Source organism: Vigna radiata, chromosome 5, assembly GCF_000741045.1.
Source record: "Vigna radiata var. radiata cultivar VC1973A chromosome 5, Vradiata_ver6, whole genome shotgun sequence".
Taxonomy (NCBI): Eukaryota; Viridiplantae; Streptophyta; class Magnoliopsida; order Fabales; family Fabaceae; genus Vigna; species Vigna radiata.
This window is the reverse complement of record NC_028355.1, coordinates 6,742,816-6,799,811: the sequence shown is the minus strand read 5'-3', so window position 1 is coordinate 6,799,811 and position 56,996 is coordinate 6,742,816. Positions and strand designations below refer to the sequence as shown.

The following is a 56,996-nucleotide window of genomic DNA, read 5'->3' as shown; positions in this document are numbered from 1 at the left end:
ATTTTCATTCTCAAAACTAAAAAAAAGAAACCCCCAAACTCTTACTCACCTCTCTCATTCCTCTCAATCCTTTCTCTTTCATCTCTCACAGTCCAACCTTTTCTCTATCATCTTATGATAGATCTAACTGGAAAAAAAAAATACAAATATTCATCGTTAAACAATTGACCTTTGTAAAGAGTTGAGTCATTGGCATATTCGCCTTCAGGCAAAGGTTTATCTCTTCAATTTCATCATCTTCACTAACCTCTCAAATTTCATCATCTACAGATATTGAATCGTCATCTCTTAAAGAACCTTCAAGACAATTACCAATTCCTTCTGATGTCATTATGCTTGTGAAAATTAGATAAAATTAGATAAGACAAAAATTATAAAATGAAAACTCCTTATAAAATCATTTTTTTGTAAGAAATTGTTTAATAGCGAGTGTTTCTATTTTTTTCCAGGCGAATTACCAATTCCTTCATATGTCATTATGCTTGTGAAAATTAGATAAAATTAGATAAGACAAAAATTATAAAATGAAAACTCATTATAAAATCATTTTTTTGTAAGAAATTGCTTAACAGCCAGTGTTTCTGATATTTTTTTTAATTGGGGCAATGACAGAGAAAAAGTTAGAATGAGAGAGATGAAAGAGAAAATATTGAGAGGAATGAGAGAGGTGAGTAAGGGTTTGGGGGTTTCTTTTTTTAGTTTTGAGAATGAAAATTATTTAAATATCCTTGACTTTAAAACTTAGAATCCATAATATATGAGGGTATTTTTGTCTACTATAATCCGGTATACATTGTTAAAATACACCAACTGAAAAACAGGCATACGCGCGTTAACAAACCCATATATATATATATATATATATATATATATATATATATATATATATATATATATATATATTTTTCAAGTCCATGAAAAAAATCATCTTAATTAATAGTAGTAATATTTTTTAGTATTATTATTAATAGTAATAATTTTATGAGTAAAAACTATGATTATGGCAAGTAAAACAAAAATTTATAATGGTTTAAATCCTTTTTTGGTCCCTAAGTTATAAGCTGGTGTTCAGTTTAGTTCCCACTTTTAAAAATGTCAACCTTTGATCCCTAAGTTATAAAAAACGTATCAAATCAGTCTCAGCCATTAACGAAATCAATGAAATATGTACCAATTTGCCATCGGGATATGGAGATTTTGCAACCTTCAAAGAGTCCACAAGTATGATATAGATGAGACTAATTTGATACATATTTCATTGATTTCGTTAACTGCTGGGACTGATTTGATACATTTTTTATAACTTAGGGACCAAAGGTTGACATTTTTAAAAGCGGGGACTAAACTGAACACCAACTTATAACTTAGGGACAAAAAAAGATTTAAACCATTTATAATAGATAATTATAGTAATTTCATAATAGGATCAAATTCTTAAGAACATATTTCTACACATTTTTTTAAGGTTTTATAAATAATAATCATAAATAACAGTAATAATAATTTTAAAAATACAAATGGACAAACAACTTTCTATGCTATCATTTAGAAAGAAGCCACCAAAACAATTTTCAGTGATGGTGGATTAAAATATTATTTTTAATAGAAATAAAAAAATTAAATATTGTAAAAATTTGGCCTATAAATAGTTAGAGGGGAAGAGAAATTTTGCACCAGTACTTAGAATAAATTCAAGAGAAAGAAAGAATTTTAGTATAAGAAGAGTAGAGATTCTGGAAGGTTTTTGGGAACAATCTTTTATCAATAAATAATTTTAGAAAAGAGATAAGGGAAGTTAACCTTTCTAGGTTTTTACATTAATGTTTTAATGTTGTTGTATAATTACCCATACCCTCAAATTCTTGTGTGAATATTGTTAATGAAAAATCTATGTGATCTTGTATTGAATCTATGAGTAAGAAATTCGTGAAAATTAGTTGAGGAACATTTTGGCTAAGGAAATAATTAGTACTTAAGTTGTCCATTGAAACACACATCTCTTTTCTAGGAGTCTACTCAATGAGTTTTCATCTTATTTCTTATTAAAAATGAGCTACCATGCAACAAACTATTAAAAATGGGGCATAATGCTACTATTACACATAACTCTTTGATAATAAAATTCATGTAAGATACAAATGATTGTACTAGACTCTATTATTCGGATAGAACGTTGATGAAAGTCTTGGGTGGTCGTACACTTGTGATGGCATCAACTCCTCATACAACAAAATTATAGCCAAATACAATACACCATGTCATCCACAAGGTTAGCCTCTCAACACCTATGACCAAAACTAGACATAGACTAGGACTTCTTGTCATTCTCACCATATAACACATCCTTCTTTACTTGAGACTATTAGAGTATTACGATGACCACCAACAACAGTAACCTCAACATCAATGTGTATACTAATACAATGTCACTACAAAATCTCTCCACGAGACCCTTGGTCAATCTCATGTCATGATCATATTCATCAACGCATTCATCATGTTATACATATTTGATTCCAATTCATACTTGTAACTCAACATAGAATAATTTTCAAGTCTATAATAAAATCATACAATCAATAATACCATTACTCCAAATTTCACTCAATAGGATCACAAATTATTATGTCATGTTCAGATTCATCTATTCTTATCCTACATAATAAAATAAATTCATCACTTCATACAAATTTAGTATATTGCATAATAATTTAACAATATATATAATCTGTTTAATAAAAAATAAGATGAAAACTCATCGAGTAACTTCTAGAAAAGAGAGGTATGTCTCAATGAAATTTTTAATTATTTTTTTAAAATATAAACTCAGATCAAAAGTTAATTTTTGAATAAAGTTTAAATCAAATTATTCCATAAAATAAATTTAATTGTTTAAAAATCAAATTTAAATAAATTGTGTTAAAATATAAATTTTAAAAAATATTTTTTTACAAAATAATTTCAATTTCATAAATGTAAAAAAAATGTTAATATATAAAATCAAATTTTAAACCATTTTTTCATCTTTAATATTTCTTCTCACTAATAAAGAAATTTTAAAATAATTATTAATGGATAGTAAATATTCAAAAATTAGATATAATGACACTTATACTCGTCCTATTAATAAATAAAGAATTAAATATTTACATTTATTATTCATATATTGATTAAAAATAATTATTTAGTATTTATCATTTTTTTTTCATCTAATTAGTAATTTGTTTTAGAAAAACATCATTTAAGAAAAAAAAAATAAAAAAACATGCTTTAAATTGAATTGGTAAGAGTTGTAATATATTGGGAGTAACTTAACTGTACTGACTTGTGGAAGAAAAAAGTAAAAGATAAAAAGTAAATTATTTTTTTAAGAAATTAAAATTAATTATATAAATTAAAAAACATTGATGGGAATGGGCACTGCAGGCATTGGTGTCTCTGTTAAAGTGGTGGCTTAACATTGTTTTTCTCAGAAATGGCCCAAACATATTCTTCTACATTTAATGCAACATTGATGCCTCCTATTCAATGAGTCATCAACCCTAACAAAATCTGAAAAGTCACACACAAAACGCGTTTTCTACTCTCCACCACACTTCTCTACAAATTCTAAATATGAAATAAAAAAACAATAAATAAATATATAGATTCCAACCAGTTCTTCTTAATCATATCTTGTTCTTCTTTCCTTTTTGTTGTTCTCTTTTGTATTTATGAAAGAAGAATTTCAACAAGCATCTATTAATAATAGTTGTAGTGAAAATCTAACAACCTGTATTACTTTTTAAGAACTTAATACAATAATTATCATTCCTGGAGCAAATATAACTTCATTATTCTTAGTGCTAACAATAAAATTGAATATGGAATCATTGGAATGCTTGTATTCTGCTTGGTGTATATGCAAGATGGTATCATAGATTTTTCACTCCGTTTCAGCACCAATTCAACAAAGTTTATCGTGGATGAATAGAAATAAAGACATTTGAAATAATTCAAAGTCTTAGTATTTGATAGTAAATTTCTTTTGAAATTTAAGTCTAGTTCAACCTTATAAAATTGACTTGTAAAATAAGGTTTACGTTTTTTTTTTATATATTTTAAATTGGTTTATTTCTAATTGATGTGAGACTTCAAATACGAGTGCGAGATTAGATATTAATGGATAATTTGATAGCCACGTGATAGCGAGTGAAACAATAAACCCAACAAACAACAAATTTCACTAGAATAGACTCTAACTTATGAGAAAAAAGTGGATTTTAAACCTAATTCAACTTCATAAAACCAGTTTATACAGTGAGACTTACATTTATTTATTAGTTTAAATCAATTTTGCTTACAGTCGATGTGAGACTTTCAACACTTCTACATGTAAGAGTTATAGATGAATGTTCAAGCTCTCAATGAAGGACATCTTTCTATTACTAAACTTTTAATAAACTTATAATTAAGTAGGATGAACCAAATAATTTTAGGTCTGACCTATTTTATGTTTTCTCCATAAATTGCTCACATGGTGTTCTTTTTATTATAACTAAAAGAAAACAGAAGGATTAAACTATGCAATTCTTGAGTGGTCTTAATGAACCCTTTGACTTTTTATTATTTCTAAGAGACCCCCACCCTTACCTATATAAGGAACGTTTCAAGACTCTTGAAATGGTTGAATATTTTGAAGTTATATACTTATATTTGATCACCTTTGTGAGAGGCTCTTCTTAGGAGTATCTTTTTCCTCAAGTCTTATTTTGAGAATAGCTCTCAAGTGGTGGAATTAATCTTAAGTTGGTGAGCTTTGATACCTTCATAAGTGGCATGCCTTCATCAAGAGCTCTTGCTTCCCTCTCTTATCTTCCATCTGTTTTCATCTTTTTTCTCTTTCGTCACTTTAATATCCATTATATACACATACTATGTCTCCATTTGTGTTCTTGTTTTAGCTTCCATTAATTGAACTTCTCTTTGAGTCTTGTTGTGAACATTCACATCTAAATAACTTTGGTTATCATAATGTGCAATGGAGAACTTCTTATGCTTGCTTAATCACCATCACATCTTATATTGCTAAATCTAAAATGGGTCTTTATCAAGTCTACTATAAGAAATATAGGTTTCCACCAAGACACAAGTTCTATAATAGGAGAAATAATGTTGTAAATAGTGTGGAAGGAACTCGTGACAATAACTTCTGCAACACAAACAAAGTGAAAACTGACATTTCATATTGTCTCAACAATTATATCAAACTCTCATGTCCTTGATATAACACAAACCAATTAAGTAGGATCAATTGCTTCATGCCTTGGACCAAGTCTAACAATTAACTAGTATTCTATTGTTAATCTTGCTTAATTTAAGAACAAAAATTATTAGATAATTGATTATAGGGCAATTGATAACTTATCATATTCTTTGACAATTTTTGTTCCTATAAATTAATTACTCCTATTATTGTTAAATTGTCTAAGGTTTAATCATTCTCAAAATCCTTGGTCCTTTTCTTTTTTCGCGTCTCAATTGGGTCCTTATTTTGTGAAAATTACACCTCTGCCATTTTATTTAATAGAATGGTAACCCGATCTTCTTCTTTTATACGAGTAAACAACTTCTACTCTAACTCCTTGAAGAAAAAGTCTTGCATCTCGCCCAACTCCTACAAAGCCCACCCCCGAAGGAGAAAAGGAAGTTATCAGCACCGATGTTACTAACCTTATGCTTCGCCAATCTTGATATGCCACGGGGAATCGATCGGTTGAATCCGTTGCAAGCCTATCTTCCGAACCCCGCATCAAAGTCTTGTCACTGTGCCCGCTTGGGGCTGTCTGAGTAAAGAAAGAGACCAAACAACATTATAATTAGGTTAACATGGCATGATCATCTTTGTTTTTATGTGGATTTTAGTTTTGGATTAAATATAAAAGTTAGGAAAAAGTTTGGAAAACTTCTATTTTTATAAATCCCTAATTGCTTCAATTCCTAATAAAAGAGGAAAACTTCGTTATGCCTTTTCTTCTTCGAATGTGTTCGTTGTTCTAGGAGTAAGAGAGGTTTGAAGATGGTTCATGTTCGTCTTGCTCATGTATTGGGAATTGTATTTGTTCATCTTGCGCGATTTGGTTGGCGTTGCAGCTGAGAATGGAGGACGAAAGGGTTTCTCGTGGTGGCTCTTGTAGCGTGATCTCAATGCTGCAAACAAATTACAATTTTAGGGTTTAATTGAGTTTCTGAAAATTTGGGGCTACGATGCAAAAATGTTTGCGATCTAGGTTCTCTAGGTGTCGCGGTTAGGGCTCGCGAATGTTGTTGGCTTGATTTTCCTACAGGTTGACATGGAGATGAACGAGAAGGAACGAACCTGGTTCTAGATTAGGGTTCCATGGTGGACTCGTGACTGTGGTTGATGCTCGCACAATTGTTACGACTTGGACAAATTGGGTTTCAATTGTATTTGTTTCTGGGTTTTCTTCTTTCTTTCCTCTGTAGGTTGATGAAGATAGAAAAGAGACCTATTAAATATGAACGTGAGTTGGTGGTTGACGATCCTTGCTCACTACCTTTTTTCCAATCCCTAATTCAAACAAATTCAATATCTAATTTGAATAAATTCAATTCCCAATTTCTAAAATTCACTTTCAATATTTAATTTATTTTTGTCAATTTCGTATTTTAAATAAAATAAAATAAATATGTCAAAATCACATACACCAAATAATAAAATCTATAGTCATTTAAAAGATTATTATACCACATGTTAGTGCTATTCATGTCGAAATTGTCAAACTTAATAACAACTTAATATTGACGGTTGTTTTTATAGCCAAATTTATTTTTTCTAACAATCTTGAACTTGTTTTCTCTACAAAATCTTGTATAATCTTAAATTTAAATAGCAGAGAAAAGATTAATTTATTTGAGGTTAAAAATGATTTATATACTCTTCGCTTATAAAAAGTTTAAATCCTTTAATCGTCTCTATTTTTAGGGTGTTTTCCCAATTTCGTCCCCTTCTTATTAAAACTTCCAATTGAGTCCTCATAAAAACTAATTTCAATCAATTTAACCCTTTCCGTTAAATTTAGTTAACGATGTTAAATTTTTGCTGAATCAGAACGATGATGTGTAATTTTTTTAAAACGTGGCATCAAAAAATTGAATACATGGAATGGTCTCTCAACCATGTGTGAGCTCCCTCTTCTTTCCCTTTCCTTTGAACTTCCAGATTAAAATCATGCCCATTTCCAACTCGAATCCAAAGGCAGATAGGACCTTAAATTTTAACACCCAGAATTCGAATACAACTGCAAACCCTCAGCTTCAGAATCTCTCCGAGGTTCGTAACTTACTCCCAACGTTCCACCGCCGTCGTCACATCCGAAGTCGGAACCCTCCGCCACCGATAAACACACGCAACTCCTCGATTCCAAACTCGAACCTCCCGAGGAAGGTGACGAAAAATCGTGGAGCTCGACGCCGTGGAACTCCTTGCCGAGCACATCCACTTCTGCGAGATCTGCGGGAAAGGATTCTGGCGTGACACTAGCGCACGGAGACCAGTTCAAGACCAGTTCAGATCTCCCTTTTTTAGTTCACTTTCTCCGATCATCCTCAGGCCCAATTCACGCAAGTCATCTCACGAACCTCTAATGATTGTTCCAGAACCTCAGACCCCAACCCTCCCCCACCCTTAATTTTCCCTCGCTCCGTCTCGCCCTACGTCTCTCGCCACAAGTTCGACTACGCCGCCGCATGGCAGGGTTACGACGACCGCTGCGAGCGTCTCTTCTACAGCACTCCGCAGCCCGATCCCACCTTCTGCGGCGGTGATTCCTCCTACCACGACGACTCCGCAGCTCGATCTCTTCTACACCAATGTTCTTCAGTTGAAAATGGTAAAACCCCACCTCCAAATTCGTCCAAAAGTTCCAGTTTTAAGGGTTACTGTGAAAATGGTAAAGTTGTAGGATTACTGTGAAAACGATGCTTGTTCTTATCTTGTTTAAGAGAATGGCTAAGTAAAGATCTGAGAGCCAAGATAGCAAATTTTGCACAAGCTGAAGAATCAGAAAGGAAAATAACTTTCGGTTGTGCCTTATCAGATATGGAGAGGGGTTATATTGCTCCAGAGTATCGTGAGGCAGGGATAGTGACCACCAACCCATCTTCAATCTACTTCCAGATTGTCCAAAATTTCATTTAACCCTACATCAGATATCAAAATAACATTATTTTAAATTATTAAATTTTAAATAATGCCACCTTTCATCACTAAAAAAAGCCACTTTTACACATATGAACACGTCATCCTCCCTGCTGCACAAAAATTTAACACTGTTAACTAAATTTAACAGAAAGGGTTAAATTGATTGAAATTAGCTTTTATGAGGACTCAATTGAGAATTTTAATAAGAAAGGGATGAAATTGAGAAAACGTCCCGAAAATAGAGACGATTAAAGGGTTTAAACCCTTATAAAATGACCAATCTCACTGTTTAATATACACTTCGTCTATAAAGGCATGACATAATGAAACATTTTTTTTATATATATAATACAACCATTTTTTTCTATTTTTAGGCTTTTCTATTGCTTTAATAGAAATTTAGTATAATAAATTCTTAAGATTTCTAATAAATTGTAGCTTTGTTTCAAATTCAGCGTGTCCTTCCTAGTTATATATTTTAACATACATAATTTTTTCCGTTTGGTGGAAAATTTTTCACCTCGTATAAAAAATCTTCTTATTTTCTCAGTTTTAAATTATGTATTTTGAAAATAAAAAATAACTTGGATGATGTAATGTAAAAGTTAAAAATAATTTTTAAATTATATAATTTATAAACTAAAGGTAATTTTGAGAAATAGAAAAGTATTAACAAAAAAATATTTTTTAAATTACACAAATTTGAAAATTATTTTTTAAAATAATTTTTAAAACATATAATCTAACAATTTAAAATTTGAAATTTATTTTTTTAAAGTAATTTGCAAATCATATAATCTAAAATTCATTTTCGTTTTATAATTTCTTTTATATGAGAATGTACTAAAAAATTTATGTAGATACAGAAAAAAAGATATTTCTTCTTTCACTCTCAATTTTTCTTCATGTACTCCCATAAAATATAATATTCCCATTTTATCCTAAATAAAATATATTAAAAATTCTAAATGTACTTTTGATTGACACTTTCCTCCTCCTACAGAAGCGGCGCTGCACCTTCTCTTAACATTTCGTTGGCCATTTCCAGTTGCACGTTGAGAGTGTTCGTTTGCTTCGTGAAGGTTTTGGCTTTGGACCAATTGAAGCAGCGGTGGTTGTAGGGGTGGCCATGGCGTCGGAGGGTCGCCGGAAACCGAAGCTTGATGAGAAGAGAAAGGGGATTGGTGTGGGTCTGTGTTGGTCGATGAGGGAGAATAAATTTTTTAGGGATAAAGTGGGGATATTGAAAATTATGGGGGTACAGAAGAAAAAAATGGGGATGCAGCAAGAAATGGACAGATAGAAACGTATTCATAGAAGAGGGTTACTTTCTACACCACTCTAAATTGCTTCCCATATTATCACATACCAAAAATAATGTTCTAAAAAGTTGTCTGGACAAAAAAGTTTGTCGTGTTTGTTAGATGAGAATACATCATTGTTTGGCAATGAAAAATAATGTGAATGTGAAAATAAAACGTTTTAATCTTTAAAGGTAGAAATGAAATTGTATGGTGATAATCAGTTTCAAAATGGCATGATTAACAAATATTAGATAGAAAAATTAAAGAATGATAAGATATATATTTTATAAATTGTGTCAGAAAGCTTACATTTTTTTTTTAAATTAGATGTTTTAGTTTAGAATGAAAATTTGGCAATAACAATATATGAGAATTCTCTCTCATTAATTTCATCAATATATGGGCTTTACAATTTTTTAAAGTTCTTTAAAAAAATCCTTCTACTAGAAAATAAGGCAAATTAAGCATGCATTGCATATTTTTCTTTTATGCATTATAAAAAAAAAATATATTTAACTATTTATTAATGGTGTATCTTATTAACTTTATGAGAAAAAAAGGCTTTTGAATCTGCATAAGACAAAGAAATTTAATTTTTGTGTAAATGCATTTTAAGTTTTAAATTTTTACTTGAAATTAGAATTTGTTTTTTTCCAAACTTTATTATAGTTTTTTCACAAAATTTAAAAATGAATAAATATAATTTTTCTAACTCAATTACATTAACTTTTTTTACATATCAAATAATATTTCAAATTAATGATTGAGTTGTTTATACGTTTAATACGTTTTAGTTCAAATGTCTATTTGCAATACTATTTAACATGTAAAAAAAGAAAAATTTAACGTCATTAGATTAAGAAAAATATATTAATTCATTTTTAAAATTTGAAATCAAAATATATTAAAATTTGACACGGAACAAATTTCAATTTTGTGTTTAACAATAGAAACTACAAACATGTCTTAACACTTTTTTTTAAGTATTTCATATAAAGTGAAAGTCATAATTCATTTAGTTGTGATTAAAAAGAAATGGTTTAATGAAGTTTTGAGTTGGATATAAATTTAGGTGTTTTTAAGTGGAACAAGTTAAATATTTTAGTTCATCAATTCACTTAGGTTAGTTTTGCATAATCTATCACTTGTATTTAGGTAATGACGAGATGAAATGAGTTCATCCACTATTTTAATTTCAAATCAGATAACTCTCTTGTATTTTATTTTGTTATTCCTTCACTCCATGCTTAAATCCTTCTACTAGTTCTCTTCACTAAATTTAAAATCGATTAATTACTATAATTTTTTCAGTAGTTTAAACGATAATTTATTATTATATTTTTTTGTTTATGAAAGGTATAACTTTGACCTATTTATTTATTTAATTAATGCGAATCTTAATTTTATGTTTACTTAGTTTAAGTCAATTTTATTCTCAATTATAAACTCATAAGATGCAAAACATTATAAAAAGTTTTTTTTTTTACTTATAAAAAATTTTAAGATTTTGTTTATACAAGTTGACCTACAATGTAATGACTAGGTAGGATTGATGAGTGTTTTACTTTGCACTTCCAAGCATTTCATCCTGCATCTCTAAATTATAATAAAATTTCAACTTTAACCTTAATTAAAAAGTGTTTTAATTTTTAAAAAGTGTTTATCTTTTTTAAATGTGGTCAAAGATGTCGAGGAATGAGATTCAATGTCATAGACTTGGTTTTATGTGCATTTATGCATCAATTTTTACCTCACTTTCATTTCTCACATCACCATTACCCTTCTCTCCTTTCTCACCTTTGCCTTACTCTCCTTTCTTACATAGCACAACACAGTCACTGAGCACACAATAAAATCTTTCTGTTTCACACCACAGCAACCACCACGATCGCCACAAGCTTCTTTTTTTTTTTTGGCAACCGAGGTACAAAAATACTAGACTCTTCTTGTCGGATTTGATTTTTCCTTTCTTTGTTGTCTTGCATGCACACTAATTCAGGATCTCATTTTAGCATTTTAGTTTCTCCTTCTCATTGCTGTGTTTCCCAGTCGTTTAGAGGCATTCGTCTTCTTCTTCCTCGAATTTTCGTCCATCTTTCGCTGTTCAAACGTTGTCAGAGGTTGGTTCAGGGTTTTGAATATTTTTTTGTTGCTTTTGCATGTTTGTAGCATGTTTATAGATTGAATATATAGATTGGATGATTATAAATTATTTAAATTTATCTGATTTAGTTGATCTATCCATGATTTTGTGATCAGAAACACGATGAGCATGTACTGAATATGGGTAATCGATCATATCCGATACATGTCTAACGTGTTTTTTTTTTTTGTTTTACGGTTTTATTGTATGCTTTTTTTAGTTTTATAGTTTGTTCTTTTTATTTGAAATGAATTGTTTTATTTAAAATATTTTTATTATTTAATAGTTTTTTAAATAGTTTATTATTTAATTGTTTTATTTTAAATAGTTTATTATTTAATTGTTTTATTTTAAATAGTTTATTATGCATATTAATATTTGAATTAATTATTTTCTGTTATAATTATTTTATATCTTGTGTTTTAATTATTTTAAATTTTCTGTTATAATTATTTTAAATATTATGTTATAATAATTTTAAATTTTTTGTTTTAATTTATTTAAATGTTCTGTTTTAATTATTTTAAATTTTCTTTTTAATTTTTTAATAGATGACGTTATTTGATTTTTATTTAAATAAAAATGTTATAATTGAATTAATTATTTATTTATATAAACATTTGAATTAATTTTATTTATTTTGAATGAAATTATTTTAATTATTTTAAAATTTATGTTTTAATTATTTTAAATTTTTTGGTTTAATTATTTAAAATATTCTGATATAATTATTTTAAATATTATGTTAATAAAAAAAATTAGAATAGACATGGTTCGTACTCGAGGAGGTTCATCTTCACATCGCGAGAGAGTTCCTCATAGGGTGAGAGGTTGAGACCTACTGCTTCTACTCGAGAAGACGTGGAGCAGTTGAGTCTGATGTTCATGTTAAGGATGCAGTTGAGGATCATGCATTTGTGGAGCATGATATTGAGAAGGAGGAGGATCATGAGGATGTTGCTGAAGGTGGATTTCTTGGAGGTCCATTAGACACTTTAGTATAGACACATTACTTTCACCATGTTGCTTATGCGATATGGTAGGGTTGGGTAAGTGCAAAACTTTAATTTCAATGACTATTGTTTAGTTGAAATAATTTGATATTAAATATTATTGTTTAGGAACGGGAGGAGATCAAGTTGATTTCCTATGAAAAGAAGTTAAACAGATTAGGGTCCTGCCACGAGGGCATTCGAGACATCGTTAATGGTTCTAGTCTGATGTCTCTAGTGGGCATCTCCTATGACTATGTCGATAGGGGTCTACTGTTGGCATTTGTAGAGAGATTTCATTTCGAGACCAGCATTTTCCATCTCCCCGTGGGTGAGATGACTGTGACTGCAGATGATGTGTCATCGTTGTTGCACCTCCCAATGTTAGGCCATTTATGTCATCTGTAGGATGTAGACTTTGAAGAAAGTAAACGTGCGATTGTGGAGCTTTTAGGCGTGGATGGCGGGAGAGCTGGTGCTGAGTTACATGCAGCTCATGGTGCAAAAGTTAGATTGAGTTGGCTTTGAGACATTTACGCTGAGCACTGTGAGCAACAACGGTGGGAGTATGCTGTCGAGGCATACTTGTTGCATCTAGTTAGATGCAATATATTTGTTGATAAGACTGGCACATCCATTCGTGTGTCTTATCTTTTGCTCTTTAGAGATGTACGTGCATGTGGCCTATATGCCTAGGGCATTGCTAGACTAGCATATATGTATGAGCAGGTAGGAGATGCCAGCTTGGCTTCAACCAGACATATAACAAGTTATTTGACTCTATTACAGGTACAAATTTAGTTTACAATTTGATTTGGTTGAATATTTTTGCTATGGATTATGAAATAATTTATAATTTTCTATTTTGTAGAGTTGGATATATGAGCACTTTCCTACGTTAAGAAGAAGGCGTCTAGTGTCTTCGTACATGGAAGACAGACCGCGTGCTACAAAGTGAGAGTCACCAAGACAGGGTTTCACCCTCTTAGAGGTCAGGGTACACTTGGATGCGCTAACATATGAGCGTATCACATCTATCATAGGCAAAGGACAACCATCTTGTAGTTCAACCTGTGTATAATCCTTGTTAGTAAAAAATCTTATTTTGAAATTAAACATAATAATAATAACATTACCTGTACAAAATGATTGTCGTTAACATGTCCTATACATACTAAGTGATGTTGTCTTACATTAGAAGGCGGTTTGGTACGTAGTGGGAATATCGTATAGTTCTGACTATGTGAAAGACAGACTAGAATGACGTTATAGCGATTAGCAATTGCATACCCAATGTCTGGTATAGTCATCCGCTTGGTTGCATTAGCCTATAACAAATAAAATAAATTGTTATGATAAAATTAATAAAACAAATAATAAATACGTAGTCAAGTATAGGAACGCGTACCACTGATTGTGGGTCCACCAGCAAAGACCTCTTTAGCTCTTCTAGTCGATCATAGCCTCCCACTAGTATCGCATATTCATCACGCCACTCACTCAATTCATTATAAAGATCATTTCGTATAATGGGCCAAGAATCTTCGTCGAGCCCCAATGATGCAACAATGTATCTATAGCCTCAGTGACCATCAGCAACGACATCAACAACATTGAGAATATATGGTTGAAAAATAGGATGAAACTGGTTTATCATAGGTACTCTCATTCGTTGCATAGGTTTATCCTTAAGTTGCAATTTCTTTTTTGTAGACGAAGATTCAATTGTTGAGTGAAATGTGTCTACATGCTCAAAATATGAGGGATCACGCTTTGTATACCTCTTTGTTCTCTGAAGTTTTTTCTTTTGTGCACCCTTCGTCTTAACTTTATGCAATGGAGGTATCATATATGTCATTTCAGGACAAACAATGTCAAGTAACTTTTCTTTAATCATCACTTTACCTCCAATCTCAACCTCCTTAAATATTTCTCCAATCATAGCAAGCTCACGTTGTATGGATAACTCTGGCTGCGATTCATTTGATACAAAATTTGAAATAGACAATCTTGTCCACATCACATGAAATTCACCAAAAGGAATGACACCAGGGGCATAACGTGCTAATTCACAAGCACAAGGGACACTGTAAGTCTGTCTAAGTATGCATCCACATCTTGCCCTATTGAGTCCTATAACATTTACTCATTCTAATTCTTCAACTATTAGTCCTAATGCATATCTGGATAATCGTCCAACAAGTCTTTTGTATCTTATGCCTTTATAAGCTTCACTCATAAGATTGAGACTGTTTTCGAACGACGCTTTGATCTTATTATGTTGCAACATAATGACATTATGAATGGCATCCCAGCAAGAACAAAGATCTCCCATACTGTTTCCCAATACTTTCTTTAAGTTCCAATGAGCTGACTTAACCCTGACAAAAATCAATCACCAATATTATCAAATATTCAAATACAAAATAAACTAATATAACATTAAAACATACTTTTTCGTTGTTGTATTTCCTAAATGCATAACGTTGTTTGTCCATGCCTTTACAAAGTAAGTATTGTATGGAATAATCCAAGTATTATTCACATATTCGAAGAATAAAGGCCATGAACGACGGATGTATTCAAGGCGATTCACACAGTCACCAAACATAGATTCATCTTCACAATCCATGACGTTCTCCCATGCTTTCATTACAACATCCCATGCTTCCACACAATCAAACTAACATTTTACACTTCTCTTTGACATATTTTATAATATGGAACTAACATAACACTTGATATGATTAAGGAAATACATTGTCGATGGAATTTATCAAAGACAAGTCTCTATTGCTGATAATGACTTGTGGATAGGCCTCAGATGTCAAAAATAAGTTTCTAAACTTTTTAAGAGCTCAAGTGAAATTATTTTGTCGCTCACTTGATAAGAATGCAAAAACGACTTAGTAGGTCAACCCGGTATATGTCATACCAACAATCTCTAACAACGATACTCGATATTTATTTGTTTTATAAGTTGAATTCATTAACAAAACAACATTAAATGCATTCAATAACTTGACTGCATCAGGATGTGTCCAAAAGAGGTCACTAACAACCTCATAATCCTCCGCACATCTACTCTAATGTATGTACTTGTCACGATCTAACATCATCATCAACTGTTGCAGCTCAGTTCTCGACCCTCTCAATGAGCATTTGTATGTATACCTTGCTGTGTAAACTTGTTTTATTGTAGTTACATTATGAATATTATTTTGTTTCAGAGTCAACAAAATATTTGGCGGTGTTACTTGTGTTTTAGTATATCAACAAGTACTGCTTGTTTAGTAAAATTTAACCTACCAGCATAAGGATGTCCCATTAAAGTTTTTGCTAAATCGTGGTTGTGGTTTCCACATATCACTTGCAATACCCATCCATTGCCATTACCAGATGGCTTACCCCTTAACTGGAAAGGACACTCACATTTTCGGATCCCATATGTACTAGGTTGGACATCGAGTTTGTATTTTCTATATTTTTCGCCTCTTTCACATCCTAGCAACACAGACGTCTTTCTCCCAGGTTGACCGGTAGCTTTATCGGATAGATTATATGCAATCCCTCTTGCCCATTCAATTAAGTTTTCACGAGAGGAAAAAATTTCATTTGTTGTGAAATGATTCGTTAGGTCTCCCTTAACACCCTCATTTATTTCAGAATCTATCCCATAATAATATTCGTCCATTTAGACTATAATCACCTATAATAAAATAAAAAATAATACAAAAAATTTAAAATGTATAATTATATTATAAAATGATAAACTAATACAATACATTATACAATTATAAATTTATTAACAATGTAATCAACTTAAAAAAAACACCAAATTAAATAAACTTAAAACTATATAACAAATTATTAAAAATTTTCATAAACATAAAAAATCACGTATAAATTATATCTAAAAGATTATAAAAATTAAATATTTAAAATGCATTTTTTATATTAACAAAAATTAATAATTATAAAAATGAAGTTAACTAGCTTTTTTAAAATTTTGTATAAAACAAACCTACTTAAATAATATTAATAAAACAACATGCCTGATGCATCTATTGTTGCATTTTCAAGAAACAAATGTTAATATTTAGTGATGCTTCTAATAGCACAAGTAATCTAATATTGATATCTGTAATTTTCACCGTCGAATCTCCTCATCCGATTCGTATTAAATATTTTTTTTAAAAATCAGTTTTATTAATTTTAATAAATCGTAAAAACTAATTTATATTAATTTTAAATTATATAATTATATTATAAATTGATACAAAATCATATATACTTTTAAATTTAATTAAAAACTAATAACATAATTAAATAAAAATATTATTAAACTTTTATATAAATTAATAAATATTTTTCGAATTTTTACACCTGAATAGATGAGTATCGAAAATCCACATCCGATACTTTCATTTTAAGTTTTTTTATTCAAAATTAGTTTTATTCATTTTAATATATTCATAAAATTATTTTTTATTAATTACAAACTATAAAATATATTACAAACTAATACATAAAATTAAAAAAAAATTAAACTAATATAAGAAGTATTAAAAAAAATTAAACTAATATATAAAGTATCTAATGTAAGCATGCAGAATAAATATAATAAAATCGTATATCAGATATCCACATCTGAAGGTTGGTAAATCAGATATTGTAACACCGTAATTCTTTTAGAATGTCATGGTGCAATTTTTTTCATCTGCTCTCGTACAAGTACGATTATCGTAGGTGGAAACCACAACCACAACTTTCAGGTGACCAACCAGAATTATCTTATCATACAACATACAATTATATTAACCACAATAATAACCAAATCATAAACATATATTATCAAAACATTACCATCACAACATTACATCACAAAAACATCAACACTCAATGATCTATTTCCTCTACACTACCACACAACCTAACCACCATAACCAATTCATTATGAGTCACACAACATCCTCTTCCCGTATCACACATCCAAATAAAATCTATTTCTCGCGTCACCTGAACGAAGATTCACCACTATTAGACCGTCCTCTTCCTGCATCACACTGCCGAAGAGAATTTCTTTCCCGCATCACACGGTCGCAAGAGTTATCATTACCAAATCAACATCGTCCACACTCCTATCCTCACTCTCATGTAACGTCATATTAAATCCATGGTTCCTCCACAAGTCATTCCTCTCTTCTTTCCTTTCCACTAACCATACTTTCACGTCACCCATCATCATCATCACTCCAAATTTACCATGCACCCCAACAACCATATAGATTGTAACATATAATAAAAAATATCATACAATGGCAAACCATACACACAAGGTAATTCTAGTCACTCCCCTTACCTAGGCTCGTACGATTTTTGATTCCAAGATCATCAAGAAAGTTTCACAACGCCACTAATGGTCCTCCCATTTTTGATGCCCTGTTCTCAGCTCTATTTTCTCCTAGAAAACGTCTTTTCTCTTCCTTATCTTTCTAATTTTCATTTTTTCCTCTTAGGGTAGCAAAATGACAACCCTTTTTACTCTTCTCCTTTTTTATCTCCTTCTATTTTATCTCTATCCTTTTAGTTTTGATAAAATCTCTCAGTTTATATCTAAAACCATTAAGATTTCCTCTCTTATTCTCTCTTAAATATTTTTTTAAAATAACAACAACTAAATCTTTTAAAAGATTTACTTAATATTATTTTATTTAATATCTAGTTTAATTAATTTGCATACTTTTCCTTTCTACATCCTCTCTTAATTAATTTCTACACCAATTAAATAAAGGTAAAAGACCATTTTGCCCCTAAGCAAAAATATAAAAATAAAGAAATAACCTAACAATTATGTTCTAACAAAAGTATAATTCAAGAACATTAATCTCCAAAGAAAAACCTAAAGTCTCAAAACAACTTTATTTTTAAAACTCCTATTTTCCCAGATCTTACATATATCCACATCCGAAGGATTGTAAATCGGATATCCACATCCAAAGGTTTGTAAATCAGATATCCACATCCGATCCGCACATCGACTCTCCCAGTTTTAGTTTTTCATTTCATTTCATGCAAACATATTAACGAATCCAACCAAGAAGATGCAAATAGATTTAAAAAGAAAATACTAACAATCCATTAATATCAATGCAACCAACAAGATGCAAACAAATTTAAAAACAAATACTAACCTCCTTCTTCAACAAGAAGACAGACAAAAATGAACTAATACGGAGCACCCCAAAACACCACCACAAAGCAAGTCAAACACTCCAACTTACACTCAACAATCTTTTTCAAATATATATAAACAATACTTACTCACAAATATGAGCTGCAAAGTACAAAACTTCAAGAAGAAAAATATTATCAAAGAGTTGTATTTAAAAGGTGCAGAGGTATAGGATTTCTTTATAAAGATGAAACGGGGTGCATAAATGAAAGGTGCAAGAATGAAGGGTGCAAGGTCAAGGAATGTAGAGGTCAACAATGTGTGTTTAGTGATCGGAAAAGAATGTAAGTGAAGTCAGACATAGAAATTCTCAATAATCAAAATATTAAACTTTTAAATCATTTATTAATCAGAAATATTTTAGGAAATTAGAAATATACCGTAAATGAAATACGGAGGTGCATGGTGAAACACGCGAGAGCAAACTCACAATTCTTATGCAAGATAAGCGAACCAACTTTCTATTACTTGGTATTTCCAATTTATCGTTAATTAACTTTTTCTTAGTGTATTGAGTATTCAAAATTATTATATTTTTTTAATTGAATATTAAAACATGTCAGATAACGTTGTATTTTCTATTGAGTTCTACGTATTTCTACAATGATGCCTTTGTCGTTATCATTTATAAGACTATTATTATTATATAATATATGAAATAAATGAAGTGATTATGTGACAAACCTGGTATATTACATTTTTAAATTGTGTTAAAATCAATTTAACACAAAAATTCATATTAAGTTTTTCTTTTCAAAAATTAAGATTAATTTTGAGTCATTTCCAAAACAATTAATAAAATCATGATTACAAAATGAAAGAGTGAAACTTAATTTAACTTCAAAAAAGAAAAAATATTCCAACCAGATAATATTTTTTCTTAAATTCTGCCATTTAGAAGACTTTAAGCAAAAGCACAATAACCTCTAATTTTTTTTTCTTAAAAACTAAAATTTAATTATAATTATTTAAAAAATAATTTTTAAAAAATGTATTGCCATTATTTGTTTGCATTTCTTGTATAAAAGTAAAACAAAACAAAAACTGAAGAATTAGGGGAAGAAGAGATAGGGGTGGTGGCACTGTGTAACAGATATCATATCATATCATATATTCTTCCTGTTTTGCACTTTCATTTTTGGATTAGGGTTCTACGCTTGCAATTTCCTTCACCCACACTCTTCTACAATTTCAATTCATTTCCCCGACGAAACTGCATCATCGTTCTTCGACACGGTACTGTTTTTCTTATCGCGTTTCTCCAAATTTCGTTTTATCCACAACCTTCTCTCAAAATCTGTGCTGTAAAGTTAGTTTACATTAATTTCTCAAATTTTAAATGTCAACTATTATACTTTTGTGCAATTTGGCTTCTATTTATTGGTTTAATGTTTTTCTTATATATATATATATATCTTTAACTCCATTGTTAAATAGGTCCTGTTTGTTAAGTGGATTGGATAACAATAAAAGTGTAGAATGGCCTTCGTAGCACATCAGTCTCAGGTATTTGGATTATGAGTTTATATATTTCCTCACAAGGTTTAATACTGTATTTTGTTTTGCAATTTATTTTCAGTTTTATTTTCCTTTTTACTATCTAGTTTTATGTTTGTTGTCAGTGAAGTTAGTGGATATGTTATGAAAAAATGTCGAACGATGTGATTTATTATCGTCGATGCTTTGTGTCCATGAGATATATTTACTTTCTAGCTTTTCACGGCAGAAAGACGCTCTAAAATATTAGTTTTGAAGGATGCATTTTCTGGTGGTAAGGATACAACTTTTGTATCAAATTAAAAAAGTTTAGAAAGTCTTGTTATTGGGTGGTGTCAGCAAATTTTCGTTTTCGCATTTCAAATGGTTGGGTATGGATTATGAACTTTATTGGTGATCTGGTTTCTTTTCTGCAGGGTTTGTTCGTGACATCTTCCTCGAGGCATTTGCCATGGAGCAAAAGGCTGAAGTTGAAGGAGTGTTTAACAAAGCATTACATGAATGGACGAACTGACTGGCATTGCTCAGTAAAGCGAAATATTTGTCTAAGGTAGAAATTAAATAGGGTTTTTGTTATCTGGGTCACTTTAAGAAGTTTAGAACTAGTCTGTGTAAGAGGTGACTGTTTCATATTAGCATAATCAAACGTCCATTTCACTCTGAGGGGACTTCCTTGAAATAAGATTAAAAAAAATTACAAGTCTTGTCTACCAATTATATTTACATTACACTAGGGTAAATTTTTCCATCTTTAACAATTTTCTTCTGCTAGTAGAATCAGGGCAAAGAAAATGGTTTCCGGAGCGAGAAAAACCAATCTGTACTTTTAAACATTACTTGTACAATTTGTTTGATGCATTTATTATGCTATTCTCTATGTTTTTAGTACCAATATTAAAAGTCGTACATATTGATTTGTATATGTATTCATATATATTGATTTCAGTATTTCAATTAATATTTTAATTTGCATACCCTTGTTCCACACTCAAAGATGTCCTGGAACTGAATGTGCATGACCTTGTAGTACTGCTTCTCATGAAAGGGTTTATTGTTTCCAGTGTAGGACCTCCTTGCTTTTGTTTAAGTAAGCTCAAACCTTTGAAGATTTCAGCCTTTAGAGGCAGCACCCGAAATGATGATTCTGGAACCAGGGCTAGTAGATTGAAGGCACCCAAGACATCTGTTAGACTAGGAGAGAGTGAGGAAGCTCACAATGTTCCACTATCTTATGCATCTGAAACAAATGATAGCCTTCCAACGTCATCCTCTATTCATAAGCTTTTAAATAAATGGCTGACAATGTTGCGCACACAGCCGTCAAGTCAAGAAGTGGAGAAGATTTTTGAAGAACCCACATCAGCTGGGGATTTACCAAAAACTCTTCAAGGGACTCAAACTAAGGAAAGAGGTGAGGTTTTGAAGGTAGCATGGTCCCATTTTCTAGCCCTGGATGCGACAATAAAGGTTCCTTTGTTGATATTGTAAGTACGATGGTCTTTTCCTCTCTAAAAGTTATGCAGTCTTTGTGAAAGGAGGACATGTTTGGCTTTTTTGTTGTATCATATGCAAGTTTTGTTCTGTCATCTTCAAGTTAATTTTCAGTTTGTCACATTTAGTTCAACGTTATTGCTTTGTCAATATACTATTAGGTTCTGCATCATTCTTCGACTTTCTTCCCTTCTAGACAATGTTCACACCATTTGATGGCACAACAATGCTTCTGTCTTCTAACCTTATCTTTTATCTGCAGTGTTCCTCTCTACCTGGCTGTTAATGTAAAATATGGTGCTGAAGTTTCCAAGGAGTTAACTCCTTTATGGATTTTGGGGCCACTAATTGTGGCTATGCAAGTCATGATAATACGTTGGCTTTGTGCACTCTACGCCTTCAGCTTCAAACAGACTGTGAAATTATTCAAGAATTCTCCCTCTTACTGCATTTCTGCCTATAGCTACATTTTTCGCGGCAAGCTCAAAGAGGATATCTCAACTAATGTTTTGCAGCCTATATTGAGCGCAAAAAATAGAGACTACAGACAACTAACAAGAAAAAAGTTGAAAGAATTGCAGGATTGGGTACTGGAGAGGTATCTTGATTATGTGGAATCAATATGGCCCTATTATTGTCGAACAATCAGATTTCTGAAGAGGGCTAATCTTATTTAGGTTTGAATTTGAACATTGAAAATATTCTTAGGGGTAGTCTCCTGGAATGGCTAAAAGAGTGGTGAAGGAGAATACTCCGTAGCGTTGAATTTTTTTGAATGAGATTGGCCAATCCCGTTTTCTGTTGGGGTTTTGGTATTTTGAGCCTATGGTCTTGAGGAAGTGAAGTTCCTAATTCATGTTATATTGAAAACGTTACATTATTGTTAGATTAGGTTGTAATTGCTTATTTTTGTTGAATCACTTCTCGTGTTTCGAGGTTCTAAGCGATATTAATTCTATTCTGCAACTGGTCATTTGGTAGTTTACCAAAAACTGGTGTTTTCCTGTTGTATCATTGACCGCATTGTTGAACACAGGAAACTAGTATTAACCTTGTCCTGGGTGAATTGGTGATTGTTTAGGCTTCTTTGCCCCACTGGTTGTAACATTTGTCAGCCAGGATCTGGGAATACGTCGGTTGTAGAATGACCCCGCATGATGAAAGCAGAGGTGAAGTTTCTGTCAGAAGATCATTTGTTAGTCTGTTCAGAAATTTGTTACGTATTAGTCTATTAATAAACTCATTAAATAGGACTTTTGTTATGTTTAATCAGTATGATATCACCTGATATATTTTTTTCCTATTTGGTTCCTTAACTCATTATAATGCCAACAATATTCTTGTTGTGCTTAATCTGGTGTATCTACCATGGTTCTTGTGTGGACTAGTTTGCAGATTTTGCAAACCTGCCACAGCAGTTTGTGTTAGTATTCGTGGAACTATGATTTTGTACACCATCTCCACCACAAAGGTTTCTTATTTTATTAAAATTATTTTCCTCAGTTTCTACACGTTAAATTTTGATAGAAGCAACTTTTTCACAAACAAAATGAGACTTGTAACCATTTTTTTCATTAATGCAAACTGATGCTAAGATGCATTGAAATAAATAAAAAAATAGAGCAAAGTACCAGTTATATTATTATATTATGGACTTTTAATGTACGAGGCTACGAACTAGTTTAGGGAAACTAGAAAATGCTCATGAAATGGAGAAGTAAATGGTGACAAGTATTCACTTAGCGGTAGGTACGCTGAAACATCATAGAAATGATGACCCCATAACACATCATGATCGAAAAATCTGTCAGGCAAGGAAATTGATGATTGAGGGCATGAACATATTTTCAGCCATAAGTTCCTCAATTCCTGCTAGTAAAAATGCATTGAATTGCATTAAGATTTCTATGATGAGATGCATTGATGTTTCTCAAGGCATATTAATTCAGGTCTTCTTCACCACATGCTTCCCATTGGGGATGCTAGCTTGGGAATCTGCTGGTGGTGTTGATCCATTGCTGGATTGATCTTCAAAACCTACTACAGGATCTGCATATGACCTGTAACAAGTCAAGCTAGACAAAAATGAACGAGCAGGAATTAGTAACGGGAATATTAAAAGTCTATTATGCTCTACTTCTATACGGGGCTGAGCCAATTTTTCTTGCATTGAACTTTATTTTTCTGTACAAAGAGGCCAACAATATTGAAAGAGGAATTCTATTCTAGTATTCTTCTCTTTATTCCTTTCTAACATGGAACGCGCATAAGACATGCTTACCCGCTTGACTTTATGATTTCATCATTTACTCTTAGTTGCACATCAAATACGTTTCCTGCAAAAAAATATATTTACTATCAACTGACACTAGATTGTTAAAACTTATTTTTCAACGTATAAAATAAATATCAAACTCATAATACAACGTTCACAAGAACCTAAGGAATGAAGTCCTCAAATTTACTTCTAACCTGCTTTCAGATGCAAATGATCATGAAGTTATGGTAAACACTGCCAGACACAGTAATCTGGAACCCACAATAAAAGCGAGTCTGGTCCATGTTGGGCACCGGTTAGAGACACCCAACCAACCTCTGGTCCCATGTTTCAGTAGGTAAAAAAATATAAATTTGCTAATAGTTGGGTGTATTTGGAGATAATAACTAAGTATTTGAAAAGCCTTTAGAAGGCCCTTGGGTGAAGTTGGCAGGGAGTCACATTCATGACCGTTAGCATTGTACATTCAAAGGGAGATAAAGGAAATGGGACATTGAGTTCCTTCAAGAAGAACTCATATACGAAGATAAAGTCTTCACTATTCGGCGATGGCTTCACTAAACTCAGATAGGTATCAAAAAATACAGAAAAGTAATGAAAGGAAATCCCTGGTATTATTTCTTCAACCAGAAAAACAAAGTAACAAAGACAACGTTGGTCCTATTGCCAAATCCCAACCCAAAATCCATTTTCTCCTCACCCAAAACCAGCCTCCTTAAAAGATCATGTAATACTACCCTTATACTCCCTATTCTCTCCCAAAATGTAAAAGACTCCCTACATTCCCTCCCCTGCCAGACAATTCTATTATCAGGAAAATCATTGTGTGTTATGCCTGTGGTCTCCATCAAATGGGATTCCACTTCCTCCTCTCAAACATTTTGAATCTTCCTAATACGCCCTTCCAATTCTTTGTTCGTATCAATGCCTTCCTTTAAAATTCACCTTGTCCTCAAGGTGAAGTTCAGAAAATGCTTCCATCATGTTACCCAATGATTCCCATGAATTCTCAGAATTTGACATGTTCTTCCACTTCACTGTCACTTCATTTCTGTCTTGTATCATCACAGCTACTTTGTTCATAGGAGTTGTTGAAACATCTCTAATCACAGGAGGAAGATATCTTCCATACAATGCCTTGAGAGGTGTCGTCTTAGTGGCCTCATGATAGTTGGTATTATACCAATATTCAGCCCAACAAAGCCACTTAAGCCAATGTATGGGTTTAGTGTCTGTCATGCATCACAAATAAGTCTCAAAGCATCAGTTCACCACTTTAGTTTGCTCATTTTGTCTAAGAATTGTTAAGAACTGGACTTTTAAGGTAAACTCAACTCCACAAAAGCTGCTTATAACATGAGGTTTGCACTTACATATATATTCTAAATTAGCCTTATGTCTAGTCGATATATGACTTCCAACATACCCCCGTCACACCATAGTATATTTATCTCGTGTATGGAATTAGACATTAATGGGTGGTCCGACAGCGGGTAGAATGATATGTCCAACAAACACAAAACTCACTAGGATAAGCTTTAACCCATAACTTTGATATCATGTTAAGAAATAAACTTTAAGTCTAACTCAACTCCACAAAATTGACTTGTAAGGTGAAATTTGAACACACATATATACTCTAAAATAACCTTATCTCTAGTCTATCTGAGATTTTCAATGATAGCAAAAACTAAACTTCAACTTAGTCTCAGCCAACTTAAAACAATGGATTCTAGAAATCTATGAAGTTTTACCACTTCCTTCAAAAATTAATCAGCAACATCTTTGGCATTATAAGGATGTGCTAAAGCAATAAAGTGAGCATATTTTGTGAGTCTATCAACCATAACTAATATTGTATCCTTTCCTCCCACCTTTGGTAGACTCCCAATGAAATCCATAGAAATGTCAGTCTAAATTTGTTTGGGAATAGGTAAGGGTTGCAACAGTCATCACGTACTCTTGAATGTTCTTCCTCATTCCTTCCCAAAAGAACAAACTAGCAATCCTTTTGTAAGTTCGAAAGTATCCCAAGTGCTCTCCCACCGCAATATTATGAAATTCCTTCAAAATTAAGTTGATATTTTAGGAGTCTTTAGGAATAACCAACTTGTCCTGATAGTATGATCATATTTTCTTTAGGAATAACCAAATGTCACTTTCAACGAGTCAATAAATATATGATCATATAGAATATCGAGAAAGGGTCAGTGAAAGAGTCAGGGGATGACCGAGGAAGAGGCAAACTCAAAATGTACGAAAAAAGACACACATAAGACAATTTCAAAGGAGAAGTTACATGATGATTGAAGGAGACGCTGGGTAAAAGTAATTGCTTCAATGATGGGCTTACCAGGCATAATTGATGCAATGTTAGTCGTTTTAGACCATTAATCTGATTATTATGTAATTTTCTTTTTGTTTTTATTTTGGTTTAACTGTCAAAAAGGATAGGAAAATATAAATAGGTTATTTGTGTTTAAAATGGTGTGACAAATTGTATTTACAACACATACACTTTGATAATGTCAACTCTAGTGATGATGATCGTAGCAATTTGGATTACCGCTTTAGTAGATTTCTTTTAACAATTCTTGTTTAATCCTTGGTAATTTATTTTCTTGCATTTTATGTTTCTAGAATTTACTTTTCTAGTTCGTTTATTTCGTCTTCAATTTATGTTTGTAGTTTTTTCAAGCACATACTGCTTTAATTTTCCTTCATCTTCAACATTTTCATTTATGTTATTGAAAGCAAGTTCAGAAGAAGCTATAGATGAATAAGAGAGAGACACTCTAAAAATCCAAGGTTATCTAATCAAGACAGCAAGGTCATATCCAGAGAGAAGAGGTTGTGACGAGTCCAATGATGGTGATCAGAGTCAGAGAAGACAACGCACGCGCCACCACGTGCAACGGGAAAAGACAGTGTTTGTGAACTTCGATGACATCTGCAAAATTCGTTTGATAGCATATAACTATGGTTATAGGAGTCTTATCTTATGCAAAAACCACACTATTTTTTCGAAGGTTGTGTTACTGAAATTGTGTAGTAAATACACAAAATCAACCACTCTTTTTGACTGAGGTTATTTTGTTATTAATTGTATCTTTGCATGTTTATATATCTTTTATATTTAAGTATATGCTACATTTTTTAATGTTTATGAATCTTATGGTTATCAGTACAAAACGATTCACGATTTAAAATATAAGTTCTTTGATACATAATTTGTATCTCAATTCAACTACCATGCTAATAATATTCTCTCTAGCACAACCCAATTGTTTGGTTAGAAGTTATAGAAAGGTAAAGAATAAGAAGACTACTTAAATAAGGGGTTACGATAAAAAATTGTGGTATTACATATATTTTAACTAATACTTTTAGTAGAGTGTGTTGTGAGAACTCTGAAACTAAAATATTAACTTTTGAATTTTATTTTATTTCAAAATATTATTATTAGCTAAAATTAGATCATAGAATAAAATGGAATGTTCATATGATTTTCTTATATAAATCTCTCTTTAATAAGTGCAACTTATTTCATTTAGTCATACATATTCTTTCTTCATTAAGCCACTATTATCCTTCAGAGTTTTTTATACATATCTTTGCTTGATGATAGCTTCAAAATGTTGATTGATCTCTTTCCATTGACAATAAACACACCCTCTTCCGAATGAACTTGACCTGAAGCTCACGTACAGTTTTTTTGATGATATTCATTTGTCCATTTAAAATTGATATCTCTATTGTTGAGTACATCTTATAAATTTACAAATACAAAAGTGATGTTTTTTGCAAAGAAAAAGCAATCAAATGGGCTCTTGTAAGTAAACAAATTCAAGGTAATAAATTAAAGCAATACACACAAACATCGGCAAAAATGTTCGAAAAGGTACGTAGCATGGGCTCTTGACACATAAATCAAAGGAAAACGTAATAATAGTAGTGGGGAAAGCAAACATGTTATAATGCATAGTGAGTTATCTGCATATTCCTTCATAAACAGCTAATGTTTTGCATACCTCCATAAAGGTTTTTGTTAGAGAAATATTTTGCCAACAATCGATGAGCGTAATCATTGTCATATTTTCTGAATCTCTCAATGCATTGTGGACTGTCCAAGTGACTGTAAATTGAAGAATATGATAAATTATTTCAGTCTGGACAAATAATTTGCAGCTAGTAACACTTTTCAATCCAACGATTTTGAATTCATGTCCTTTAGAATATAAGACAAACTTTACAGCACTCTAAACTGGATTTTCTTGTCAAAGATAGAATGAAATAAAGGGGAAGAAGAATTAAATCTGATAATAACAGAGGTGTGTCAGGGAAATATCACTCACTTGGAATGTGGACGTGATGTGCATATTGGAGGAAACTAATGACTATGTAAGAGGAAAACTGATGACTGTGTAACTGACGATGAAATTATGACTAAAGAGACCAGATGTGCAGATTAATTTATTTACAAACATCCATGAAAATTTTTAGTCAGCACCATGAGATACTGATATGGCTTTGATCTTCCTAAACCGCTATGGTGAGAAGGAATTTAGATGGACAATATACAGAAAATAAGAAGATATTAAAAGAGAAGTAAACTCTTAAACCTTTCCTAGTTTCCCAAAAAAGATGTCACTAAATTATGACCACAAACATAGAGATTTATGCTTTCAACTAAAATTGCATATTGCTATGACAAAAGTAATGGGTTCAAAGAAGATTCTCATTCAGAGAAAAATATATTAAATATACAGAAGACTCTGCTTTAAAATGCAGATAACAATGTAATTTCAACACAAAAAACAACATTGCAGTCCTTCATCAGTATCTCAAAAATGGCTTGAAATAGTTCTACTATTGATCACATATATTTCCAAATGCGCGATAAATTCAAACATCTTGCTGCCACTTAAGCTTGAAACTTGGCACTTTGTCTATTTGACATGGTCGACAAACGATGTTTTATCTGAGCAACCTTTACTCACATTCTAGGTGTTTTAGTCTAGCAGGAAGCACCTATGGTCACAGCCATTCCATTGAAAATTTAAGTGGGTTAGACTCACATCTAAAGGGTGTGGAAACACCTCATGGGAGAAGAAAAAGGCCCAGATACAGAAGGTGAGCAAATCAAGGCCGCTAAACTACTTGACCAACAAGAAATTCTATCTTAACAAGAAAAAAAATCCTAGATACGGAAGGTATACAATATTGTCCAAAATTCCTGTTAAAATTTTCTGTGACCATTTCATCTGCATGATTTCAATCTCCATCCCTTGTTTTTATCTTTTTTTCCTCATCCATCTCTCCTTATCTTTCCTATAATCATTAACTTTAAGTTCAAAAACAGAACACGAATCACTAGACCTAAAGATACAGACCCATCCACAAAAAAACATTGACTGTGATCGGAGCCCGCTCATAATCATCAATGACATTGCCATGGCAAAAAAATAAAAGCAACTATAGCGGCATGAAATATACAACAACGTTAAACTAGCAAATCATTAACTTCAAGATCTCAAGAAATTCCAAAACAAAACCAAAGAAAAAAAGTCTCTAGACGCAGAACATTAGCACCAACAGTGAATAACGAGCAAAACAGAAAAAGAAAAAGAAAACTGGGGGGAACTTACTCAAGCCCATCGGTGAAGTTAGGTTTCTTATCGTCGACGTGACAATTCCCGTTGTTCGTAGCAGCTTCCACCTTAGAAGAGAAAAGCGTGGGAATAATCAGCATAGAGGCGTGTATGCATGCGTGAAGTTGAGGAGCGTGAAATGACTCACCTTGCCTGTGGGAGAGGTGTTGCCGGAATCGGAGGTGGAGCGCGGAGGAGGAGAGGGTGGAGGCACCGTCGCCATTTTACTTTTCTCTTCTTCGGAACTCAGTTTTTTTGCATTTGTAAATTGGGTTGATTGAGCTTCTGTGTCACTCTGAATCATAAAACGGTACTTTTGACTCTATCTCTAACAAAGTTTTTATCACAAATTTCAATTATAAATGAAAATTACACTCTTTTTATTTTCAATAAATATTTTTTTATATTTTTAACAAAATAAAGTTCATAATGTTGTAGTTTTTTTATTAAAAAAAACTAGGTATAAATCTTTATTATATTTTTAATAAATGATGATTATATCTAATACTCACTTATTTTATTATCTTTTACTATAAAAAAAATCTTTAATTTGTATTTTGAAATGTGACTTTTACTTAGTTTTAGTTATTATAAAAATTTTAAATAAAATAAATAAGTAGTTGATTTTTTTATCAATAAATAAATAATGTGTATATTTAATTCAATATATTAGCGACAGTTAAAAAAAAGTGCATTTCATACCTAGTTTAAAGTTATAATGTGTTCACATTCTTATTCTTATTCTTTCAATTATGTACATATTGCACTCCTAGTAAAATTTATTGATAAATGTTTAAAAAATATGTACTCAAAATGTCTTCTTTTATATATATATATATATATATATATATATATGGGTTTGCAAATTTACGTAAGAGAGTTTTTTACTTGGTACATTTTAGCAAAGTTTATCAAGTTTTAGGTTACAAAAATGTTCCTGTTAAAAAAGAAAACCAACTTTAAATCTAAGGATATTTTAATAATTTTAAAATTTTAAAAAAAAAATAAAAGATGGTTATTAAAATTCTGAATTGTCCACGTGTACAAGAAAAATTATTAGCTTTTATTTTATTTTTAATTTTAAAAAACAACTACCTTTTTTTTTATTTTAAAAAACAACTACATTTCAAAAAATATAATGGTTTAGGGGTTAGGGTTTATAAAACCCTTTTGGGTTTATAGAACCCGTCTGAGTTTATAAAACCCATCTAGGTTAAAAAAACAACTACCTAGGGTTTAAGGCTTAGGGTTTATAGAACCCGTCTAGGTTTATAGAACCCGTCTGGGTTTATAAAACCCGTCTAGGTTAAAAAAACAACTACCTTTTATTTTATTTTTTATTTTAAAAAACAACTACCTTTTAAAAAATATATAATAAAAACTAATAACTTACCAGGATTTTTAATAACTACCTTTTATTTTTTTATTTTAAATTAAATTTTAAAATTAGGGTTAAATATGGTTTTAGTCTCCCAACTATGAAGCCATTTTGTTTTTTGTCCCTCTTCCAAACTTTGATACTCTTTCGTCCCTCACCTTAAAGAAACTATAAGTTTTAGTCCCCCAAACCAAACGGCGTTAAAAATCTGGTGAGTTGGCTAACGGCTAGCCACGTATCCTTTTTATTCTTTGTCACGTGTTTTTAAATTTTAATTTATGTGTATTGATGAAATCAGATGATGCAGAGGGTTTATACTTAGTAAGTATTGGGGATTTTTTTAAGCAAATCAATTAGAAGGTAAAATTGTGTTTTATCTTGAAAACGCGATTAGGGTTCGTGTTCGTGTTCCATCAAAGAAAAGCTTATGCATTGTGTGTGAAAGAGAGAAAGACTACTCAAAATTTTGTTGGTTTCGTTTTGGGTTAGTGTGGCTCCATTGCTTTCTGCCCATTGTGTGTGAAAGAAAGGCGTTTCGAAGAAGGTAAGTTTGTTCCTTTCGTTTTGTTTTAGTGTGGCTCCATTGCTTTTTGTGCATTGTGTGTGTAAAATTTTCATTTTACAATGTAGGGTTAGCAATGGCTTTTGACATTTCTCTGCATCACATGAGGAAGTTCATGAATAATAAGGGAGTAGAATATGTGGGAGGAGAAATACATGTTATAAAAGGGATTGATCCGGACAGGTGGTCTTACTTTGAAGCAGTGGGAATTGTTCGAGAGTTCAAGTATGATGGAGAGTTTAAGCTGTGGTGGAAGGGGTCAAAACAAAAGGCGATGAACAACCTGAGAATGCTCGGTGATGATAGGGAAGCAATGTTCTTGAGTAACTATGCAGAGGAAAATAATGATGAGGTTGAAATCTATGTCCAACATTTGCAACCTAGTCAGCCAGAAGAAATTGCCTTTCTTACTTTTGGTGAAGAGGCAGTACACGTAGAGGAGATGGAGGAAGAGGTAAATATGGAGGAAGAGTTGAGTATTGGTGACGAAGAGGAGGTTATTGTGGATGAACAACATGCGTATGTTGTTGAAGAAAATTTTATTGTGGATAAAGAAGTTGGTTATGTTGGTGTGGTGGAAGGGAATGTGGAAGTAAAAGATGTCGAAATGGATTACCAAAAGGAAGATGGGAATGTTGGGGGCGAATATGTAGAGATGGGGGAGGATGAGGCTTATGTTGAAGAGGAAGAGGAAGAGGAAGAGGGCAATGATGTTGACGGTGAAGTGGTGGAAAATGTGGATGATAGTGAAGAGGAAAGAATGGCGAATGACGATGATGGGTTTAGGATGGAGGATGAGAGAGTGGAGGTACAAAGAAGAAACATTAATCCTGTTTTGGAAAGGTGGAGTACATTGAAAAAGAGGAAGAAAAGTTTGAGGAAAACTGTCAAGAGAAGAAAGAGTGGTGGTGAGGGGCCATTTATGATTAATGAAGATGTTGGAGATCATGAGCATGAGATAATTGAAGATTACAATACAGATGAGTTGTCTTCAAATGATGATAGTGATGAGGATGTGTGTGAGGATAGGAGGAAGTTTCCAAAGTATAGAGCAAAAGATATGACAAAGACCTTTAAATTTAAATTAGGAATGGAGTTTAAGTCATTGAAAGATTTTAAAAGTGCACTACAGGAGCATAGTGTTTTAAATGGCAAAGAAGTGAAGTTTGTTAAGAATGATTTGAAGAGGGTGAGGGCAGTTTGCAAAAAGGGATGTGGATTTGTAATTATGGCTAGCAAGGTAGGAGGAAGGCAAACTTTTAGAGTGAAAACTCTTGTTGGACGTCACAAGTGTGGAAGAGTTTTTGGTAACAAAAGTGCAAGTGTAGAATGGATTGCACAAGTTTTGGTAGATAGATTTGTTAATGTGGGAGGCATGACAGTGAACCAAATCATAGATGAAATGAAGAAGTCATTTAGTGTTGGAATAAGTCCCTGGAAAGCTGGAAGAGCAAAGGAAATTGCAATGGACTCTTTAGTGAGTGATGGAGAACGACAATATGGTCGTCTTTATGATTATGTGGCCGAGTTGTTAAGAGTCAAGGTGAATCGACCCCAACCCACTTTGCCTCCAAGGTTTGGGTCATTCTACATGTGTTTAGAGGGTTGTAAACAAGGGTTCTTGGGTAGTTGCAGGCCATTCATTGGGGTTGATGGCTGTCATTTGAAGACAAGTTATGGAGGTCAGTTGTTAGTGGCAGTGGCAAGAGACCCTAATGACCAATATTTCCCACTAGTTTTTGCTGTGGTTGAAAGTGAATGCAAGGAGACATGGAGGTGGTTTTTTTCCCTGTTGCTAGATGATATTGGGGGCATAGATTGTCAATGCTGGATCTTTATTTCAGATTAACAAAAGGTAACTTCAAATTCAACTTAATTTTGTATTTTCGTCATATTATGCACTAAAGGTTGTTGTGTTTTGTTTGCAGGGATTAATGGTAGTATTTGATGAGATTTTGAATGGGGTGGAGCATAGGCTGTGTTTAAGGCATTTGTACAACAACTATAAGAAGAAATTTGGTGGAGGTTTGCTCATTAGAGACCTTATGATGGCAGCGGCAAAGGCGACATACTTGCAGGAATGGGAAAAAAAATGGGTGAGTAGAAGACTATCAATTCTGATGCTTATAATTGGTTAATGGCAATTCCAACTAAATCTTGGTGCAAACATGCATTTAGTGCTTATCCTAGATGTGATGTATTCATCAATAATTTATCTGAATCATTTAATATTACAATTTTGTTGGCAAGAGACAAACCTATAATTACTATGATGGAATGGATTAGGTCATATATTATGAGTAGGTTTGCAACTCTAAAAGAAAAATCAAACACATATCATGGTGATGTTATGCCTAAGCCAAGAAAAAGACTGGATAGGGAAGTTGAGAAGAGTGGGAATTGGCTACCAATTTGGGCAGAGGGTTCAAAATTTGAAGTCACTCATGGCTTTACTATGGACAAGTTTGTTGTTGATGTAAGTAATCATAGTTGTAGTTGCTACTTTTGGGATTTAGTTGGAATACCTTGTAGACATGTCGTTGCTGCCATACATTATAAAGTAGAGAACCCAAAAGATTATGTTCATCCATATTACAAGAAACAAGCATATCAAACTTGTTATGCACCTGAAATAATTCCAATCAATGGCCAACAACTTTGGCCTAGATCTGAGACTGAACCACTACTACCACCCATTTATAAAACACCTCCTGGGAGGCCAAAGAAGTTAAGAAGAAGAGAAGTTGATGAATATGTCAGCCATTCAAAGTTGTCCAAGAAAAATATTGGTATGAAGTGTAGCAGTTGTCAAGCATATGGACACAATGTAAGAAGTTGTAAAAAGGGGCAGTCAAGCAAGGTAATTCTTCCTGGTCATGTTAATTACAAGGTAGTTTTTTTACAAGTATGTATTATCTAACTACCTTTCTCATATAACAGGACACAGGGGTTGCAAGAGGTTCTGCATCAGCTGGGAGAGGGGCATCTGCATCAACTGGGAGAGGGGCATCTACATCAGCTGGGAGGCTTGGATCTGCAAGCACTTCACGAATGGGAGCACGCAGAGATGCAAGGGCTGGATGACTGTCTGGACAAATTGTCGGATCTCAAGCAAGTTGCAATTGATTTGGTAGTGGAATATGACTTTTTGTAATGAATGTGACCCACTTAGGGAGACCAGTACTAGTGGGCACAATATGTTTTGGACAACTTGTTTGGCATGTAGTGTAGCACATTAAATTAAAGTAGTCAGGGACCACTTGCTTTTGTAAACTGAATTGTTATGTTATTTGCAGTGATGTTGGACCACTTGGTATTGTTAACTGAATTCAATGTTAATTAAAGTGGTCACGGACCACTTATTCATCACTGTCCACTTTAGGAATTGTGCTTTAAATTACTGTTACTGGTATTGTGCTTTAAAGTTGTTCATTGATTTGTGTATTAGGTGCTGCTTTACTTGGTAGTAATAATCAAACCGCTTTTTCTGGTTTTTGTGTATAGGTACTGTTACTAGTATTGTGCCTTATTTCATTCTCATGGTAGTAATAATCACACAACTTTTTCTTAAAAAAAGGTTATTTTATTGTTCGACACTTTTTATGAAGTGTGTTGGTAATTGACAGAAGCTTGGAACTGCTGTTATTTGAAACAATATGTAAGCTAATTTAGTTTATCACAGCCTGGAACTGCTGTTATTTGAAACAATATGTAAGCTTGGAATTGCTGTTATTTGAAGCTTGGTAATTGACAGAAGCTTGTATTGAATAAGCAGAGTACACTTATTATTGCAATCACATAACAAAAGTTACACAAAGTGGATTGAAAAGAACTTGTACAGATTGGTGGCACTCCCGTTGCTCCTTAACAAATGATTTTAACAAAAGGTAAAATAATGCCTGCATCACATTTAAGAACAATATAACAACATCCAACTTATAGAATTACAAACACTTAATCTTGAATGTTATTCAATTTTTTTTTCCTTATAACCAAATACGCATAGGTAATTTATCTTCAATGTCTGGTGTATCAAAATATCAGTCATCAACAAGGTCTTGAGGAGTTTCATCAGGTTTGCGTTTCATAGTAATCACAGGGCATTCACCATGCTTCCAACAAAATTCACTCACAGTGCCAACAAAAACCCTGCAGATGCTTAACTTTTCAAACAATAATCTAAACAATGAAGGAAGATTGCGGACAGTGCTTGATGTTGGCTGCGGTGTTGCAAGTTTTGGAGGCTATCTTCTATCATCTGATATCATTGCAATGTCCTTGGCACCAAATGATGTGCATCAGAACAGTCACAACACAAACATTATATTCAACTTAAAACTGAGGGCAGAATTAAACTGGGCAGAATAAAACTTAACTTCCACATTATATTGAACTTAAAACTTCAAAGTACATTCACAAGACAACATCAACCTATCTAATTACAATTTATCTTCAACACAAATAAAATACAAAACATCATTATTAATGCCCATGACAATACAAAAAAAACCAATAGCATTTTGAAATTTTTTCTCTCTTGCTCTAATTTCTTCTTCAATTTCTCCTTCTTCTTCCTTAGATTCAACACAAAATTTTCAATACACACTTCAACTTCTCCACTCTTCCTTTGTAAGCTTCATTCAATTTCAAAATCTCCTTCATCAACCCATTCAAAGAAGTTACAGCTTGAATTACTCTGCAAAAAAAAATTACAAATCACGAATACAAACTTCATCACAATAAATAAAGTATTTATTCTCACTTACTGCCCAATTTCTACATCTATAAAATAGTCTCCCTTTGTTCTTTACTGTTGTTGCATTCAACAACAACAATCTTTCCCCATAACCACAGTTTTTTGAAGCTAAATGAGAGGACGATCCACATGTTTGGGACATTCCAGAACCTATGCTCCTCCGTGTGCAACCATTTTCTCCTCGATCAACTTTCATTTCCCTTCAACAGTGATTTCGAAAGCAAATCAAGTTCGAGTAGTCCCAACAAAACCCTAAATCCCAAATCCATCAATCTATTCACACGAAAACAAAGAGGAAAATGAACTTACGTGATTCACTTTCAAGATGATATCCAAGCTTCTGCGATTCACTTTCAACCTTCTTCCGAGCTCGATGATCTTAAGTAGTGTAGTATATTTTTAGGCGATCAAACCGAATAATAAATAATGAATATCGTATATTTTTGTAAAGAGTAAGACAATCTGACCTATTAATACATGTTAATTATCCATAAATGATAATTAATTCCTATCGGTATAGTACAATTTTAATTAAATTTAACCTTGTAAAATATAAACTAATGTTATTTTTAATTAAATTTAACTTAATAAAATAAAAATTAAATTTTTATTTTTATTTTTTGCGGGTAACGGATATCTGCGGGTACGGATAGTATAATACCCGCACCCGACCCGTTTATATGCGGATATTAAAATACCCGCTATCCGTAGGTTTCGGGTAGTATATATCTGCGGGTATCAACTATCCGTCGCGGATTTTATCTGCGAATATCCGCGAGCACGAATTTTTTTGTCATCCCTACATAAAACTCAAGTAGAAGTATTTTCAATCTTTTATTCTATATTATCTTTTAAAATTTTGGTATTTATAAGGTTCAAAGTTTTTTCCCTACACTTGATCAATTTGACTAATTGTTGTGTCTTGGGATTTGTTTTTCTTATGCAATAGAGACATTTTCCTTCTAAGGACAACACCCTACTAGCCTCTACCTAAACTCTTATCCTTTCCTTTATTTAAAATTTTATCCTATATTGTTATTATTTGTTATAAGAATTTTTTCTTTTATCCATATCTTTGTCTTATTATTATTATTATTTATTTAAGATACGATTCTTTCTCATATTATTCATCTAAATTATAAAAACCACCATCAATTCTTACCACCTAACTATGTTCCTCTACGTGAGTCTAATACTAATAAAGTTAGGATAATCTCCTACATAAAATCATTGTTTAATACACAACATGTAACATCTCAATGTAGGATTTTCTCCTTGGAAAGAACTACATCCATATCAATCAAACATATAAAAGAAACATATCATAGTATATTATGACTCATGCATTGACTCTACTTAGCCACACACCCACACAAAAATAGATTTTGACTTTCACACTAGCTCTACTTAGTCATACACTCACCCATTTATTTCAAAATCTTAAAACATTTAGTTTCATATTTAAAAGCTTATTTCACTCAATGATAATCATCTCTCTCTCAATGAGTCACCCTTGGAGGTGTGCTCACCTAACAGATCAATGACTCACTCAGCGATCATCCCTTTTTTGAGTCCTTTAAATTCTAATAAATAATTTTCACTCAGTGAAGAGAATAGCTCGCCTAATGAGTGAGTACTTGAAACAAAACAACTAAAATTCTTCCAACAAGAGCAAAGCTTTCCCAACGACCCGAGCACCCAAGCTCTCTAGAAATAAACAATATATTTTTATCTAGTGAGTGATTTACTAGCCTAACGAGTAAGATCCATGAGAGTTTTTCTCAAAAACTAGCATAACGAGTCCTAGCTTGCCCAACAAATTCTTACCTGCCTAACAAGTGTTAGCTTGCCTAACGAGTAAAACGACTTAAGCTCTCTAGATTTTTAACTTTAACTCTCACCTAGCCGTTGAGTGGCTCATCCGGCGAGTCTACATAATCTACATAATCTCATAAACACTATAGATATATCAATTCATCATTTTGACCTATGTAGGATATTCTACTCCAATTTTAATTAAAAATATAACTATTTAGTTCAAGAATTATTGAGTAGATCATAAATTCACAAAATCATCAAAGATTTCAGTTCAACTTCAATACACAAAATTTAACAATTCAATTATACTAATCTATTAATCATAACTACATTACTCGTAACATAATATTGATCATATTCGAACTATTATGAGATCATTAAATTAGAGTAATGTAATAAATTATCTAGTTTTTCTTACCTAGATTGAACGTAACTCAACTTTGTTCCATAGGCTTTAACTCTTACAAGATGCTCTATCTACGCAAAGAAAATGCATTTCAATGATATGAACATATCACAATGACCACATATAGGCCAAGATTCATCTTGAACCTAAAAAAGTCACATGTAAACACTTATCATTCCCGTCCAGACAAATTTAAAAAATGACTCAAAAATAGAGTAAAAGACAAACTTACCTTGTTGGAGATTCTGATTAAAAAAATGTTGTCCTTACACTAGACTCCTAAGGTAGTCTTTGTATTTAAAGAGATGAACAGTGGAGTTAAAAATTTGAAAAGAAGGTAGGGAAAAGATAGATAATAAATTTTAGATAGATGCTAACTTTGATAAAATGAAAGTCGTTTAACTAGATTTTCTTTTTATAGTTCAACCTTTTAATAATAAAATAAATAAATGTTATTCATAAACATTAACTTTACTCTTTAACTATTTTATAGGTCCTCACATTCTTCTTAATAAAAAAAATTTACGTACTAAACAATTCATTCATTGGGTAAATGATAAGGCTAAACATTTGTTGTATCCTCTTCCAACTTCAACATAGAATATTAGACCTTGAATCTTATAACACTTTAACCATATTAATGGCCTTGCTTTGATTAGTTTGGTTTGAAAGTCCTTAATTTTGATTGTCCTAGCCTAAAAGGACAAGTCCTTTTTAACTTTTACCTTGCGTAATTCTAACGCATGGCTATAATTAGGAACATATACATCTTTAACTTAGACATATGAAAAACATTGTGAAGGTTTCTCATTTTGGGAGGTAAAGAAATTTCATGAGCCACTAGACTAATCCTCTTACGAATATAATATGATCTAATGAACATAGGAAACAACTTCTTGTTAGAACTACATGATATAAACCTCATTTGATGAAAACCTAAAGAGGAATTTTCAGTCAAGTTTTGATGATAACAAAATCTATAAAGTAATGAAAACATAAATTAAAGTGATTCACTTACTTAAGTCTTAAAGAAAAAGGTATTTCAGTAACTAGTACAAAAATGATTTTACATAGACTAGACAAAGAAAGAATTACTCTATTAGATACTCATAATAAATTAGAAGTAACTACCTAAACTCACCAGGTGTTACAAAAGATTGTATTAATTAAATGCTATAGACCAATGTTTAGACATATATTATTATTTATATTTTAATGTTTATATATGTGTAAAGATGATAACGGGTCAGGTCGAGAACGGATAATGCACTACCCATACCCAAACTATCTAAACGGTTGTCTTGTTGGTCGTCCCGTTACTCGTCAGGTATCCATAAAAAACTATCTGCAAGTTTTTTTCATACCCACAAGTACCACTAAACACATTCAAATCTTTATATACATATATCCACGGGTCGAATATCATAATATTCATACTCGTCCTATTAAAAAATCAATAATTAAATATTCATATCTATTATAGGTTTCTATTTAGTATTAGTCACACATTTTATACACGGATATCTAGATTTTTTTGTCATCTTTATAAATATGTGTACATAAAGTATTGATATTTTTATCTAACATGTAATCCAATATTGAACATAACATTTGTCAAGTTATTTTTACCAGGAGATGGAAAGTATTCATCTCAAAGTGTCTCCTCTCACCAAATGCCAGGATTAATCCCTTATTGTCGTAGTCGAATGATAAGTTGACTAAGGACATTAGATTAGAAATCAAGACAATGCTTAATTGTCTTATGATATAATCCAAATTTATTAATTTTTTTGCCATGGGAGATTCCCCGATCCTACATAACAACAATAACAAAATATATAACAAAAATTAAATAGAACCAATTAAATAGCAATTAAAATTTAAGTTATTTACTAACCCGACCTTGTCACAAGATAAATGCGACATGGTGCATATAATGGGTCACCATGATAACTAGATGCACCACTTGTACAAATCATCTTTCTTAACCAAAATATATAAAATTACAAAATTATAGTAACCATAAAAATATAACATTAATAATTAAAATTAAATATTAAAAAATAAGACGGAAAATTCAAATAACAAAAAAAAATTATAAAAAAAATCAAAAAAATTAAAAATTAAAAAAAGACCAAAAAGATATAAAAAGAAATCAACATAATTAGTACAATCTCAAATAAAAAAACATAAATAAAAATAAAAATAAAAAAATTACTAAATCAAAATTATACCAACAAATTAGCAAAATTTGTTAAATTTGAAATAACAAAAAAGAATAAATTACAAATAACAAAAGTTTGAAAATAAAAATAAAAACCAACAAAATAAATAATTCAACAATTTAAAAAATTTAACAAATTTCATAAAATTTCAAATATTTAAAAACATAATTTGAATTACACATAAAAAACAGCAAAATAAACAAAAATTATATAAAAAAACATAATTGCAAATTTTAAAAAAACAAATCAAATATAAAATAACATATTTCAAGTGTGAGTAAAACATTAACCGATGTTTGAAAGTCGTCGAAACCTTAACTGATTTTCAAAAGTCAATTTAGGCTTCAACGACTTTGGAATGCTAGTTAACATTTAGTCCACATTCAAAATACATTTCGACGCAGTTTATTATCCCCTCCTCTCGATCTCTCTATGCATCACTCAAAACCATTAATCTATTACGCATTTCAGTCAACACATTGTAATTAGAAAAAGGGAAGGGTGAAAGAAAGGTTATCTCTACCAATGATAACCACCAACGACCATTAAAACAACCTTCTACGCTAGGCATTAACGACAATTGAAGACCGATGAAGATGAACGAAGACGAAGGAGAGGAGAAGGTCGATAACTCGTGGTAGAAGAAGAATGAGGCATGGAGATGTAAGGTGTTGCTAGGGTTTTTATAATAAGGGAATATGAGAGAAAAGAATTTAAGACATAATAAAAGTGTGAAAGATTCCTAACCTCTGGACAAATATGCTATTATTTGAAAATATGGAGGTGTAGAAAGAAAATAATGAGGTGTAGGAAGAAGGACTAATCTAAGGGTTGTGAAATAAATTATTGTAATATTCTTTATATTGTGATGTGTACCTTAGTGAGCTTTAGTTGTGTTCGTTTTCTTTTAGAGTGTTTCTCATTTAAATATCAAGAGTTCTTGATCTTAGAAATGTTACCTGAGAGATTGTACTCATTTGAAGAGGTTGATACTCGTGATACTTAGAAAGGCTGATACTCATAACCTAAAAAGGTTTATGTACTCGCTATAATCAAATTGGTATATTTGATCAATGAAACTTCTTAAATGTGATCCTAAAAAGATTGGACGAAACTCTTGTATTTAAGAGTGAACTAGTATAAATTTTATGTGATCTCTATTCTTTATCATCTTATTTAGATGTTATATATTTGTGAAAAAAATGTATAAAATGTCTATAAATATGTTGAAGGATGCGAGTGATATAGATAATAATTGTCCCTTAGTTGTGTCCATAAACCTTTCAATAAAGTGAGACTCACAGTACTTGATAATTATGGGTGGTAAAAGTTGTTACTCAGTTTCACTGTGGTTTGTTTCATTATGGGTGTTACTCCTTACACCTCCCTGTTTGCTTCCTCCACCTCTCCATTTCTATTTTACCCTTCATTCTATTTTTTCTATTCCTGTTTTATCCCGTAAAAACGGATGTCAGTGTCTCTTTAAGTTAAAAACGAATGTCAACATCCGTTTTTAAGTTGGCCGTATGTGCCTCTACCAACGGGTTGCAGAGGCGGTGCGTACTTCGCATAGACTTCAAAAACGTTGCCTAAGATGTTGTAGCGCACGTACTTGCCACCGTGAATTGGAATCCCTTTCACTTTTGGTTTCTCAGATTCGACGTTGTTTTCCATTTGCTTTCGTTTCTCTGCACACAAACCGAAGCGAGCAAGGAGAGTGAGTGAAAATTGGGATTCATGATTTTAGAATGTGATTATTATTAGGTCCACTTTGCCATAGTGAAATGGCTTTTGCTTTTTGGTGTTCGGACTTTTCAAATGTTCTAATCTGCTTCGTTGTTCTTTTTGTAAACCTTCCCGTTTCTGATTACTTGTGGACAACCCAAAACAACACTATCAATCAAAATTATCTTTCGAAATTGAACCGTGTCAGTGAAATCCCACTTCTTTTCTTGCAGTTTTTTTCTCCTTTTAGTAAAGGACGAGAAGGAGCATCGCGGAGGAGTGTCTCTAGCAATGCTGATTGAAAAGCTTGAGGAGGTGGGATTAGGGGAGGTGGGCCGTGAATAGAGAGTAAAATAGGATTGAGGGTTAAAAGTTAAAAAGGATAAAAAAGACAAAGCAAAGGGTTATTTTTGTAATAAGAAAAAATTAAAAGATGTTGAGGAGGTGGAGAAAGAAAATGGATAGATAGAGAGAGTAACACCCTTTCATTATTGGTCTTTTGATCCATAAAGAGTGGCCGAAAATCCTATTCCAGCCCGCCAACATTTTTTTTTTAATTTTTTCTAACTTGTATTTTATTTATTTATTTTATATTATGTATATATTAAAAGTAACGGGCGATAGTTTTTTAATTTTAATTGATTAATTAATATCTTTAATTGAATTTATTAAAATAATTATTATATTTATATATTGTATTATAATTAATAATTGAAACTTATTAAAATAATTATTATATGTATATATTATACTATAATTAATAATTGAAACTTAATTGGTAAAGGTTGATCATTCAGATTACAAAATTATTATATATTTGCTTATTAAAAACTCATTAAAAACTTATTTTTTTCACCAATTTGATGAATTACGCGAAATGAAATAAGATGAACGGATGAGTAGAAAATTCCAATCTAATTCACCAAATTTTGGCAAACTGACAAATTGACTAATAGACAAAAATATTTGACCAAATAATAACAAATATTAAACTTAACTTAATAATTTAGAAGAATATAGAGTTAATTAAATCTCAGGTCTCTTATAAATTAAGTTTTTTAATTAATTTAGTATTAATTTCTTTTTTATTATTTTTCTTTAAATTTATGTCGTTAATTTTTCATCAGTTAATTTCATGGATTATTATGTTGTATGATCTTGTTTTTTTTTCTACGTGTTAATGTTTTGTAATTTTGTAATTAAATACAAAATAACACAATTAAGTAACATAATCTCATTAATAAAAAATAATAAATGACAAAGACTGAATAAAAAATTAAGAATTTGAAACTTAATTAAAAAAAATAAAATGTTTTAAATGAAAGTATTTTTTTGTCTGGCACCTCAGCATGAGCAACATAAACCAAAGGGTTCGGTTCAATCTTACACCCAGAAATCTACGGCTGAGGGAAGTGGCGCTCGTTGTATGACTCATACTCTGTTTTGCGTTTCACTTTGGGTTCTTAGCATTTCTCGAATCTTTATTTATTTAAGTTAAGATGGTTCGGTGATTCAACGCGACCCTCTTTGACCCTTTTCGTTGCTTCCTTCATTCGCATGTTATCATGGCAAATGCCAAGTTCGGTTCTTCCTTTTCTTGTTCCGCGGCTTCTCTTTCTTCTTCTCCTTTACAACGCACGAGAACTGCTCAGGTACTTATGCCAATCAATTTATGGAATTCTTTATCAATTTATTCCGTTCCCCAATTTCACTATGATTTTTCTTTTCAATTTTAGTTTTCGTTGGTTTTAATATAGTTCATGTTTAATACTTGTCTACATGGGTTGACCTAGAGTGACCAATTGTTATGTATTTTATCAGTGGTGTTAGGCTTGTGGTTTGAATTTTCTGGAACTGGGATTATAGAACTTCATCTGTTAAACCTTAAGGAGTGAAAAATTGATTTGGTTTTAATTTTAATTTTTTTTTTTGGAGTTTGGGAGAATGTATCTCCTACTGTTGAACTTAGCTAAGGTAGGTTTTGCTGCTGAATTTTGCTTCATCGGTAGGGCTTGACTGGAAATAGTCATTAGTGGAAATGCAGACACTTGATTCCTTCACCGTGTTATTTGGAAAAGGTAGCTTAATGAAGAAGACGTGTGAAGAAAATCCTTTGCATTCTGTTCACACTCTGGCACTGTCAAGATTGATGTTAATTCTTCATTTAGTTAATTTTATTTGAACAATGACGCTAGCTTTATATTTCATAGGCGTTTGGAATTGAAAAAGAAGAGGATGATTAAGGAGACCCTTGAATATACATTTAGTTGGATCTTTCATCAAATAAGATAAACCGACACCATGAACTTGGTTACCGATTGTTATGTAGTTGCCCACTGAAAATTTTCAATAACCAGCTGGCAGGTGAAATATGATTACCAGTGGCTTGCTCTGCTAGAAGATATGTGAGATATATATATATATATATATATATATATATATATATATATATATATATATATATATAAAACTAATAATATTAAATTTGTTCAAACATGTTATACTAAGTGGTATTGATTTGATGACAACTGAAAATTCAGTAGTTAGTGAAATCATTGCTAACTTAGCAATTGGTTTGGTGAGTTTCCTAGCTGAAATAGGCTTGTAAAACTGCTGATTTTTTGTCACTTCTCTTTCTGTCGTCCTTGCTCATTCTGTCAAGTTTCTTAAGGTTTTTAGTGGTTTAGTTTAGGGTTAGATACAAGTTGTGCAATAAGTTGCTACGATATGTGTCAAATAGGTGTTTGCAAATTTTAATTACCGGAAACATGATCAAATGGATGTGTACATTCTAATAGTTTTTTGTGCATTAATTTGAGCAATGAATAATGTTTAATATGAATGTTGGGTGAAGAAAAAATAATTAAGAATTCATTTTATAGTCACTTACTCAAATCAATAGATGTCTTGGGACCTATATTGCAAACTCTGTTCTGTTTGGAATTCACGAGTCTTGTTTCATGTAAGTTTATTGTATCGTATGGTTTATGTATTTAACTATTATTAGTCAATTCATATAAATGATTCATGCTATAGATTAATGACTATATAGATAGTTTTTTATGAAAATTAATGATGACAAGGTCATGAGACGTAACTTTACAATTTCCATTTTCTGCTTAATATTTAAACTACCAATTGAGCAATTTTTTGATATGCTATTTGAGTAATTCTCTCTTTTGGATTAAATCTATTTCATTATAATGCTAATTCGAAATTGATAACTGCTTTATCTTTGAGTGTTGCTTTATTTATTCTTACCTAGTTTCTTTTCATTTAATATTTAGTTGAGCTTATCACAAGGGTTGTTTGTCAACCAGCTAACTGGTGCCCAGCTGCAAATGTANACTAAAGGTAGCTTTTTTATTTATTGGTTGATTCCTGAATTTCTACATTCTGCATTAAGTGTCCAACTCAATTGCCTTTTCATCCTTTAAAGATTCCAAGCATATTTCTTGAATACATTTGTTGTAGAAATGTGTAATTGTAGAGTAGATTGCAGCCAATCCTTGAACTAAGGCTCATGTGTGGATTAGACCTTAGGGTTCTATGAAGGTGCAAATATTCACTGAACCTCTCACCATGGAAAACCCTCTATTAAGACAACCATTAATTATGATATATCTTGAATTTGAAAGTTGTTTAACTCAACTCTGGAAGCTAGCTCATGAGGCAAGGGTTGTCCAACTAACCTCTACTTCTGCCATATCTATATTCTGTAGTCAAAGTAAGATCTCAATACTACATTTTAAGATTGAGAAATGGAAAGGATAATGCATTTTAGATTAGGACCGTATAGCAGTTTTTCCAACATAGTTTTTTGTTATTGTCATGTAATAGTTTCATCAGATGGCTAACAGTTTCTTTAATGGAGGCTATTTTTTGCACGAACTGTGATGTTCCACGGTGTCACTTGTGCAATTCTAACCTTTAGGTCTAATCTGCAAATGGACCAACGTTGAAGGATGTGAGCTGCAAGTTATAACTTATTTTGTATGAACTCCTTTAAATATATATCTTTTAACATTCTTTTTTGTTTTTGCATTTGTATCATGGCTAGACAAATCATGCCAGCTTAAGTTTATGCATGGAATGCTGAACTTTAAGGGAAGGTTACAGAAACAGCATAATGCTCTTTTTGTTGTCTCTGAGGATCGGGAGCTTGAAACAACTACTTTAGTGCCAGAAAACAATGATATTGTTGTAGATGGCATCTCTCCTGCAAGCAACTTGTATTTTCATTTATCAGGGAGTGATGGAAAGTCAGGTTTAATATCATTTTATAACCGGCCTTACAAAAGAGATAGTAAGATACTTTTATCAAATCCAGAGAGAAGTCAAAACAGCATATTGTGGTTTCTGGGCCCTGCAGTCCTTGTTGCTTCCTTCATTTTTCCCTCACTCTATTTACGCAAAGTGCTTTCCATCATTTTTGAGGACTCTTTGTTAACAGGTAAATTATGCTTTTAAGAAAGACTCTGTTGTGCCATATTGGTTTGTCTGCAGTAATTTGCATAGCTTACTATTTTTGCGTAGAGCGATTTCTATAATTTGATTGTAATTCACAGTAAGCTAGTAAAATCTCTCTTTGAGTCAATCAATATGGATAGCTATCTGCTAATGAAAACTGTAGAGAAAGGAGTAATTACTTGTATTTTGGTTCGCTGATGCTAGGGAAAACATTATGGATGTTCATACTCTGGATGTGATGCTCATTGCTTGACATGGAATTATTTGTTTCTCAATAAAATAAACGACATCGTTCATTGGATGATTGGACCGAAGTAGAGAGTAAACTATACGAACACATGATGAAATAATTTTGAATCTTTGATATCAATGATAAACAAATCATTCCTAAACTTAGAATTGGTTTAGAAATTCAAAATGTTTGTGATTGGGAAAAGTAGAATTACAGTTTGTAATTCTTGTGTATTATGTGCTGCACCATGGTAGATGATCTCAAACTTTCCATTTTAAATTGCTGGATTTAATTCTTCTTTCCTATTTCTTTTTCATTTTCTTGTTTGCTGTGAATGGTTCTTTTTTGCTTTGAGTTTTAAACTCTAAAGTTTCTTCTTTCTTCATCTCCAGATTTCCTCATCTTATTCTTCACAGAGGCAATTTTCTACTGTGGTGTTGCGGTATTCCTTTTCCTGCTGGATCATTTAAGAAGACCCATGCTACTGGATACTGCTACAAACAATAGTGATACTCCACCCCCACAGTTGGGACAAAGAGTCTCTTCTGTTGCTACTCTTGTGCTTAGTCTAGTAATTCCAATGGTAACTATGGGTTTTGTCTGGCCATGGACTGGCCCTGCAGCCTCTGCAACTCTTGCTCCATACCTTGTTGGTATAGTTGTCCAATTTGCATTTGAGCAGTATGCCAGATATAGAAAGTCACCGTCACGGTCTGCCATTCCATTAATCTTTCAAGTAAGGACAATCCATTTCCTTGTTGATTTACTTTCTAAATTTTGTGATGATAGATTGTGTCAAGTACGCTTATTTGCTTTTGTCTGATTGATGCTTCGATAGTGTAATTTTACATTTTGATTTTCGGGATCTTATAAATGATTAGATTTTGATTAGCTTGGCTCTCCTTAGTGGATTGGATCAACTTAAAAATTTCTTATATTCTTATAACCAACTTTCTCTATTAATTTGTTATTCATAATAGTAATGAAGTGTTATTAACAGGTGTACAGGCTTCACCAACTAAATAGAGCAGCACAACTGGTGACAGCTTTATCATTTACAGTCAGAGGAGCTGAAATGACCTCACACAACATGGCTATAAACAGCTCTTTGGGTACCCTTCTAAATGTCCTACAATTCCTTGGTGTGATTTGCATTTGGTCCCTGTCTAGCTTCCTCATGAGATTTATCCCTTATGCTTCAACAACTATGCAGTAAAGAATCTCTTGTAAAGTTTGTTAAATGTCTTCTCATGCATCAAAACACGCCCCAGTTCATCTTCATGCAGAATATGTCGATGCACTTGGGTTAATTTTTTGGTGGTGTAAAACTGTTCAGTCTAATTGAAAATTTGGACACAAATCCTGACTCGTCTAGAATAAAAAATGGTTACAGGAATTTGTAATTGAGGATTTTGATACAGATGAAGCAAAGGAATAGTCATAGCTCTCCTTGCAGTAAAGTTTGGAACGAAGTATTTATAGTAAAAAAATGTTAACTGCACAAAGTGAAGAAAAAATTGGTAATTGCAGAAAATTATAGAGAAGGGTGTATTTGACCTGGTAGAGATAATTAGTAAATCTATTAATGTATAAAATAACATTTATTTTGGTATGTGTTAGTATATTTCATTAATTTTTAGGCAAATTTGAAATACCAAATTAATGACTCATGAATGAATCGTGCATAACCAAATAAGTGCAGAAATAGCAAATTAAACACGGTATAAAATGGTCTAGGTGGAACAGATATCACTTGCGTAATCATTATCGGTTAAGTGAGGAATGCTGGGTTTGCTTCTCCTCTCAAATATTTGAATGATTTAGTGATTACAGATTAATCATAAAATAGTTATGCGAATGTTTATTTAAGAAGTCAAACTTTAATGAACTTGAGTAGTTTTTTGGGTAGAAGGAAACTTTAATCATATTTTAGATGCAAGTTAATGGCTAAAGCAGGGGAAGAAAATATCTATGCTTATTTGCCACACTTCAACACATGAATATTACTTTAATACTCAATTACTTATAAAATGAGAGCATTGTGTATCATAATATCATGTTTAGTTATTTTCTTTTGTCTAAAAAGGAGTAAATTTGAAGTTGTATAAACTTACGCAAAATTTACTTACCTTTTTTATCTTACAACTTTTTAATTATTGGAAAAGTATCACACATATTTTATAACTCTTTTAGTTGTGTTAAAAAGTTTGTAGTTCATGCTTAAACAAAGAAGATTATTATACAGGGAAGATTATTATATGTTAACGTGTATAACGTAATTGACTATGTATTTAATAGATTATTTTATACCTTTTATATATAGTCATTAGATAATTACTTTTTATAAATAGGTAATATCTTATAATCTCCCATTTTATTGTATATTTCTTAAAATCTCCCATATTAATGTAAATATATGTTATGCTACGTATTTAAGAAATGAAGGTTGTAAAATACAAACAAGTTTTTTCAAACAAAGAAATTGTGTCATATAATATGCTTTTTGTCTTGATAGTTTGATATGGTATCAAAGGGTTTTAATCTTATATTTTTGTGGGTGTCTTTTGGGTTGGAATAAACACCTATTTTGGGTGATTGGAATGTGTCATAATCATCTTCTTTGTGAGTTTCGTCTTGATTCAAAAAAATTTGTTCTTCTTAGTGAGTTTTGTCTTGATCTTATAAGGTTTTTTTTTTTCAAATCGCAAGTATTAGAACGCATCAATTTGAAAAATAATAAATAAGAAACCCCAATTGAAAGATTTTTTCTTTTTGTTATGTCTTATGATAAATCGGAATCCTATCTTGTTTGGTTTAATAGCAAAAGTTATTTTTTTTGGGAATTTAAAAGGTTAGAACATAGAACAGAAGGGAATAATCAGAGAGAAAATAGAATATATATCAAAGGAGAATTATGCAAATTTTTCATTCGTCATCCCCTTCTCAAACAAAAACAGTACCTTTATAGCACCCTACAGGCAACGTGTAATGTAAAAAGAATAAAGTTTGTTAGGTATGTTTTCTCCTGTCTAACCAATTCCTACAAATACTGTTACGTAATCATTTGGTTACATAATCATTGAGGAAGACGAGTCTCTTTCGAATACGTTGGGGTTTTGCACAATTCTCTATTTCTTCTTGAATATTCTTTAGATTAGGTTGTTCAACCCTATTTGGCCTGTTGGGAGAAGTAGACCTAACATCTCCTCCCTCTTCGAAATTCACCTTGTCCTCAAGGTGAAATTGGGCTTGAATAAGTGCCCATGGTTCCCAGATTGGCTCTTCCAAAGGAAAGCCCTGCCATTGGATTAAAACCAATTGTTGTGGAGCATCAGTGTCGATGGACAACTTCCAATCCAAAATAGCAGTAGGGGTGAGTACTGGTTGATTGTCTTCGATGTCAAGAGGAAGACTTAATGGTTGAGGGGAAGGAAGAGGACCCTGGTGAGGCTTAAGAAGGCTCACATGGAACACATTATGTATCCTGGCAGTAGAAGGAAGGTCCAATTTGTAGGCTACGTCACCTATTTTTTTTCGAGAACCCGATAGGGACCGAAGAACCTTTTTTTCAATTTGCCAAGGTACTGACTAATGAGGGAGTGTTGGCGACGTGGACGAAGCCTCAGATAAACCCAATCACCAATGTTGAAGTGAGCGTCACATCAGTGGGAGTCTGCCCAACATTGGTAGTATCTTTAACCAAAGTCTAAGGGATGTTTGGTGGAGAATGACCGAACATAACTTTGAAAAGTGTAAAACCAGTAGAGGAATTAACAGTGGTGCTGAAGCACCACTCTGCCCAAGGAAGGATTTGCCCCATAAAGATGGTCTATGATGGACAAAACAACGCAAATACTGTTGGAGAATCCTATTTGCGACCTCGGTTTGTCCGTCCGTTTGAGGATGGTAAGCTGTGGACATGCGCAGCTTTGTGCCACTCAAACGAAAGAGTTCCCTCCAAAAGTGACTAAGAAATATAGGATCGCGGTCTGAAATTAAACTCCGAGGAAGACCATGTAATTTGCACACCATATTAGTGAAGAGATCAGCAACCTTAGGGGCGGTGAAGGAGCGAGGCAACATACCGAAATGTGCACCTTTAGAAAACTGATCCACCACAACCAAGATACTACAGGAAATGCGCGTTTTTCTGAGGGTTTATTACCGACGGCCTAGGAGCCTTCGATAATACCCTGGTGAATTAAATTACCGAGAGCTTAGAGGCCCTCGGTAATGTCTTCGAAGAATTTTGGCCAAAATCGACCTATTCCCTCTTTGCAATTCATTTTCCAGCAGCGTATTCTTCGTCGTCCAAAAACATTGCCTCCAAAACCCTTCCCCTTTGCTCATCCAATACCAAAGTTGTAGCCGTAATCTTGCTCTCCTCTGCCAAAATTTCAGAAATTCCCCTCTCCTCTGCCCAAATTTCAGAAGAAGGAGGTCTATTTTTGGTCACTCTAAGGCGTTCTCCCGCGGAGTTGTGGTCGTTGGTGGCATGGTGTTTCCAGCAGGGTGGTGGGTCGTGCTAGTTGGCTTATGCGACAGTGGTGGTGGGTCATCGTCGTTGGCCTAACGGCAACGTTGGGATGAAGTGGGTCTGCAGAGGCTTGACGGCAACGTTGGGGCTTGTTAAGTTAGTCTGCAGAGGCTGACATATTCATGCATTTTGCTTTTGAGAGGTAAGTTTTTTTTTTTCAATGAACGAATGCTTCGCGAGAAGAAATTGTACTTGAATAATGGTTGCTCTCTTTCTTTTTTTCGTTTTCATGAAATTCCCCATTTGAGAAGTATAATGTTAAAACTCAACAGTAAGATAACAATCTTCTTTCTATGTTAAAATTCTGGCTATAGCATTTAGACCATTGGTAGCCACCTATATTGTCGTTCTACTTATTTGAACAATTTTTGAGTGATATCTTTGAGTCAAATCCCTAGTTTGCAACCTGTTTGAATTTCTGAATCAAAATTTGGATGGTTGAGTTGTCGTATGTCTACGTGCTATTGTACCAAAGTGACTTAGGAGAAGACCCTACTATGCACTTCTATATGCTCTACATAATTTGTGTATTGCATATTCCCACGTAGATTAAGGAAAAACAGCTTCAATGGAAATTACCTTTACGGGTTATCTTTTTTGAGTCTTTGCTGCGTTTCTTCAATGGAAATTTGTAGACTTGATTTTTCTGAAACTAAGGGGTGGTTTTGCTCATTCTTCATTTGGGTGTTTTTGTGAAACTAAGGGGGGAGAAAGCACTGTGGAAAACTGTCAAGTATTACAAGTAAGATTTTTCATTTTTTTTTCCCTTTTCTTTGTTTCCTTTTGAAGGGAGAACATGGCCAAAGGTTTTGAAGGAACCTTGTAATATTTGCTTTGAAAAAAAAATGTGTTAATGTGATTTTTTATCTATTTAAATTTAAACATTTTTATTCTGATCCTTACCAGTTACATTACACTGATGCTGTTAAACTTTATTTAACTATAGGCATTTCTTTTTACACCTGTGCGTAAAAATCACCCATATTTCTTTGTGAAATGGATTTTCCTATGTAGCGTCAAAGCTCCCTTAAAGGCCATCAATAATCTTAATCATGTTAGGGAATCACTTCTCTGGAAATGTTCCCCTTCATATATGTTATTTGAAACCATAACAAAACTTTTAACACTTCTCTGGAAATGTTCCCCTTCATATATTTTTATATATATTTTTTTAATTTTAAATACTTATACTGCACAAAGAAACCATTAATAGTTTCTTGTAGGGAATAGTTTTTGGGTTGTGAAATAGTTATAGTAATTTCCACTTTGTTAAAGATGGGTTGCTTCTTGAGGAAATATTGTTAATGGGTACATGTAGCGTAACTTTTATCTTTGAAGTTTGTAATTATTATTGGGCTTTTGGAGCAACACTAGTCTCACTGAAAGCTTGTTGCTTGGTGCAATTTATTGATCTCCCCACCTTTCCCAACAATTTATTTTTTCTCTCCAAGATGCTTATAATTATGGCTCTAGAAACTATAATTCAGAGTTTAATTGATTAAACTGTGTTTCTGGATTGAATCCTTAGTTCCTTAGTTCCTAAAGTAACATGCATATTCTTTATGCATCATTTATATGACTAATAGACATTGTATGTTATTTACTAGTATCTCATTTATCAATGGCTTGTTCTAGTTGCTGCAAAACAAAATGTTCAAGTGAACCATTCATCGATTTAAGGGGAAAACTGGCTAAAAAAATTCTAAATCTTGATTTTATGTGTTGATGAATTTTTCCTCCTACAAACTCATGGTTATCTTGGTATTCTCTAGGTTCAATTGTTGATACAGTTATAATGAATCCTCCATTTGGTACTCATATAAAAGGTGCACATTTGGATTTTCTCTCTGTTGCTTTGAAGGTAAGCAAAAACATCAAAGCTTGGTAATATACGCAGGACTGATGGAAATTATTAACTTATTATCTCCTGTGCCATATATTAGTTTATTTTGTTCCCACAAGGTATATGAAGCCGTAAGTTACTGACCATCCTATTCTACTACTTATACCTTCGCACTTGATTTTCCCTAGTGTGGTATCATTCCATCAAGCTATTCTATTCTAAGTTCTTTGTTATAGTTTTTGAATCTAGCTTGCATTTTGAGTTGAGGCACAGTATGAACCAATTTTATGGTTTTGGACTAAAATGATTAGAGGGTTTAGGTTGCGGGTTTAATATGAATTTTTAGCATGCGTCCGCAATCTATAATTCTGTGTAGCATCTGAACAGTATGATATGATTTTCTTCTTATTTATGACGGTACCGTGATTCAATTTTATTTGATTGTAGCATGTGAAACGAACAACACTAAGGGATTTCAATGCTAGCAATGCTGAAGTTATATGTGAGGTGAGTGAAATTTACTTCATATTTGATGTTTTTTAGTCTTGCAATTAAAGTTAATCTGTTCCTGTATAAACTCATGTTTTTTCTTGCATGAAAAATGTACAAATTTCATAAGAAGAACGAAGTGGATATTGCTGTGGACCTCTGGCTGTCCTTTGGTAATTACCGAAGGCTTCTGTCCTTCGGTAATTACCGAAGGCTTTTGGCCGTCGGTAAAAGTTAGCAACAAAATTTTTCTGAGTCGTCGATAATGGTTATTTACCGACGACTTTTGGAATTTTCTGAAGGATTTTGGCCTTCGGTAATGCCCTTCATTACTGAGGTAGTCCAATTATGAAGTCTAGAGAGATATCTTCCCAACAATGTGACAAAGGAGGGATAGGTTGTAACAAGCCGAAGGAACGTTGGGTGGGAATCTTTGTTTGTTGACAAGTGGTGCAATGAGAAACGAAAGAGAGGACGTCTTTCTCCATATAATCCCAATAGAAATTAGCTTGTATTTTAGCCAATGTACGAGTAATACCTGGATGACCCGCCAAAGGAGTCGAGTGAAACTCTTGGAGGATCCTGTTGAATGGAGAAATCATGGAACATGGAAGGGTCCTGCAAAATATTTCCCTTAAGATCCAGGAAAGCAGTATCAAAAGCCAAAGTGTGTTTAAGATCTTGGAGAAAGTCCATGTGAGAGACCGAAATGAGGAAAAATGAGTCTGCATTAGGTGAAACACGGGAAAGTGCATCAGAACTAGTGTTTGTTTTTCCTGGTTTATAATGTATCTCAAAGTCGAATCCCAATAATTTGGCTACATAAGACTGTTGGTCAGGAGTTAAGATAGTTTAAGATAACAATTCCTTGATGGCTTGTTGATCAATGTAGATGATGAAGTGGCAACCGAGCAAGTATTGGCGCCATTTCTGAATAGCAGATGTGATAGCACAAAGTTCCCTCATGTACGTTGATGAATGTCTCAATTTAGGGCAAAATTGCTTACTGAAAAAAGCAATTGGGTGTTCTTCCTGTGATAAAACAACCCCTATACCAAAACCAGAGACATCTGTCTGAATAGTGAAAACTAAATCAAACCGTGGCAGAGCCAATACTAGAGCAGTAGTAACCACAGTTTTAATGTTCTCAAAAGTCGTAGTAGCTGAAGTAGACCATATAAGGTTATCCTTCTTAAGTAAATTTGTTAAGGCAGAAGCAATAGAGGCATACCCCTTTACAAAATCGGCGGTAAAAACCTGTGAGTCCAAGAAAACCCCGTAGGGACTTCAAAGTGGTTGGTAGTGGCTAGCTAACGATATCTTGGACCTTTGAAGGATCTGGTGTGACACCCTATGACGAGATTACATGACCCAAGTATTGAATCGATTGCTTCCCTATGAAACACTTGGAACCCTTGAGACGAAAACTGTTTGTGAGGAGCAATTTGAAACCGGTTTCCAAGTGAGAGATGTGGTCCTCCAAGGTGGTGCTGTAGGCAAGGATATCATAAAAAAATAATAATAAAACGACGTAAATGAGGGCGGAACAAGTCATTAATGTTAGCTTGAAAGGTGGATGGTGCATTGCACAATCCGAAAGGCATGACCTTGAACTCGAAGTGGCCGTTGTGGGTGCGGAACACCGTTTTAGAGAAATCAGTAGGCAACATTAGGATTTGGTGAAAACCTGAGAAGAGGTCGAGTTTCGAGAACCACGTAGCATTACCAAGTTCATCCAAAAGATCATCGACCGTAGGAATTGAAAATTTATCTTTAACGGTAACGACATTGAGGGCACGATAATCGATGCAAAATCGCCATGTACTGCCTTTCTTCTTGACAAGAAGAACAAGGGAAGAATAAGGGTTGGTGCTTGGCGTAATGAACCCCGAGTCCAACATCTTTTGAACCTGGACCTTAATTTCTTGCTTCTGAAAATGGGGGTATCGGTAAGGACGCACTGAAATGGGAGCAGTGTTGGTTAAAAGGTTGATTGAATGATCGGTGCAACGAGATAGAGGAAGGGTTGTTGGCGGGGAAAATAGAGTAGAGTAGGTGGTGATTAAGTTTTGTAGTTGGAGAGTAGAAGATGAAGGGAGAGCAATTTTAGAGGGTAAAGGAGGTGTAGGTGACGTGTGAGAGTGGATGGATGGATAAGGTTCAAGTTTGAGTTGGAAAAGGGCTTCTACTCTATTGGTGTGTTGTAGGCATTTGAGTTGGTGGGCTGTTATAAGTGTAGGGTTTGGACCTTATTCTCCCTTGAGTTCTATCATCTCATGAAAGGCCTGTTATAGTCCATAAAGAATGGACTAACTTGAGTAAGCCATTGGACCCCTAATACTACATCCGTGCCAGAGAGGTTCAAGGGGTATAAATTAATAGGGAATTCAAGAGAGGCTAGAGTAATTTAGGCCTTAGGGCAAAAAGTAGTGTAGGGTAAGAATTCCCCATTCCCGACCATGACTCTTAATGGACTAGAGGTGGGTTCAAGTGCAAGGTTAAGAAAATGAGCTACCTTAGTCCAAATGAAATTGTGAGTTGCACCACTGTCAACCATGATTTGTACTTCATAGCCATTAATAACGTTAATGATCTGAAAGGTTCTAGGGATCCAATGACCTGAGAATGAATGGAGGCTGATCAACCCTACTTCCAAAGTTATGTTATCCGGTGGGTCACAATCTAAGTTCGTTGGTGGCTTAGAGACATCGTCAGGGTCAGAAACGATGAGCAAGAGAAACTGAGATTTACAATGATGATT

At 32.7% G+C, this 56,996-nt stretch overlaps 3 protein-coding genes across 5 annotated transcripts; 2 read left to right on the top strand and 1 right to left on the bottom strand.

Annotated features, from left to right (window-relative positions):
- Window positions 1-19,917: 19,917 nt before the first annotated feature.
- LOC106759792 lies at window positions 19,918-23,153 on the top strand. 2 transcript variants are annotated; one of them, XM_014643131.2, is made up of 5 exons: window positions 19,918-20,113; window positions 20,315-20,383; window positions 20,791-20,924; window positions 21,436-21,858; window positions 22,128-23,153. In XM_014643131.2, the coding sequence occupies exons 2-5, from the start codon at window positions 20,357-20,359 to the stop codon at window positions 22,540-22,542; spliced, it is 999 nt and encodes a 332-aa protein (XP_014498617.1). In that variant the 5' UTR covers window positions 19,918-20,113; window positions 20,315-20,356; the 3' UTR covers window positions 22,543-23,153. The 2 variants fall into 2 exon arrangements, with proteins under 2 accessions (XP_014498617.1, XP_022636272.1); XM_022780551.1 differs by lacking the exon at window positions 20,315-20,383.
- Window positions 23,154-23,483: 330 nt separating this feature from the next.
- Window positions 23,484-30,119, bottom strand: LOC106761273. Of its 2 annotated transcripts, XM_014644808.2 has the most exons (5): window positions 29,943-30,108; window positions 29,792-29,862; window positions 28,175-28,278; window positions 24,147-24,201; window positions 23,484-23,940 (listed from the first exon to the last, which is right to left on the bottom strand). In XM_014644808.2, exons 1-5 carry the CDS (start codon window positions 30,096-30,098, stop codon window positions 23,811-23,813), a joined length of 516 nt encoding a protein of 171 aa, XP_014500294.2. In that variant the 5' UTR covers window positions 30,099-30,108; the 3' UTR covers window positions 23,484-23,810. The 2 variants fall into 2 exon arrangements, with proteins under 2 accessions (XP_014500294.2, XP_022636273.1); XM_022780552.1 differs by lacking the exons at window positions 23,484-23,940; window positions 24,147-24,201 and adding an exon at window positions 24,209-25,375 and having other exon boundaries at window positions 29,943-30,119.
- A 13,907-nt stretch (window positions 30,120-44,026) lies between these two features.
- Window positions 44,027-48,905, top strand: LOC106761020. Its single transcript, XM_014644491.2, has 5 exons — window positions 44,027-44,316; window positions 45,952-46,018; window positions 46,725-47,117; window positions 47,759-48,102; window positions 48,367-48,905. Exons 1-5 carry the CDS (start codon window positions 44,230-44,232, stop codon window positions 48,580-48,582), a joined length of 1,107 nt encoding a protein of 368 aa, XP_014499977.1. The 5' UTR covers window positions 44,027-44,229; the 3' UTR covers window positions 48,583-48,905.
- Window positions 48,906-56,996: the final 8,091 nt, after the last annotated feature.

Excerpts from the sequence above, each read along its gene's own strand:
- LOC106759792 (XM_014643131.2), top strand. The coding sequence starts at position 20,357 with ATGGCCTTCGTAGCACATCAGTCTCAG. Across the intron at positions 20,925-21,435 it reads AAGCGAAATATTTGTCTAAG|TGTAGGACCTCCTTGCTTTT; the intron begins GTAGAAATTAAA and ends TATTGTTTCCAG. Across the intron at positions 21,859-22,127 it reads AAGGTTCCTTTGTTGATATT|TGTTCCTCTCTACCTGGCTG; the intron begins GTAAGTACGATG and ends TTTTATCTGCAG.
- LOC106761273 (XM_022780552.1), bottom strand. The coding sequence starts at position 30,098 with ATGATTCAGAGTGACACAGAAGCTCAATCAACCCAATTTACAAATGCA. Across the intron at positions 28,279-29,791 it reads AACTTCACCGATGGGCTTGA|TCACTTGGACAGTCCACAAT; the intron begins GTAAGTTCCCCC and ends TTCAATTTACAG. Across the intron at positions 25,376-28,174 it reads TAACAAAAACCTTTATGGAG|ACACTAAACCCATACATTGG; the intron begins GTATGCAAAACA and ends GATGCATGACAG.